Raw genomic sequence first — 72,089 nt, forward strand, 5'->3', positions numbered from 1 at the left:
TAAAAAGACAGACAAAAACAGAGTCCGTATGTAGAAGTTATTAATTTTACGCAGAAGTTTAACAGTATAATCTCCTTGTACTGTTAAATTTAAGATCGATCGAGAATTGGCTGACGGTGTCAAAATGAAAGTTGTAGATCTTATTATTACCTACGCGTGGATATAAAGAACGTCAAAAACGGAGGTCGTATGTGAAAGTTACGGATTTTAGAAGTCGGAAGTGTGCTGTGCGAAAATGGGTGATGTGGCACAATCTTGGCCATTGCTTTCTCCCCAAGGCTTGCCACCAGATGGTGACATGTGGCACCAAGTTCAGCCACATTTCACCCTATAAATACCACCTCTCCCACCCTCATTTTCTTCACACCTTTCCCATTCTTTCTTCTCTTTACTCTCTCTCTCTCTAGAACCTCTCTCTAGCCCCGAAATCCCCCGAAAAGCCTAGGGAACCTCCCTAGCACGAGGCGGAAGCCCCGGAGTGCTCGAAGGCTCCGAGAAGAAGAGCTTTTCGGCTCGGGAACGCTGCTCCAAGCAAAGCCCGGTTTTCTATAAAACCCGCTGTAAGTGAGCTACGCCTACGCTATTTTTAATATAGCTTTTATTTAATTATAGTAACGTTATTAGGAACTTATAATAAATACTTGGGCTATTATTATGGGTTATATAAGTATTTTTTTGACGCTTATATAATAATAATAATAATAGCTAGACTATTAATTAGTCTCGACGAATAATAAACTAAACTCTAGTGGTAATAATACTAGGTTTCGTCGAAGAAAATTCTTTTTAAGAAGCGAAGCGCTGTCTGAGTTCGGAATCACCACCTTTTCAGGTGAGTGCATATTTACTTTCAACTTACACATAGATATGAAGTATTTAATATAAATTACGTGCTATTTGTGCATATTATCTGAATACTTGCTATCTATGCTGGATGAACATTTTATACATGTTTTCAAAGATTTAAACTGTATATGTATTTTATATCTACAAAATGTGTTGGGTAAAACATGGGTAGATGTAATAGTTGCTGTGTGACAAAATAAAATAATGAGAGGCCTCGTTATAGATGTTATTGATGATCCAGTCATCTAGCGGAGTATAGATGACGACCACGGACTATTCTAGACAGTCCAGTGGAACACTAGCAGGCTCGCAACCTGTAGGTGTTTATTTGAACTGTGTGTTTATTTGAACTGTGTGCTCACCAGATGTACTCCATCCCCCACATGGTTGCCTATTAGGACATTTATTGTTGAGGAATCCCCTTAGTAGTAGTGTCCGTCCCGATGATGATCCTTAGGCTAGGTCCCTTATGATAGGTGTTTAGGGACGTAAAGTGAGGATAACGGGAACGGGTAATCGGGTTATTGTTGATTGATGAAATTAATAAACTATTTATTGTGGGTTGAAAACCCTATGTGCTCACCAGGCTCCCAAGTCTGACCCACTCAGTTTTATGTATTACAGGTAGTGGCGCTTGAGCATATATATGATGTTTGGACGAGGGATTACGGATATAGGCCTGCAGATATGAAATAATGTAGTAAGGCTTGTATTGTACTGTTTATGCTTTTGATCTGTACGAACACGACATCCCGAGTCTTTTAATGAAATACATTTCTATGGAAATGCTTTTGATAAATCTTTATCATATTATTGTTTTGGGACAAATTCCGCAACACTTTTATTTAAAATGTTACTCTGATTTTTAAACAAAGCATAAACAAACCGGTCTTTTCTGGCCGTGATTTTGGGGATGTCACAGTTGGTATCAGAGCATTAGTTTAAGCGAACTAGGAATTTGTAGGATTTCTAGACTTAAACTTAGAATGCTAAGTGATGATTGTGAGGTGTGAGCACTAGCCTATTTTAGGAATTGTGCGTAAAATGCTTTTATGTGCTAAATGCTTTGTGCATAATATGCTGTTAATTGTTCGGATCTATGGTCTGTTGCCGACCGGATCTGGAAACTTTATGTGTTTAGGATTCTAAACGTACGACTACGCTATTAGAACTAGCATGTAAATGTTTCGGAGTGATAAGGACGATTTAAAACGTCTCTCCTAAATAAAGATCTAAATTCACCTTATTCGGTGTATAGATCAAGATGGCAAGGACCCGTAGCGGAAACGTAAACGCAAATGGGAACAGACACCAACCCCCCGTGATCGAGCAAATACCAGTTGTGGAAGCCGCTGCCGGACCAATAACGATGGCCGGAGTGCAAGCGATGATCCAGGCAATGTTGGATCGTCAAATGGAGGAAACCAGGCGTTTGCTCCAGCAAAATCGAGAGGAAGCGACTATTCAAATCGAACAGCCCGAGTTGAATGAAGGGCAGACTGAGGAAGGAGACTACAGTGGAACCGTTGGTCAAGCCAACCCACCAATAGTTCAACAAAACAACCAAGGTGACGAAGTCAAGAGGAATGGATGCAAGTACAAGGATTTTCTGACTTGCAAGCCATCAACTTTCACGGGAAAAGAAGATCCAATCAGGGTCATGGATTGGATCTCGGAGATGGAGTTAGCTTTCATGACGTGCGGTTGCAGAGGAAAGCTACAGACCACATTTGCAGTACGTCAGTTTCGAGGAGGCGCTGTACGTTGGTGGAATACCTTGGGGAAGACTTTAAGCCCCTGCAACTGACATGGGCAGAATTTCTGGTGCAATTCAAACGAAAATACTGCTCGGCTCAAAACCTGCTAGAGTTAGAGAACCAGTTTCTAACCTTGAAGAAGGGAAGCATGTCAATCGATGAATACACGAACAACTTCACAGAAAAGATGGAGTTTGCCTTGCGTCTTGTTCCGGATGAGCTGACGAAAATTGATAAGTACGCAAAGGGACTTCCATGGGAGTACGCGGTGCCAGTACGTCAGGCACCTACTTTGGAGGCAGCTATCTGGGCTGCCAAGTCTGTGGAGGACATGATTAAGGGAAGAGCTGCCAGCAAAATCGAGGTTGGCGAGAAGAGGAAATTTGAAGGGTCTGCTAAACCCAACAAAAAGAAGAGCAAGTTCGGTTCAAAAAAATTCGGGGGAGGAAACGAATTTAAATGGTGCGAGAAGTTCAAGAAGAAGCACTCGGGAAAATGTGGCGATGAAGTAACCTGCTACAAGTGTGGGAAAACAGGGCACTATGCCAATGAGTGCACCACCAACAAGAAGGTGTGCTACGAGTGTCGTGAAGAAGGGCATATTGCTAAGGATTGCCCAAGGAAGAAAGATGCGGGAAGGCCCAACATACCACCAAAGCCAAAGGCGAGAGCCTTTCAGATGACGCTCGAGGCTGCGAAGGAGGCAGCAGACGTCGCTTCAGGTACCTTTCTTGTAAATGGTTTGCCTGCAAATATACTATTTGATTCCGGAGCCAATTACTCCTTTGTGTCGCATAAATTTGGTGGAAGATTAGCATTGCCTGTAGAAAAACTAGATAATGCTCTGATTGTAGAAGTTGCCAGTGGCAAACTCATACCTGTTAGTAATCGTATTAGGAACATCGTCATTGACCTAAACGGAAACGAATTCCATGAGGAACTATTACCCATAGAGTTAAACGGTTTCGACATCGTTTTGGGTATGGATTGGCTTAGCGCCAACGATGCCGAGATATTATGCCAAAAGAAGATAGTTAGGATAAACCCACCCGGAAAGGAATCATTTATGGTGTACGGGGACAAACGCAGAGTAACTTCTGGAATCATCTCCCTGATGAAAGCCAGGAAATGTTTGTCCAAAGGATGTGCATCATACTTGGCATTCGTAATCGATGCTAAGAAAGAAAAGAAAGAGGTGCAGAATATACCGGTTGTGTGCGATTATCCGGAAGTCTTTCCCGAAGATCTTCCCGTTCCCGTTATCCTCACTTTACGTCCCTAAACACCTATCATAAGGGACCACCCCCACAACGACGTAAAGGGAAAAAACAAACGCACGAGGGTGTCGCACAACCGGGAAGACAAAAGCCGACAACATGGCTTCCACAAGAATAACTAGTTTTGGTAAAAGCTTGGGCTGACATTTATGAGGATTCAATTCATGGAAATGCACAACTGGGAGAGCATTTTTTGGTTACGCATTTTAGAACGGTTTCGGGAGGAGCTAGACAAAGGTGACGACTACCGTACGAAACACCAATGAATTCGAAGTTTCGAGAAATAGCAAAGGGGGGTTTCAAAAATAAACAGGTTGTACAACAACCTAAAAACCCAACGAAAAAGCGGCCAAGGCTACGAACAAATACTTCAAGAAGCTTTGCAATTCTACCTCGAGGAAGTCGGAAACCATTCAAGTGGCATGATTGTTAGAAATTATTGATTCGATGTCCAAGGTGGAAAAAATACGAGCAAGATTTTATTTTTGGAGTCCGACAATCAAAGCGAACGAAAAACGGGCTCTAGTGGTTACACAACTTCCTCCGATGCTCGGGTCGGTCTAGATTTAAATCAGGACGACGAACTCGAGCTAGAAGATATTGTCTGACCGATGGGTGGGGACAAAACAAAGAGGAAGGGAAAAGGGACTTATTCGGGTGCATCAGATTTCAGCATAGACCTTGACGAAATGCGGAAAATAACAGTGTCGTTTGATCGATATAATCTTAGTTTCTCTTAACGTTTGACGTTCGACAAAGAAAAAGAAGAAACAAGGAAGAAGGAACGGGCGGAGAGACGAGAAATGGAGGATATGAATTTCTTGATGGAAAACACCGACAATCTCTCGGGATCGGCTCTCGAGCTCGTGATGAAGAAAAAGGAAAAAATTATGAAAAAATATTTTCCGTAGGTTGTTGTTGGTTTGTTTGATTTTTTTTTTTTGTTTGTGTTTTTTTTTCAACTTTTTAAAATTTTTGGTTTATTGTAATTTTTATTTTAACTAATGAAATGCATTTTCTTTTTAATTAAATTTTTTGGTTGTTTTAAATTTAAAAATTATAAATCATAAAAAATAATTTAATTTTATTAAAAAAAATAGTGAGGGAAACTTCCCACCAAGGGTCCCACTCATTCTTTGGGTTTTAGGTGAGGGAAAAGAAAGTGAGGAAAATGATAGTGTAACCCACAAAAAAAATGAGGAATGTTTCCCTCCTACTCCCTCAAGTCTTAGTGAGAACAATATTTCTAGTTTTTATTTTATTTTATTTTATTTTATTTTTTTATTTTATTTTATTTACACGTGGACCATTTTATTTAAAAGAAAGTATGTGCAACTACTTTTATAATAAATTACATTATTATGTAATATGTTTTTTTCCTTAGGGATTAAGCCCAACAACATACAAAATTATTACGGTCAAAGTCTCAAATCAAAATAGTATATGTTTTATGCACCTAAACCATTTCAAAAAAAAAAAAAAAAAATATACAGAAAGAGGTTTTCTATAAATTATATGGACAACCTTTGTAATTTATTTTCTACATAGGAGCCAAGCCTACCAACATACAAAAGTATAGTGCCCAAATCTAAAACCCAAACTTAAAAAAATAGACAATGACATTTTCTATATATTATAAGGATAAACCTTCTAATTATTTTCTACATAGGATCAAATATACCAACATACAAAACTATTATGAAAAAATATAAAAATGAAAACTATTGCGGCAAAAGTAAAAAAATATAATATTCATACAACCTTTGTTTTACGCTATATATAAACTTTTATAATTTTAGGAATATGACTTATTAAGGTAATTAATTTTTCGGTTTGTTCACGTTTGAGTAACTATTTTTTTGTACACATCTAATATTGAGTTTTTTTGGAAGTGTTAACATATGATCATTATGACCTACTGTAGCAAGTTACAACCGATCATAATGGTCATATGTGAACATTTTCAACAAGTTCGTTACCTAGGTGAATAGTTACCCAAATATGAACAAAACAAAAATTAAGAGTAAATTACACGAATGGTTCTTATGGTTTGAGGGAATTTATACGTTTGGTCCCTAACTTATTTTTCAACTCGGATGGTCCTTACTGTTTATTTTGTTGCGCTCTTGGTCATTGTCTTACCTAAAAAGACTATTGTGTCATTATTATTTTATTTTTTAATTAATTTTCTTATTTATATATTTAGAAAAGTTAAAAGATCCTACATATATGTTTCTCCTCACTCAAAACCTGAAACCACACATGAGAAATTTAATTTGGATCCCACTAGTCACCATCCCATCTCTCATCCTCCCAACTTCTATTTCATTTCCATCTTTAGTGACATCAACGTCTTCACAATCTCTTATTTTTTCGTTTTTTCAACTCCGGCGAACCAACACCATAAAAGATGGAAATGAAATAGAAGTTGTGATGCATTGGGTTGTGGTGGTGGAAAATTCGATGAAGAGACAGTGGGTTGTGGTGTTGGTTTGCCAGAGTTAAAGACCGAAAAAAGAAAGGATAGTGAAGACATCGATGTCACTAAAGATGAAAATGGAATAGAAGTTGGGGAGGATAAGAGTGGGATGGTGATCGGTGTTACCCAGATTAAAAATTTCAAATGTGGTTTCAAGTTTAGGGTGAGAATATACATGTATGTGGGGTCTATTAATTTTTTTTATATATAAAATATAAATACATAAATATTAAAATTAATTAAAAAATAAATTAATAAGGGCACAATAGTCTTTTTAGGTAAGATACGGATCAAATGCGCAACAAAAACAAATTGTAGGGACCATCCGAGTTAAAAAAATAAGTTAGGGACAAAATGCAAAAATTCTCCCAAACCATGGGGACCATTCGTGTAATTTACTCTTATTTTTCGTTTTGTTCATATGTGGGTAACTATTTTTTTGTATACATCTAGGGAATAGACTTGTTGAAAGTGTTCATATATGACCATTATGACCGGATAAAACCTGCTACAACATGTTATAATGATCATATGTGAACACTTTCAAAAAGTTCGATACCTAAATGTATAGAAAAAAAATTAGTTACCTAGATGTGAACAAACCAAAAAGTTAATTACCTCAATAAGTCACATTCTCTATAATTTTTATTTATACATAATTTATTTTCTACATATGACCAACCCAACATACAAAATTATCATGACAAAATTCTAAAACCAAAATGTATTGTGGCTTAAGTCATAAAAAATATGTTATTCATACAACTTTTGTTTTTATTATATATTAACTATGAGACTCGTGTATTATACATGTTTATTAAACAAAAAATATGAATGTCTAAACATTTTAAGTTTGAATTTATAGAAAAATTAAACAAATATTGGATTATTGAAATCATAGTGTTCCTTTTTTTTTTTAAAAGTTTAAACAAATAATTTAAATAAATAAACAAAAAGATTATTTGGCTTCTAGTTTAGGAATTTTGAAATTAGAAGGAAAATTACATTAATAAAATTATTATTTATTTATTATTATATTTAAATACTATATAAAGTTTAATAAAATGAAAAAACCATAAAATAATATATGAAAAATAATTTAATTTAAATAAATATAAAATGATGAAAATACTATTATATATAGCAAAAAAGATTTTTATTTAAAATAATAACTAAGTGTGACACCCGTGTATTAAAGAGTTGATTTAAAAAAAAATAAACATTAAAGTGTAAACAAAAAATATTTTTTTAATGTACAACTTTAAAATAAGAAAGTAAGAAACATATTTATTGCAATTTAATATCATATATATGATATTTAATACTTTACATATATAAGTATATGCCTTTAATTTTAAAAATTGAAACAAACCAAAAATTGACAAGTGGATAATATTTATTTCAAAAATACCATAAACTGACAAGTGTCAAACTTCATGAGAGATTGACCTGTGGTAAAAAAACCTTCATTTATTAAGGAGGACTAGGTGTGAGACCCGTGTAATACACGGGTTGATTTAAAAAAAGATTAAAAATTAAATTAAAGTGTAAATAGAAAATATTAATGTACAATTTTAAATAAGAAAGGAAAAAATGTATTTGTTGCAATTTAATATCATATATATGGTATTTAATACTTTATATATATATATATGACTTCAATTTTAAAAATTGAAACAAATCAAAAATTAAAAAATAAATAATATTTATTTCAAAAATATCACAAAATAACAAGTATCAAAAGATTTACATGGTGATAGAAAAAATCTAAGGAGGATTTTAGGGCTTTAACTAGGTTTATTTGCCCCGGCGGGAAATCAAAATCTATTAAAATGAAACTCAAATTTCATAGCATCCGCGCCAAAAGATGACCTCGCAGTTTTGCATTCCAAACTGCGACACAACAAAAGACGCCTCATTTGTGCTGCTTTTCTCCTGTGAAGCCACCGGCCGGAGCGCCGCACCCCACAGTTACCGGAGACCTTCGACTTTCGACCCCATAGCTACAGGTTCGTTTCTTCCTGCATTCGTTCTATCTTTTTATTATTATTATTATTATTATTATTATTATTATTATTATTATTAATTTTGTGCTGTCGCTCTTTCTTCTTATCGCTGGTTTTGTGTTTCTTCAAATTTCCATCTGGAATCTGGTCTTATATACAAAATAAGAGATATACAGAATCTGTATTATTGCTATTCTTCTTTCTTCTTAGCGCTGGAACTACCTTATGATCTTGATTTGGTTCTCTAGTTTGATCAGTGTTAAAATCTGGACACCCACTTTGATTAGTGCACATGAAATTGAATTGATGCATCAGATTTGGTTCTTTAGTTTCTGTGAATGTGAATTTGCTTCTGTTTCTGTGAATCTGATTTTGGTTCAATATGTTCAATTTTGTGATAAGCTGCCCATACTATGTTCAGTTATGATAACTGCAATGTTGTTGATGCTTATATGATACGTTGAGTGTAATCTAGGAAGTCATTCTTCAGCTCAACTTGTTCTTCACAGCAACAACAATCAATGCAATCGAAAATAAATTCTTTCTTCAGACCTTCTTCTTCTTCCACATCACGAAGCCAAGCCCTAAATCCACCTCTTCCCCTTTCGGATAACTTGTCCGATGATGAAGACTTCACCAGAGAACCCGAAATTCCCATTATATACACTCGACGAGCTCCAAACACAGATGGGTATATTCCATGAGTAGCATTTTGTTCCATTTTTACCATACAAGAAGTTACCTGACTAAAGTTGACTTTTGGTTTTCGATACGCAGAGCTAATGATGATCTTTTCAAAGAAAATGATCCAAACAAACTTAATTTTGGACAACAGTTAGTTTCAACAAATTCCAAAAAAGTTTTAAACAAGAAAAGGAAGTATGCACAGTTTCATTTGGATCTAGGTCAATCCGATTTTCTATTACACACTTGTAAAACTTGTGGATTCAAGTTTGCTCCAGGAGATGAAGAAGATACAAAGGTTCACAAAGAATTTCACAAAAGCTGCACTCATGGTATTCAATTCAAGGTAGATTCTTTATCCTTATATCTTTTATGTTAGTTTCCAATATTTTCTTCTACTCATTCATTCTTCATTGATTTTACACTTAAGGGTTGGCGTAATGAAAGAGCTATAGATACACACTCATTAGAACATGGACGTATTATTTTGGTCCTTAATGATGATCCTCCTGCTCATATAAAAAAGGTACATTCAACATCTTTTAAATAATCAGTTTCTTGCTTAATAAAAGCTCGTAATTACAGGTTGAGGAGGTTATAAAGATGATGGAGATGGAGCTTGGTGATGGATGGATCTTCCATAAACACTGTAAGGTGACTAATTTTCACAAATCCCTTCAATATTTTCTTGATTTAATGACTTTCTTGTTTCCCGATTTTGTAACTAATCTTTCAATTTTCATGTATAGGTTTATCTTTATATCTCCTCCCAACGGGTTGCTGGATGTCTAGTTGCAGAGCCAATAAACAAAGCGTATCCATTAGTTTCAAACTCAGACCAACACCATGACGTCACCACCACTCTAAAGGAGGTCAAAAAGTCAACTCCAGCCACTCTACAATTCGGTAGCATTAGTTTCCAAAGAGAAATCATAAAAAAAGATAAAAATCAAAGAAATTCAAATGACACTCTTCTTGGAGCCATCATTTGTGAAAAAGACTCAATCCCTGCTGTTTGTGGAATCCGTGCAATTTGGGTCACACCCTCCAACAGAAGAAAACACATTGCCACTCATTTACTCGAAGCCACAAGGTACCCTTACCCCTTCACACACACACACACACTTATGCCTTTAAAGTTTTACACTTTTCTTTTTTCATATGATTGTAGGAAAAGTTTTAGTTCGGATGTGATTCTAGAACATTCTGATTTAGCATTCTCTCAGCCAACAAATGTGGGGAAGTTATTAGCATCAAGTTACACCAACACTAAATCTTTTTTGGTTTACACAACAACTTCATAGTAAGCCAATAAATCTTGAATTCTCTTCATTATTTCAAGAAACACATTTTTGAGACAAATTTTATTTATGGTATGATGTTTATGTCAAGAAAACATTGTGAATTATTAAACATATGCATCAGGGTTTTTGAGGAGGTAAGCTTCCACAACCTTGTAAAGCCCTAAAACCTTTTCTTTGCCTGCATTTAGTTCTTCTTCCTTGAGCTCAAAATCACCATGGGTGTAAATAGTTGTGGTCATTTTTGCAATGGTGCCATTATCAGATGAACCCTCAAACTTAATATCATACGACACCTTTTCAATCTTGTCTGATATGCCCATACCTTCAATCAAACTATACTTGTATGTGAATGTCTTCTCATTCACTTCATCTATTTCGTGCTTCACAAAACCTACATACAAGAATTTAATTAGACACAAATATTTTCCCCGATTCATAGATATTGGATCAGATATAAGTTTACCTCCTGCAAAGTTAATCTGCTTAATGCTTCCGGCCCCACCATCACCTTTGATAAACTCAACACTTTTAATAGCATCTGGCAAGAGTTTTGGCATCAAAATGTGTGAGTCGAGAATTGAGGCTTTGAAAATTCTTGATGGAGGGATGGTTGAAATGTGTTCATCGGTATATGTCAAGACACCCATGGTTTTCAAGGATAACAAAATGGTTAAAATGGGTTGATTCGAGTGTTTTGGAGTGTGTATATTGAAGGTTGATGTGGGTTGTATTTATACTTCATAGGTTGAAATGTGTAGAGGATTGTGAAGTTGTACTTGATGCAATTGTAGTTGTACATTTGCATTGGCAAGATCAACATTCTGTTACTTGTCCACATTTGAAATGAGTTTTAGCCACAATAAACGATAGGAATCAAACAAAATTAAGTATAAGTCTCACAATTTTAGTGTTAATGTTATTAATCTTTCTATACATCCATTTTGTTGGCTTTTATCTTTTGTATGTGTGTGTATGTGGGGTGTGATGTTTCTAAAATTAAATGTAAGAGATGTCATAAACGTAAACAAAAATATAATCTTAAAATTTAAAGAATATAATTTAAAAATAAGAATTAAACAAAAAATCCACATAGACATATTGTGATCAAAATGTGTTCAAAGTGGACGTCATGTAGGCATGAAAAATGATTTTTTTTTTTTTCATTTTTTTGCTATATCATGCGATAATGGTCAATTGAAACCAAATTTCTAAATTTACTAGTAAACATTTATTTATTAGAACATTGAGGACTATATGTGTTAATTGGCATACATGATGATGGCTACATATAAAATAACCCCAATATTTTAAATAAACTATAATATCAACATGATAATTTGAAATTCCAAAAAAGTGAATATTTGAAAATTAACTTATACGCATGTTGGCATTCCAGCCTTCCTTCGCCTTTTATGGCCACATATCTTTCTGGTTAAGGAATGGGAAATCCTTATCATGTTCCATGAATCCAATTTGCATTTCATCCGGGAAAAGCCATCTTTTTCTCAACAATGCCTTTGTCATTTGATCCAATAGTGTTCTGTTAGATAGGAACATATTTGATAAATACTGATAACTCTCGGATAGAGTATTAGAACGGAAAGATCCATTAGATAATGAACGATTGGTTCTAAGCCATCTCTGGCGATTAATCAACAATTCGAAGTGCTTTTCTTGCGTCTTCTTGATAAACCAGCGTTTATATAGAGATGTAGGACAATTTTTTTGGGGAGTAAGAAGCCCCTTTGACATCTGCAAATAATTCTCGATGTGAAAACACAGAGACAAAGGGCTGAGCTTTGAATAGGAAAAAGAGTGGATCTGCAGGGTCCCAAATGAATTGGCTTATTCGAAAAAGGCATTGTTCTTTGGTAATATTGAAATTATTGATTATGGTTTATAAGCATGTTGGATTTTGTCTAATGCTGTAGAAATCTAACTATTAGTAAGTATATGCCAAGGTTGCAAAAAACGCTCGACGTTAGCTAGTCGGTGGACTGGGGTTAAGGGATTAATCGGCTAGGCGGAGATTAATCAGAGGATTAATCGGGTACCATTAATTGCTAATTTCTTCAATTTTAAAAAAATAAATATGACTAGAATCATATCAAATTTCGTAAATACCACTAATATGATAACAAAATAGGTTAATATGATTAATACAACACTAATCATGCCTCAAATAGTTTCCATTGAGATAAAACTTCTTTAAAATGCTAAAATTTCTTCGTTTTAAAATGTTTTACTTATTATGTATGCAGGGATTAATCGCTAGGCGCCCTTTAATCGGTCGAGTAGCGCCTAGGGATTAATCGGGACCTAGTCGGGATTTTTACAACAGTGGTATATGCTAATTCAAATATTATATTTTTGAGTTTGTTTAAACTTAAAAAATACATATAGCTTGGTGTTAAATCCAAGAAATAAGAAAACCAACTAGGTTCCATTTTTGAATACGAGAATACTAGACCAAACTAAAAATTGATTCTTTAACATACTCTCAAATTAAAAATCTTGAAAACCATTCAAAAGAAAGTAAAACGAAATGTAGAATTGAGTGTTGTAATCTTTTAAATCGTACTTCCATCTAAAGTATTTGTCTTGTTTAATATTGTAATACAATCCAGTGACTGACAAAAAAAATAAAAAATTACAAAGCTAACATGAAAGCTTTGGCTGTTAGTAAATCATATGTAGTAACTACCAAAAGACTGAACTTCGGAGCCATTATCTCTCCACATTGACAAATATCTTAATTGATAATTTCTTCAATAGCTATAAATTGTATATATTTGATACAATATAGTTTCCTAATTCGTTATCAAGGTTGTTGGTTCATGCAAGTTTACAAGCTTATTTTAAAAGGCTATACTTATTATAAAGTTGTATTTTAGAATCTAACAATGCACCAATGTTGAGGCACTTCAAAGTATAGAAATCTATGGTATTATTCAGAGAATCGTTCAAAACTATTTTATTGATATGGCAAGCCAATAATAAATAGAAGACGTGTACAATGAGAATAACCAATTCACAAAAGTATCGGACTTGGCTAAGAAAAGGATAAACTAATACTAGACAAAGATTGACTAAAAAAAAAACAATATCCGGTACTCCCCTCAAGATGGAGCATGTAAATTGACAATGCTCGTCTTGCCAAGAAGAAATTGAAACTGAGCTACACCAAGGCCCTTAGTGAGTAAATCAGCAACTTGCATTTTGGTATTAATTTGCATGGGCATAATCTCCTTTGAAATACTCGTTCACGAACAAAAAAACAATCCATTTCAACATGCTTCGTGCATTCATGAAAAACGGGATTGTTCGCGATGTATCTGGCGGCTTGGTTGTCATGTTAAAAAGAGTAGTAGGTCCATGCACACCAACTTGTAAATCTCGAAGCAACCAATGAATCCAAATAATCTCGCTAACTGTCGAAGCCATCGCCCGGTATTCTGCCTCAGCTGAAGATCGTGAGACCATCGATTGTTTCTTAGTTTTCCAAGAAACCGAAGCACCACCAAACACGATCAAATAACCGGTCATGGAGCGACGCGTGTATGGACACCCTAGCCAATCAAAATCAGAAAATGTTGTCAACACGTAATCTCCACTTTTCGGTAAAAGAACACCTTGTCCAACTGTGCCTTTTAAGTATCGTAGCACGCGGTGTAAAGAGTCCAAGTGACTACATCGAGGATCGACAACAAATTGGCTCAAAACATTAACCGAGTATGTAATATCAGTTTGCATGGCTTGTAGATACAACAAGCGTCCAATAAGCCGACAAAATTTGCTTGCATCAACCTTATCTTCATTCTCACAACGATCAAGTTTCAAATTTTGTTCAATAGGAAACGGAATAGGTTTAGAACCTAGCATGCCACTATCTTTAAGAATATCCGGGACATACTTTCTTTGACTCAAGACAAGCCCCTTATCAGTTTTTGCAACCTCAATACTAGGGGTGTCAATTTATGACACGACACGACAAAAATACACGACATGAAATGAAATCGTGACGAAATCAAAATTCGAATTCGTTTTCGTGTCGTGTTCGTGTCAAGTATAAAAAACACGATGTCGTGTCGTGTCGTGTTCGTGTTTACAAATTCACACGAAATTGACACGATTGAGCATGTGTTTGTCGTTTTTATCGTATTATATATGATTAAATAAAAATAATAGTTATGTAATATTATCTTTGTCGTGTTGTCGTTTTTTAATTGGTTCGTTTTCGTGTTAGTGAAAAAAAACACGACATCGTGTCGTGTCGTGTTCGTGTTACAAAAAACATTGTCGTGTCGTGTCGTGTCAGACAAAAACACGACACGACGGCCCGATTTGACAGGCCTACTCAATACCAAGTAAATATTTAATTTCACCTAAATCCTTGATACTAAAGGCTTCATGTAGTTGCACTTTAACTCGTTGAATGCTATTCGGTTTGTTTCCAATAATTATCACATCATCAACATAAATGAGAACGGCCATGTAAACTCCTCCTTTATCCCATAAGAACAAAGAGTGATCTGCTTTTGACTGACAAAACCCCATTCTCAAAAGAAAAGTGGTGAATTTTTGGTACCAATTGTGTGAAGCTTGCTTTAACCCGTAGATTAACTTCTCTAATCGACAGACACGCGTTTCGTTTTCTTTTGCAAACCCTTGAGGAATCTTTATGTAAACCTCTTCCTCAAGATCTCCATGCAAGAAGGCATTATTCACATCGAGTTGGTGAATACACCAATTCTTCTTAATCGCAACCGCCAATAAAATACGAAGTGTTACTAGTTTAGCAACCAGTGCAAAGGTATCATGATAATCGATGCCTTCCATTTGTGTAAACCCTTTTGCAACTAGCTGTGCTTTGTATCTTTCTATTTCACCATTTGGTTTGAACTTTATTTTATAACTCCACTTTGAATCAATGGCTTGTTTTCCTTCAGGAAGGTGCGTCAGAGTCCAAGTATCATTATCAACAAGTGTTATAACCTCCTGTTTTATTGCACCACGCCAATGTGGACTTGTGAGGCTTCTAAGAAGGTAGTAGGCTCATTATTGGACGTAAAGGCCACAAGATAAGCAACATGTTTATTAGAAATTTTTTATAAGAAACAAAATGAGAAAGAGGATGTACCGTCGAGGCCTCTTGATCGGAAACGAGTTGTTGATGACTGACGGAAGGGGAAAGTTGCACGAAGTAATCTCGAAATTTCTGAGGTTGCGTTTTTTTCTAACACTTCTGATTGTATTTTCGAGATTAGTATGCATTTGCCGGGCTGGTTCTGAAATAAAATCTGAATAATCTGATGGGCTGGCAGCAGAAGGCGCAACTGGGCTTGTGCTCGGAATTGGGCTACTTGGTGCATCTGGTCCTACTTGTGGTGTTGGGCTACCAGAAGCGTTGGTACTATCAGGCTCCAGTGAACTAGTATACTCAACATGTTGCTCAGTGGTTGCCAACAAATCATCATTATGATATTCTGGGTCCTCATTTACTTGAAAACTTTTGTCATAACTTTTATTACCTTCACACATACCTTCTTGAAGTTTAGTTGGTAAGTCATCATCACCTTGTACAATGCATTGTGTATCTTTGAAAGGATACACATTTTCATCAAAAACTACATCTCTACTCACAATAATTATTTTAGACTCAATGTTGAAAATTTTGTAACCTTTAGTACCTTGTGGGTAACCCAAAAATATACCAGGTTTTCCTCTTAATGCAAATTTATCTCCCTTTGTATTGATGTTTTTGTGGTACGCAAGGCACCAAAATATTTTCATGTGTTCATACCGTGGTTTAGAATTCCAAACAAGTTCATAGGTAGTTTTATTTTTAATGACCTTTGAAGGGATCCTATTGATTATATATGCAGCCTTGAGGATGCACTCTCCCAAAAACCTCTTTGGAATATTTGCTTGAAACCGAATTGCATGCACAATTTCTAATAAGTGTCGGTGTTTTCTTTCCACAACGCCATTTTGTTGTGGCATATGTGGACAAGTGGTTTCAAGCAATATACACTCTTTATTATAGAAATCACACATGAAATTAGAGGTAAACTCACCGCCATTGTCACATCTAATTCTCTTAATATGTTTGTCAAACTGAACACTTATCATCTTGTGAAAATTTATGAGACATTCACTAGCGTCATTTTTGTGTTTGATAAGAAAAATCCAAAAAACTCTACTATAGTCGTCAACCACAGTGAGGAAATTATTGGCATTTGTGTAAGAAGGTATCTGATACCTCCCCCCCATGTCACAATGTATTTATTCAAACATATGGTTAGTTTTATTAATACTAATAGGAAAAGAGTTTCCAACAATCTTAGCCTTAGCACACGAGTCACAAACTTTATTACTAAACTCAACGAATTTGGTTTTAAATAAATCTACTTTTGATAGCTTTCCCTTTGAGGCGTGACCTAACCTTCTGTGCCAAGTGTCTGTCATAGCAATCATGGCTCTTCTGTCTTCAGTCATCCCAATTTGGTACAATCCCCCTTGGCGTCTACCCGATCCAATCAAGCTCCTTGTGTTGAGTTTCTGCATAACACAAAAGTTGGGAAAAAAAGTTACAACACATTGGAGATCTTTAGTGATACAACTAACTGAAAGTAAATTGCATTTGAACTTTGGTACACATAAACCCCATTTGTTTTGACTCCCCTTAAAATGGTACAATCTCATTTTCCCTCTACGGGAATAACATGTAACGCCCGCGTTTCCAGGCTAGGCATTTTCGTTGATGTAATAGTCTAGGTTAACCTTTGTAACCCGTTTTGAAATAATAGAAGTATATTATTTGAGTATTATGAGTTTTGTGCTTAATTACTTAATTATGTGATTTGATTAATTAAGAATAAAATGAGCGTCAAAATTTAAGTGTAAAATAAACTTGATATCTTTGGATAATGTTGTAGTAGTTGAAATGAGGTTTCCGAATATATAAAGAACGCCCAAATCTGACTTCGTATGAGGAAGTTATGATTTTCTGAAGTTTCGACTTAGCGGTATGCAGTCCGAATACTCGCTTTGAGATCGAGCGGTTTTTAGTCGAATCAATCTAAACGAGAATCGAAGATCTCGTTGTTGGTATCGAAGCGATGAAAAGTTAGGCGGGAACGGACGTCAAACGAAGAAGTTATGAATTTATAATGAAGTTTTTCTGTACTGGACTACTAAAAATAATTAATAAAAAATAAATTCAAAATTAGCCGACGGAGTCTAAACGAAAGTTGTAGAGCGTAGTCTCACCTACGCGTGGATATAAAGAACGTCGAAAACGGAGTTCGTATGAAGGAGATATGAATTTCCGAAGTTTATTAAATAATTTGTATTTAAATTTAATCTTTAATTCGGATGTATATCCGAAGGAGTCACCGATCTGATCCGAAGTACGCCCAGCGTACAGCGAAGCATGACACGCCTCGCACTCGAGTTCTTCGGATGACGCATGCAGTGACGATTCAGACGCGTATGCCCCGCGTACTGCTGTACGCCCAACGTACTCCGAGGCTCCAGCCTCCTATAAATAGGATGCGAGGGCAGCCGGCTCATTTGCTCTTTTTCTCTCTTCTCTCTCCCGTTTTGCGTCGTTTTGCATGCCAGAAGTACCCCGAAGCCCCGGTATTATTCCCATGCCCCGAAGCAAGTTTCGAAGTCCCGAAGATCCCGAGAAGTAAGATTCCCGAGCCGAAGCTCTGCCCGCGAGGAGTCCGGTTTTTGTGAAGATCTTCCAGATCTGCCAAAGGAATACTACTTCTATAATCCGTAGTGCTGTCCGATCATCTTCTGATCACGTGAGTGTATACTACTTCTAGATAATGCTGTCCGATCATCTTCCAGATCTGCCAAAGGAATACTACTTCTAGATAATGCTTTATTAGTCGAAGTTGCTAGTGGCAAGTTTGTACCTGTTAGCCATCGTATGAAAAACATCTTAATCGACCTTAATGGGAATAAGTTTCACGAGGAATTATTGCCTATCGAACTTAATGGTTTCGACATCATTCTGGGAATGGATTGGCTTAGCACCAATGATGCCGAAATTTTATGCAAGAAGAAGATAGTTAAAGTAAACCCGCCTGGGAAGGATTCATTTATGGTGTACGGGGACAAATGGCGAGTAAATTCTGGAATCATTTCCCTAATGAAAGCCAGGAAGTGTTTGACCAAGAGATGTACATCATATTTAGCATTCGTGATTGATGCTAAGAAGGAAAAGAAGGTGATGCAGAGTATACCAGTGGTGTGTGATTATCCGGAAGTATTTCCCGAAGATCTTCCAGGATTACCACCTGATAGACAAGTAGAGTTCAGAATAGACTTGTTACCAGGAACCACGCCAATAGCAAAAGCACCGTATCGATTAGCACCAACGGAGATGAAGGAGCTGATGATGCAACTTCAGGAGTTATTGGACAAAGGTTTCATTAGACCTAGTTCATCACCCTGGGGAGCTCCGGTGTTATTTGTGAAGAAGAAAGATGGAAGTATGAGAATGTGCATTGATTACAGAGAGCTGAACAAGGCAACAATAAAGAATAGATACCCGTTGCCAAGGATTGATGACCTATTTGATCAATTGCAAGGTTCGAGCTATTTCTCGAAGATCGATCTAAGGTCAGGATATCATCAGCTAAAAGTAAGAGAGAAAGATATCGAGAAGACTGCATTCAAAACTAGATATGGACACTACGAGTTCTTGGTTATGTCGTTTGGACTAACCAATGCTCCGAAAACATTCATGGATTTAATGAATAGGGTTTGTAATCCGTTCCTTGATAAATCCGTGATAGTATTCATAGACGACATTCTGATTTACTCAAAAAGCCAAGAGAAACATGGCAGACGCTTACGAGAAGTGTTAGAAGTCTTGAAGAAGGAGAAGCTGTATGAAAAGTTCTCTAAGTGTGATTTTTGGATTCGTGAAGTCCAATTCTTGGGTCACGTGGTCAACCAAGAAGGGATAATGGTTGATCCAACAAAGATTGAAGCTGTAATGAAGTGGGAACAGCCGAAAAGTCCCACGGAGATCCGAAGCTTTTTAGGATTAGCCGGATATTACCAAAGGTTTATCCAAGGCTTTTCTTCGATTGCTACTCCATTAACAACTTTGACCCACAAAGGAACTACTTATGCTTGGAGTGATAAGCATAAAGAAGCATTCGAGAAGCTAAAGAAGAAGCTATGCGAGGCACCGATACTTTCTTTACCCGATGGAGTTGAAGACTTCGCTGTTTTAGCGATGCGTCTGGGGTTGGATTGGGTTGTGTTTTGACCCAAAGAGAAAAGGTGATAGCATATGCGTCTCGATAGCTGAAGGAGCATGAAAAGAATTATCCAACTCATGATTTGGAGTTGGCAGCAGTAGTTTTCGCTCTGAAAATATGGAGGCATTACCTCTATGGCACGAAGTGCAAACTTTTCACTGATCATAAGAGTCTCTAATATCTCTTTAATCAGAAAGAATTGAATATGAGGCAACGCCGCTGGCTAGAGTTACTCAAGGACTACGACTGTGAGATACTTTACCATCCCGGTAAAGCTAATGTTGTTGCTGATGCTCTCAGTCGGAAAGTCAATCTTGAAAGGAAAAGGCCAAGAGCGTTGAGAATTGAAGTTGCCTCGACTATTTTGGAAAGTATAAAGAAAGCTCAAAGCGAAGCTTCTGAGAAGAATGACCGAAAAGAGGAACGTTTGGGCAAAACGTTGGTGTTCGGTGTAAACAGTCATGGACTGAAGGTGTTCCAAGATCGGATTTGGATACCTAAGACAGGAGGAGTCAGAGATCTTCTGATGGAAGAAGCTCACAAAACCATGTACTCGATTCATCCCGGTAGCACTAAAATGTATAGGGACCTAAAACCCTACTACTGGTGGCCGACGATGAAGCTTGATGTTGCAAAGTATGTGGCTGAGTGTGTGGCTTGTGCGAGAGTAAAGACACAACATCAGAAACCGTATGGGAGTTTAGAACCATTGCTTGTGCCTATGGGTAAGTGGGAAGACATTGCTATGGATTTTGTCACTAAACTGCCCAGAACAAAGAATGGTCACGACATGATTTGGGTGGTCGTTGATCGATTCACTAAGAGTGCGCATTTCATAGCAGCCAAGGAGAAATGGTCTATGGAGAAGCTTGCAAATTATTACGTGAAGGAAATTGTGAGGCTTCATGGTGTTCCGTTAACGATTGTGTCGGATCGTGATAGCCGTTTCACCTCGAGGTTTTGGAAAAGTCTACAAGAGGAATTGGGTACCAAGTTGTGTTTAAGTACAGCTTACCATCCACAGACTGATGGCCAGAGTGAAAGAACAATACAAACACTTGAAGATATGCTGAGAGCATGTACCCTGGAATTCCTAGGTAACTGGGATGAACATTTACATTTGGTAGAATTTTCCTACAATAATAGTTTCCACTCGAGCATAAAGATGGCACCTTATCAAGCTTTGTACGGACAGAAGTGTCGTACGCCGTCTTGTTGGCTTGAGGCTGGGGAAAACCAGTTTATGGGTCCCGAGATGGTCCAGCAAACCGCTGAAAAGTTGAAAATAATTAGAGAAAGAATGTTAGCAGCTCAAGATCGTCAAAAGAGATATGCTGACAAGAAGCGAAGGCCAATGACCTTCGAAGTTGGAGATTCGGTTTTGCTTAAAGTCTCGTCGTGGAAGGGACTTATAAGATTTGGTAAAAGGGGAAAGTTGAGTCCAAGGTTTATTGGACCGTTTAAAGTTCTTCAGAGGATTGGGAACCAAGCTTACAAGCTTGAACTACCAGAGGAACTGAATGGAATTCACAACACTTTTCATGTGTGTTATTTGAGGAAGTTCACGGGAGAAGTTCCCGATATAATTCCAATTTTTGAATTGAGAATTGATGAAACAAGAGGTTAATTGAAGAACCAGAGGCAATTATTGACCGAAAGACTAAGAAGCTTCGACGCAAGATGGTCGAATTAGTGCTTGTTCGTTGGAAACATTCGAATGGGCCAAATCTCACCTGGGAAACGGAGAGTGACATGTTGAGTCGCTATCCGCATTTGTTTGTTGATGTGTGATTCCGGGGACGGAATCATCCTAAGGGGGAGAGAATTGTAACGCCCGCGTTTCCAGGCTATGCATTTTCGTTGATGTAATAGTCTAGGTTAACCTTTGTAACCCGTTTTGAAATAATAGAAGTATATTATTTGAGTATTATGTGTTTTGTGCTTAATTACTTAATTATGTGATTTGATTAATTAAGAATAAAATGAGCGTCAAAATTTAAGTGTAAAATAAACTTGATATCTTTGGATAATGTTGTAGTAGTTGAAATGAGGTTTCCGAATATATAAAGAACGCCCAAATCTGACTTCGTATGAGGAAGTTATGATTTTTTGAAGTTTCGACTTAGCGGTATGCAGCCCGCATACTCGCTTTGAGATCGAGCGGCTTTTAGTCGAATCAATCTAAACGAGAATCGAAGATCTCGTTGTTGGTATCGAAGCGATGAAAAGTTAGGCGGGAACGGACGTCAAACGAAGAAGTTATGAATTTATAACGAAGTTTTTCTGTCCCGGCCTACTAAAAATAATTAATAAAAAATAAAGTCAAAATTAGCCGACGGAGTCTAAACAAAAGTTGTAGAGCGTAGTCTCACCTACGCGTGGATATAAAGAACGTCGAAAACGGAGTTCGTATGAAGGAGATATGAATTTCCGAAGTTTATTAAATAACTTGTATTTAAATTTAATCTTTAATTCGGATGTATATCCGAAGGAGTCACCGATCTGATCCGAAGTACGCCCAGTGTTCAGCAAAGCATGACACGCCTCGCACTCGAGTTCTTCAGATGACGCATGCAGTGACGATTTGGACGCGTACGCCCCGCGTACTGCTGTACGCCCAACGTACTCCGAGGCTCCAGCCTCCTATAAATAGGATGCGAGGGCAGCCATCTCATTTGCTCTTTTTCTCTCTTCTCTCTCTTGTTTTGCATCGTTTTGCGTGCTAGAAGTACCCCGAAGCCCCGGTATTATTCTCGAGCCCCGAAGCAAGTTTCGAAGTCCCGAAGATCCCGAGAAGTAAGATTCCCGAGCCGAAGCTCTGCCCGCGAGGAGTCCGGTTTTTGTGAAGATCTTCCAGATCTGCCAAAGGAATACTACTTCTATAAGCCGTAGTGCTGTCCGATCATCTTCTGATCACGTGAGTGTATACTACCTTTCATAAACACGATAATAATACAAGTATGGTTTGAGTGTATTAATTATATTGTTGTTTATATGCGTGAGTGTGTGGTTACTTTCTTCTAACGCATAATTATAAAGTATTTTATACGAAATACGTGTTATGTGTATATTTTGTGTTATATGTGTGAATGTATATTCACTCTCTTCTATTTCATGGATCTGATTTGTTTTCTATGAAATACGTGTTATGTGTGTGTGCCTCATCTGTTATGTGGAATATGTATTGATTAAAGCATGCTATACAGGTTTTTAAACTATGTATAAAAATGTATATTTTTATCTACTAATATGTTGGGTAGAACATGGGTAGATAGTTGGTGTGTAATAAACAGATGAGAGGCCTCGTTCTTGTTTTGATTCAGTCATCTAGCGGAGTTTAGATGACGACCACAGACTTTTCTAGACAGTCATGTGGAACACTAGCAGGCTCGCCACCTGTAGGTGTTAATGAACTTGGGTGTTCATTTGCTGTACTCCATGCCCCTCATGGTTGCCTTATTTGACTTATATTGATGAGGAACCCCCGAAGCATGTGTTGTCTCCCTGATGAAATATTCTTAGACTAGGTCCCTTATGTCAGTTGTCTTAAGGATTTAAAGTGAGAATAACGGGAATGGGTAATTGGGTTATTGTTGGTTGGTGGAATTAAATATAATTATTTATTGTGGGTTGAAAACCCTATATGCTCACCAGGCTCACAAGCCTGACCCACTCAATTTTATTTGTATTACAGGAAGTGGCGCAAGGGCATAAGATGGATGAACCATCAAGTTGTTTTGTTTACAAGTCTGTATATATATATATATATATATATATATATATATATATATATATATATATATATATTTGTTGAATGACTTGTAATGTTAACGTTTATGCTTTATGGTCTGTATCGGAACATGACATCCCGAGTTTTGATTATATAATGAAAATACATTTCTCTTATGAAATGCTTTGGTAAACATTGTTTTATTACATTTTGTTTTGGGGAACAAATTCCGCAACTCTTTCAAATCAAAAGGAAGTACTCTGAAATTATTTTAAAAGCATAAATGAAAATCGGTCTTTTCTGGCCGAGATTTTGGGGATGTCACATAACATCACCATTAGGTATTACAATAGGAGGTTCAAAGTGTGTGACTCTTTTATTAGTAAGTAAATTAGGATTAAAGGCAATGTGTTCGGTACAACCTAAATTGATGATCCAATCATGCTTACCAGCCATGTTGGCACTTCGTGACGGTCCTTCATCGATACTCGAATTCTTGAAGTGATTTATTAACATTTGATATTGTTCTTTGGTAAGTTCAGGTATTGGGCTCTCTTCCACTTCAACATGGACTGTCATTGTCTTGGGCTTTTCATTCTTCTTTTCGGGCCACCAATCCGAATACCCAACTAGCTTAAAGCACCTATCACTATTATGACCAATTTTATTGCAGTGTATGCAATGTTCATCTTTCTTGTCTTTGACTGTCTTGGAAACACTCTTTTCTTTCGCTAAATCAAAATTTGTGTTTCGACTTTGGAAGGTTTAAAAAGTCGCCGACTCAACAGGTGTTCTTTTGTCATTCGAAATTGTCCTTTATCTTTCATCTTCAGCTACTAGATGGTACACGATGCTAAGCGAAGGTATCAGTTTAGTGGCTAGGATTTGCGTTTTGATAATGGAGAATTCTCCGTCCAATCCCATAAGGAATTGGTATAGGCGTTCTTTCTCTTGATACTCGCTAAGTCTCTTTCCAAGTTCACATGAGCAACTATTGCATGAACACTTTGGGAAGGGGAATATGGATGACGTCTCATCCCAAAGTGTGCGTAAGTTGGTATATGTCACACCCCAAAACCAAGAACGGCGGAAACGTTCTGGGGCGGAGGACGTCATGTAAAGTATCACAACACAGTAAAGCAAACAACATCATCCATTGCATTAAATATATAATTTTAATACAAGCATGTTCTGAACAGTTATAGACACCAAAAATAATGTAAATCAAAATAATAAGATGAGTCTTGGATGCGCTCCATCTTCTCAAAAGCTGGCCTCGGTACCTGTCTACTGATGACCTGAGAATACAAGTTATTTTGAAAGAGTTTATCAGCATTAAGCTGGTGAGTTCATAAGTACTTTAGTGTCGATGTTTGTTATCAAAAACAATTGAACATGTCTCAAGTGTAAGTTTGTAAAATGTAAGTAAATGTTTGTAAGTGTTTGTAAAAGTTTGAATCTCTCAGAAAAACCTATATTTTCTATTAAAGTAGCCTTCTACCAAGGCTTAACTGTTTTGTATGCTCGTTTGTTGTAAAAGTGTGTAATTTCCCAAGTGTAACTATCATTTAACAAAATATAGTTTGTACATTAATGTTTAAGTGAAATAATCACTAAATATATGTAATGGGTAAATTATTGTAGTACTGTAGTGTGGTATTATAGGAACTACTACTGTACTAACTACCTTAAACCGGATTTATATTAAGGTATCATGTGATAAATTGCACCATACTATAGACTGGTAACAACAACAGCATATAGTCGAAAAATAAGGTATGACGTTTGGCACCCGCAGACCTGCCGGTCCGGCTGTAGCTAGCAGCCAGGTGTAGGATAGTCAATCCAGTATAGATCTATACGCAAACTCACGCTCTCCCTTCAAGAGACTCTGGCTACAACTCGGGTCATGACAATTAAGGCATGCTCCCATACAGTGGATCACAATTGTTAACGTATTCATGTATATGTAATGTAATGTTACTTGTTCTAGTATCGTTGTATATGTTCTCTTCCTAGTATAGTTGTATATGTACTCTTAGTAATAAGTATTGACTCATGAATGAACTGACTCATTGATCTAGAAATTGTAGTAGTATGATCCTGTGTTACCCCGATGGTAACTTACTAATGATGTGACTAATACGCATGAATATGGAAGTACTTTTATGTCTATATATTTACATTTGATATATAATTAATATTGAAACGACCTTCGGACGACTACCCGAAATCCCACCAGACCACATCCAAATCGAGAAAAAGGAAATAGGGAAGATGGCCTTCCTAAGCCCTTTAAACATTGCTTATATATCTATACATATATGGGCATGCAATTTATAAGAAGTATAACAAAGTTTAAATAAAAGTGTTTGATAAGTAAAAGAGTTTGTAAATCAGTTTGAAGTAAAACAGTTTGATAAACAGTTTGAACAGTAATAAAATCATTGGTTTTCTAGTTATTAATCAGATGTGATTGATGTAATAACTATAAGTATTTAACTTGTATCCCCCTATAAAGTATTTAAAACATTTAAAAGTATTTCAAAGGTTAATTAAAGGGGTATGAACTCACTTGCGGTGAGTGGATTGGATTGAAGTGTCAGATACCGTGTTAGGTGGCAAACGGAGACTTGTTCACACGCACGAGCCTAGTTATCATATAATGAGCATATATATAACTATTTAGCCAAATAATAACTAATGAAATAAGTTGGGACACTCAGGAACATGTAAACACTTTGTATAAGTGTTATAGGTCCTATGGGTTGCTTCTAGGTTGTTATGGGACAAGGCTAAAGGGGTTTAAAGCTTCCAAGGATCTTGTATAAGTGTTTACTCCTAAATAAACTCCACACAAGGAGTTTACGGTCGTAAACCCTTGAGTTTATGGCCGTGAACTCTCAAATTGGTGGTATTTGGTGTTTTGAAGTGCTATTTGATTTCTAGAATAAGTCTTACGTGGTGGTTTAATCCTTTGGGTAGTTTAGGGCATAGAAATACTCCTTTGAGGAGTTTACGGCCCCAATGCCAAATACCTTAGAGTTTACGGCCGTAAACTCTCATGGGATGGGTGTTTTTATTCTTTCAAGTCCCAAGCACAAGTAGGATAATTTCTAGGCATTTTTTAAGGTTAATGAGGACCCTAGGCACGCTTTGGTGCCCTTATTTGGTGTTTACGGCCTAAGAGTATTTCCTTGGCCGTAAACTCCCTTTAAGGGGTGCTTTTGATGTTTTAAAGTCCACAAATTAGCTAGAAGTAAATGAGGGTTAATGTCTAAAGCCTTAGGAGTGATTAGGGCACATTTTGACCCTTGAATTTGGAGTTCACGGTCCAAGAAGTTCTTGGGCCGTGAACACCCTAAGCTAGGTGTTTTTGATTGTTTTCTAGTCTCAAATATACATACATATAATCCTTAGCTAGTTACTTAACAAGGAAATGGGACTAGATAGCCTTTAAGCTTCATTTTGGAGTTTACTCCCCAAGAACGTTCTTGGGCGGTAAACTTCCGAATCTCACATATCTGACATTTAATCTATGTTATTAAGAATATAACAAATATTATAAAACAACTAGAGAAGTGTACTCACGATTTGGGATGAAAACCCGAAGATCCGTGAGAGAGAAAATGGCTTTTCTCTAGTTGGAAATGTGAATAATGAATGAATTTAGTTCAGAAATCTATTTATAGTCCTGAAATATTTTTGGCAGAAAATATTTTTATTCCGGAATTGGCTCTAACATTATGAAGTTTTGAAATACTCAAGTTTCACAAACGCATGAGCATCCACTCTCCTGATATCTCCTTAAACATAAACCCTAATGTACACAAACTTATTCGGAAAAGTCTGAAATTCATTGAAACAGGTCTAGCTTCTATTGAATAGATAATGTTCGTACAAAATGGAAATTTCGGGTTGTCACAGTATAATAAGTAGAAACAGACAAACCATCTTGTCTAGTTGCAACTATTTTATGTTTTAATTCAAAGGCTCTTGGAGAACTCTCCTTACCGAATTGTTCATGTAAGTCTGTCCAGATCTCTGCCGCTGAAGTCGCATATTTGACGCTGTCAGGAATTCCCTTTTCCATCCTGGTGATGAGCCATCCCTTCACCATCGCGTCTCACCTCATCCAAAGTATGTAATCCCAGTTTTCCTTTTTCTGGTTTTTGAAGTGTTCCATCGACAAAATCAAATTTGTTTTTGGCGAATAGAAAGTTTTCCATCTCTTGGCTCCAATTGTTAAATTTGGAATATGAGAGAACTTCATTGACATGAAGTTGTTTTGGTACATCGGAAGGATGAAGATAATATGGTGAGTTATGATCGATCCCGCCACCAGAACCTTCTTCGATGTCTTTGTCTTTGGCTGCTCCTCCCGTCATTCTTCTAGCAGAAGAAGGTATGTTTTAGGTTTCAGATTCGGGCTTTGATACCATATAGAAATCTAAGGTATTATTCAAAGAATCGTTGAAAACTATTTTATTGATATGCCAAACCAACAGTAAATAGAAGATGTGTACAATGAGAACAACCAATTCACAAAAGTATCAGACTTAGCTAAGGAAAGGATAAACCAATACTTGATAAAGATAGACTAAAAAAAACAATATCCTATAAAAAGTGGTTCTGTATTTGTCAAGATAGACATCAAATAGGATTGTAAACATATTATTAAGATTTCTTTTCTTAGTTTGTTGCAAATGAGGGGTGTTCCTAAGTTAGGTCTAAGCTATCAAGTATATCTTATATTAAGATTGACACCTAAAATATTTATAGTCATATTTAGAGCAACGATATACACAAATCATCAATTCTCTTCGTTATATAAAGAAGTACCTTTTTGGCTAAAATTTTATTAATAGTGCAATATTTATTTCTCAGAAAACACAAGGAATCTTAAAAATATCAAACACATATGTGAATCTTCAAACATATGCATCAGGGTTTTCAAGAAGGTAAGCTTCCACAACCTTGTAAAGCCCTAGCACCTTTTCTTTTCCTGCATTTAGTTCTTCTTCCTTGAGTTCAAAATCACCATGGGTGTAAATAGTAGTAGTCATCTTTGAGATGGTTCCATTATCAGGTGTAGCTTCAAACTTAATATCATAGGACACCTTTTCAACCTTGTCGGATATGCCCATACCTTCAATCAAACTATACTTATACGTTAATGTATTTTCATCAACTTCATCTACATGGTGTTTCACATAACCTACATACAATTTTGAAATTAAACACAATTATTTCACCATATTAATAGATATTTGATCAAATATAAGTTTACCTCCTGAAAAGTTAGTCTGATTAATGCTTCCGGCCCCACCATCACCTTTGATTAATTCGATGCTTTTAATAACATCTGGCAAGAGTTTTGGCATTAAATTATGGGAGTCGAGGATTGCGGCTTTGAAAATTCTTGATGGAGGGATTGTGGAAGTGTGTTCATCGGTATATGTTATGACACCCATGGTTTTTGAGGATTAAAGATGATTAAAATTGGTTGATTTTGAGTGTTTTTAAGTATATAGATGGTTTTCAAGGCTAAAAGATGGGTTTTATTTATAGGTTGAAATGAGAAGAGTGTTGTGGAGTTGTTATTGTACATTCACATTAATTGGCAAGATTAACATTCTGTTTCTTGTCCACATTAAGAAACTTAATGTATGTAATAAATATAAAAAAGATAATCTTGAAATCGATTAAATAATAAACATGAAACTTACATAATAGATGAAAACATGCTTATTTGGGCGTTATATATGCATGAAAAGTAAAAAAATGGTTTTATTATTAGCTATAGATAGCGTTGCACAGTGGCAAAATCGTCTTTACTAGAATTTTCAGGAGACTTAAGGGCGTGTTTGGCACGTAGTTTTTGGGAGCTTCTAGCTTCTAGCTTTTAAGAAAACGCTAGTTAAAAAGAAAAAGTCTCGTTCGACGACATGAACGTTTATCTTTTAGCCTAAACAAAACGCTCCAAAATCAAAAGCTACATGGAGTAGCTTTCAACTAAACGCTCCAAAATCAAAAGCTACCCGCTAACCGATACCAGTTACCCGCTAACCGCTACCAGCTACCCGTTAGTTTTGCCGAATACGCCCTTAATCAAACATTGATGATTATAACTCAATATTTAATATAAATAAACTCTAAAATAAAATCAACATAATAATTTAAATTCTATTACAAAACATTTTAATTTTAGAAAAAGTTAATATTCGAACATTAAGTGTCCCTTAAAATGTCTATTTTAGAAGATTTTAGTCTTTAAAGTAAATTTATTTTCAAATATTGATGGTAACTTAATCAAACATTGATGGTTATAACTCAATATTTAATATAAAATAGACGAATACCCGCGCGTTACTCATAATACAACAATATATTAGAATTTTTTACAAATATATTATTTTTAAATATGTCAATAATGTTGTTGTTAACCCTTATATAATAAATCTTATAATAAGTTAGTATAAACAATGTTTGTTTTGAATTATATAATAATGTAGACATCTTTTAAAATTTTATAATCTCTCGACGCCTCTACATAATCATGAATAAAATTAGATATAAATATAGTTTAATGATATTTATAGTTGTTGTTATGATTAATTAATTTTAAAAAAATTATTTGCTTAAGATTTTAAATTTTGTCATTGTAATTATTTAAAACATCAAACATTGTTTTTGTTTTTAAAGGTAACAATATAATTCTATGTATATAATATTACTTTTAACTATTGTTGTGTAAGTTATTTAACATAACATATTTAGAAACTCTTAATTCTTTTAATTTGGTTTTAGAAATTGAACTTTTTAAAAAATCATTTGATGAATATTGTTAGTTTCTTTAATTGTAATTATTTAAAACAACAACCATTGTTTTTTGTTTTTAAAGATAACATTATAATTTTTTATATAATATAACTTTTGACTATTCTTATTTTAAGTTATTTATAAGCTACTTATTTGAAAATTCTTAATGATTATAAAAAATAGTTTCATGTTTTTTTTTTTTGTTAATCTAGGATTAGAATTTAGGTTTAACGCTATAATTTATAACTTTTAACTATTTATAAAATAGTCTATCAAGTTTTTTCAAGTTTAACTGAAATTTTGATTTAAGTTAATCGCTTAACATTATAATGAAATTAATAATTTAATTATATTGCATAAAATCATAAATTATACAAAAGTGGTGACTTTAAAATGAAAATTGTTCACATACGACAACCTATTTAAACTAATAAGTTAACTATAATATATTAAAAAATTAAGGTAATAATTTTATAAATAAAAGTAAAAATATGATATTTTAATGTTTTTGTTTAGTTAATTTATGATTAGAATTTAGTTTTTACATTAATTTAACATTATTAATTAATACATAATAATTATTAGAAAGAAATTGAAAAGTCATTGAGGTCTCAAATGCATATAGTGCAAGTAAATAAGTTTCTTTTATACTAGACGAATTCCCGCACGTTGCGCTGCACAGGTTAAATATATATTGTTAAAATATTGAAAAATATATGTTTAAAATGGTTATTTATTGATATTAACTTTAACATAATATTTTTACACTAATTTATATATATAAGTCTCAAACAATTTTGAACAATATTATTCATTGACGTTGACCCACCTTCCTCAGTAATAGAATTATCGATAATTATCTATTTAGTATTATTTATAACAAATGTTATGATAGATTAATTTAAATTTTTTACTTATGCGACTATTTTCTAATTTCAATAATGATGCTCATTTAAAGTACAATTTATTTGTAGCTAAAGTTATGTTATTTTTAATTTAGTGCTATTATCATTTAAAATTATTGTTCATTAATTTTAAACCACTTATTACTATTAATAGTTTAAAGAAGACTTTTAAGAAACACTTAATATTATTATTCAAATATGAAACATATACTAAATAATAAAGTGATAAGATTGACAATTAGCATTTCAAAAGAGACTTTCATGGATAATATGAAATATCCATGATTTTTATAATTTAGCACTTATTATTATTAATAAGTGAAAGAAAACTTTTAAAAATACTTATTATTATAATTAAAATGTTAAACATTTACTAAAATATAAAGTGATAAGATAGACAATTTGTATTTTAAAAGAGACTTACCTGGATAATATTGATAATATGACATATCCATGATTTGTAATTAATTATTGCTTTGAAGCAACACAAATATACAAACATATATACAATATCTAATTAAATAATATCTATATCACATTCCATAACCTATGATCGACAATATGAATCTACTATAATTTACATTAAAATTTCAATCACAACATACAATGATTATCTTAAAAGAATACTTAAATCAAGAAAAAATATATATAAAAAAGTATTAGATATAATAAACTTACAAATTAAAAACTTTAAACTAATAACATGACTCGAAAATGGTCCAAATGCCTCAAACCAACACAAAAACCTTTAAACTTGTTTTTTTTTTTTTTTTTTTGTAAATTTTATATGTGATTTGTATTTGTGTGTCTACTTAAAGAGATTGATCTTTTTATAGTAGATTATCCATTAATTGATTATTAAACATATTATATAAGTTATAAAGCCTTTGAATAGTTAATCATTATTAAGATACTTTTGAGTGGTATTCCTTCAAATAGGAGGTTTCAAATGAATATTATTTGAGTAAAAATGCATCTTCTATAAGCTAACAGACGAATGCCCGCGGGTTGCGAATAAACACCTATACAGTTGAAATCTTTACAAACATATATATATATATATATATATATATATATATATATATATATATTAAATATAATAATAATGTTGTTGTTAAATTTGATATAATAATTTGTATACTAAATTGATATAATATATTGATTATTTTGAATTGTATGATAATATATACATCTATTATAATAGTATAATCTCAACCGTTTGAATGACTTCTACCCGCGGGTTACTCATGAATAAAATTAAATATAATATATGGCTTAATGTTATTTTTAGTTTTTGTTATTGTTAATTATTTTTTTAAAATTTATTTTCTTAACGTTTTAATTTCTATCATTATAATTATTTAAAACATCAGAAATTGTTTTTTTTTATTTTAAAGGTAACAATATAATCATTTATATAGAGTTATTTTTAACTATTGTTGTTGTAAGTTATTTTAAGCTACTTATTTGAAAACTTTTAACGATTATACAAATATCTTTAGGAAATATTTTAGTTAATTGATATTATAATTTAGTTTTTGCATTTAGCACTCTACAATTTATCACTTTAACTATTCACAAAATATTCATTGGGTTTTTTAAGTGGAACTGAAATTTATATTTAAGTTGATACTGTAATGTTATATATTTAAATTAACAGGTTTAAGTATTTTGTCAAAACTTTTCCAAAGTTGTAGCTTTAAATTGATAATTGTTTACATACAACAACATATTAAATCTAATAAATTAAGTATAATATTTTAAAAGTTAAGACATAACTTTATAAGTAAAAGTAAAGATATTATTTTAATATTGAAATTTAGTTTATTTATGATTACACTTTAGGTTTGATATTTATTTAACCTTATTAACCAAATTATAAGCATTATTAGAAAGACACTGCAATTTATCACTTTAACTATTTACAAAATATTATTTGGGTTGTTTAAGTTAAACTAAAATTTATATTTAAGTTGGTCCTGTAATGTTATATTTAAGTTTATAATTTAAATATTTTATACAAATTGTTCAAAAGTTGTAGCTTTAAAATGATAATGGTTTAGATCCAACAATATATTAAAACTAATAAATTAAGTATAATATGTAAAAAGTTAAAAAAAATATAACTTTATAAGTAGAAGTAAGTATTTTCTTTTAATATTGAAAGTTAGTTTATATATGATTACACTTTATGTTTGATATTTATTTAATCTTATTAACCAACTTATAATCATTATTAGAAAGAAAATAAAAAGTTATGGAAGTTTCAAATGAATATAGTGAAAGGAAAATACATGAGAGTTTCAAATGAATGTGGTGAAAGAAAAAATGATTCCTTTATAATATGATATGATATGATTTGATGATAATGATATAGATATAGATAGATATAGATGAACTCTAAAATAGAATCAACATTATTATTAAATTCTATTACAAAACATTTTAATGTTAGAAAAAGTTAATATTCGAACATTAAGTGTCTCTTAAAATGTGGGGAAGTTATTAGCATCAAGTTACATAAACACCAAATCTTTTTTAGTTTACACAACAAATTCATAGTAAGCCAATAAATCTTGAATTCTCTTCATTATTTCAAGAAACACTTTTTTTGAGTCGAATTTTATTTATGGTATGATGTTTATGTCAAGAAAACATTGTGAATTATTAAACATTGTGAATGAAGGATGATGTGGGTTGTATTTATAGGTTGAAATGGGCAAGAGTATTGTGAAGTTGTACTTGGTGCAATTTTAATTGTACATTTGCATTGACAAAAGCAAGATCAACATTCTCATTCTTGTCCAGATTTGCAATGGGCTTTAGCTGCAAGAATATACCATACGAGTCAAACGAAATTGAGTATAAGTCGCACGCTTTGGTGTTAGTGTTTTTGGTATTGGTATATGCTAATATGTCTATTAAGTCCATTTTATTGGTTTTTATTTTGTTCTTTATTGGTCTCATGATTTTAAAAAGAAAGGTAAGTTATGTAATAAACGTAAATTAAAATCTAAAAATTGTAAAAATAAATATAAACAAAAAAAAATTAAAAAAATAAAAATAAACAAAGATCAACATAAATATAAAGTGATCAAAATGTGCTTACATGGACGCCATGTAGGAATGAAAAGTGGTTTTTTTTTGCTATAGCATGTCATAACGTGAAATGAAACCACATGATAGACACGACTATTTGTACAAATATATCATATAGTGCTTTTAGTTTCTCTTATTATCTTAGCAAATTATCAAAACATAAAAGATGTTGAGCAAGACACAAATTTATACACCGAATATGAAAAATTGTACCATAAATTAATTGGTGGTTTTACCGTCGTACTCGATCTTTCTTATATGATTATATCATATTTATCTTATTGGTTGTTTTTAACATTAAAAATCGGTTTCCATGGTTTTCAAACTGAACCAAACTGATATGCGGCTTGATTTGGTCTTCAGTCGGACCAAAAAAAATTTCAAACTAAAGAAGCAATTGACATGCTACCCTGTGTCTTCTTACAATCAGTTTGGCTTTACTCATAACACCAAATCTTTCTTGGTCTACACAACAAACTCATAATAACCATTAACCTCCCAAATCTTGAAGTATCTTCATTGTATCAAGAAACAATTTTGTCAGTAAAATTTTATTAATGGTGTGATGCTTATTTCTCAGAAAATAGTGGGAATCTTAAAAACACAAAACATGGATACAACACAACATTAAAAATAGGAATCTTTAAACATATGCATCAGAGTTTTTGAGGAGGTAGTCTTCCACAACCTTGTAAAGCCCTAAAACCTTTTCTTTTCCTGCATTTAGTTCTTCTTCCTTAAGCTCAAAATCACCATGAGTGTAAATAGTTGTGGTCATTTTTGCAACGGTGCCATTATCAGGTGAACCCTCAAACTTAATATCATATGACACCTTCTCGATCTTGTCTGATATACCCATACCTTCAATCAAACTATACTTGTATGTGAATGTCTTCTCATTCACTTCATCTATTTGATGTTTCACATAACCTACATACAAGGATTAAATTAAACACATTTTCGGACCATATTAATACATATTGGATTAAGTATAACTTTACCTCCGACAAAGTTAATCTGCTTAATGCTTCCGGCCCCACCATCACCTTTGATAAATTCAATGCTTTTGATTGCACCTGGCATGAGTTTTGGCATCAAAATGTGTGAGTCGAGAATTGAGGCTTTGAAAATTCTTGCTGGAGGGATTGTTGAAATGTGTTCATCGGTATATGTCAAGACACCCATGGTTTTTAAGGATAAAAAATGGTTAAAATGGGTTGATTCGAGTGTTTTGGATTATGGAGATTGAATGATGCTATGGGTTGTATTTATAGGTTGAGATGAGTAGAGGATTGTGAAGTTGTACTTGATGCAATTGTAGTTGTATATTTGCATTGACAATGGCAAGATCAATATTATGTTACTTGTCCACATTTGAAATGGGCTTTAGCCGCAATAAACCATTACTATAGGAATCAAACAAAATTAAGAATAAATTTCATAATATTAGTGTTAATGTTCTTAATCTTTCTATACATCCATTTTATTGGCTTTAATCTTTTGTATGTGTGTATGGGTGACCTTTCTAAAATTAAAAGTAAGAGATGTAATCAATGTAAACACAATTATAATCTTAAAATTAAAAAAAAAAAGATAATTTAAAAATAAGAATTAAACAAAAAATCCACATAGACATATTATGATCAAAATGTGCTTAAGTTGACGTCATGTAGGCATGATTTTTTTTTTTTGCTATATCATGTGATAATGGTCGATTGAAATCTAAAATCAATTTTCTAAATGTACTGGTAAACACTTATTTATTAGAACACTAGGTGTGAGACCCGTGTATTACATGTGTTTATTAAAAAAATATAAAGGTGTAAATATTTAATATTTTTTTAAATAAATTTAAAAAAAAATAAACGAAATTGAAAATAATTAAGTAATTTAATCTATATTGGTAAAAAAAACTATTGACATATAAATTTTGTTGAGTATGAATGTGTAAACATTAGCAATTATTTACAATAAACTTTCGAAATGAATGTTAATCATAAATTTCAAAAAAAAAAAATGAATACAATATTATATGTCTTATTGTTAAAATTATCGTTATTATCTAAAGACTTGTTTTATGTAAGAGACTTTTTTTTGTAGAAATTCCTAATAAACTTTATGTTAATAGTTTTAGGTGTCGTTTTAAAAAAATGTAAAATCTTATAAGATATTTAAAAGATATTGTTACTTAAATCCTTCCTAATAAATAAAAATAGTTTTGCCACATGTCACTCTCTCATTAACTTGGACACATGTATTTTTTGGTATTTTTGAATAGATGTTTTTTTCATGTGTCATTTTCTCATTGTTTATCTTTTTTTTTTAATTAACACATCATATTTACACCTCAATTAATAATTGCCTTATTTAAAAATAACCATTAAATTACAATATTAAAACTCATATACTATTGAATATGTTTCCTTTTAAATTCAAATTTTAAATTTAAATAAATTTTTGTTTAAACCTTCATATTTAATTTTTTTTTGTTTTATCCAACCCGTATAACATACGAGTCACACAACTAGTTTATATATATATATATATATATATATATATATATATATATATATATATATATATATATATATATATATATATATATATATATATATCCCTCAAAAATGTCAACATGTACATTTATAAAAACTTAACTATACATGTGTATATCATTTCCTTATTCCACTAAAATATCTTCAAATTTCCATCTATACATATACACGTTATTTTAAATAAATCATCAAGTCTACCTTTCTCAATTTACAAAAAATGGTATAGTTGATGCGTATAGAGGCATAATTTTAGGAAGTAAATTATGGTGGAAGAGTTTTTGTCAATGTTTTAAAAACCGGTTTTTTAGTTGAACCGGTATGGTGACCGGTCCCCGGTTCAACCGGTTTAACCGGTTCGACCGCCGGGTGAATCAGTTTCTATATTTTTCATATTTTTTTTCTATTTTCCTACACTTACATACATATAGAAATTATGAATTTGATATTTACAAGTTCAAACATTAAAAATACACATAAAAATAAGCTGTAGATGAATCCAAATACATTAAATAATACATAACCATAAGTTTTAGTGTTTTTACATCAATCTATATACGTCAAAAAGAAAATAAAATATAATACCGAAACTAAATATAGTTTTTGATGAATAAAAACACATCAAAATTTTTTATAACATTTACCATATGTTTTTATTTAGAGAAAACTAAATTGATTTGAAAAAAATCATCAAAGTTTATTATGTAAATTGTTCTTTTTCATGTGTTTTTATTCGTTTTAACCGGTTCAACCAGTTTATTTTGACTGGTCAAACCGGTTTTTTCTAAAAACCGGTTGGTTCAATCTGGTTCAGAAATCAATGTAAAACCGGTGATAGTTGAACCGCTCCCTCTCCCAGTTCCCGGTCCAACCGGTTCGACCGGCCGGTTCAAACCGGTTTTTAAAACATTGGTTTTTGTTAAAAAGTCTTAACAAACTTTATATTAATACTCTTAGGTGTCATTTAAAAAAATCATAAAAAATATTAAAAAAAATTGAGTGTTGTATGTGTTACATTACATTCTAAGTAATCTTTTAAACAAATTCACACTTCCATCTATTAAGGTATTTGTCTTGTTTATTATTGTAATATAATCCAGCGACTGACAAAAAAAAATTACAAAGCTAACATGAAAGCTTTGGCTGTTAGTAATCACATCTCGTAACTGCCAAAAGGCAGAACTTTGGACCCATTATCTCTCCACCTTCACAAATATCTAAATTGATTATTTCTTCGATACCTATAAGTTATATAAATTTGATACAATATAGTTTCCTAATTCGTTATCAAGGTTGTTGGTTCATGCAAGTTTACAAACTTATTTTAAGAGGCTATACTTATTAGAAAGTTGTATTGCAGAATCTAACAATGCACCAATGTTTTAGGCACTTCAAAGTGGTTATGTATTTGTCAAGATAAACATCAAATAAGCTTGTAAACATATTATTAAGATTTCTTTTCTTAGTTTTTTGCAAATGAGGGGTGTTCCTTAGTTAGATCTAAGGTATCAACTATATCTTCTATTAAGATTGACACCTAAAATATTTATAGTCATATTTAGAGCAACGATATACACAAATCATCAATTTTCTTCGTTATATAAAGTACTTTTTTGGCTAAAATTTTATTAATAGTGCAATATTTATTTCTCAGAAAACACAAGGAATCTTAAAAATATCAAACACATATGTGAATCTTCAAACATATGCATCAGGGTTTTCAAGAAGGTAAGCTTCCACAACCTTGTAAAGCCCTAACACCTTTTCTTTTTCTGCATTTAGTTCTTCTTCCTTGAGTTCAAAATCACCATGGGTGTAAATAGTAGTAGTCATCTTTGAGATGGTTCCATTATCAGGTGTAGCTTCAAACTTAATATCATAGGACACCTTTTCAACCTTGTCGGATATGCCCATACCTTCAATCAAACTATACTTATACGTTAATGTATTTTCATCAACTTCATCTACCTGGTGTTTCACATAACCTACATACAATTTTGAAATTAAACACAATTATTTCACCATATTAATAGATATTTGATCAAATATAAGTTTACCTCCTGAAAAGTTAGTCTGCTTGATGCTTCCGGCCCCACCATCACCTTTGATTAATTTGATGCTTTTAATAGCATCTGGCAAGAGTTTTGGCATTAAATTATGGGAGTCGAGGATTGCGGCTTTGAAAATTCTTGATGGAGGGATTATGTTAGTGTGTTCATCGGTATATGTTATGACACCCATGGTTTTTGAGGATTAAAGATGATTAAAATTGGTTGATTTTGAGTGTTTTTAAGAATATAGATGGTTTTCAAGGCTAAAAGATGAGTTTTATTTATAGGTTGAAATGAGAAGAGTGTTGTGGAATTGTTATTGTACATTCGCATTAATAAGCAAGATCAACATTCCGTTTCTTGTCCACATTAAGAAACTTAATGTATGTAATAAATATAAAAAAGATAATCTTGAAATCGATTAAATAATAAACATGAAACTTACGTAATAAATGAAAACAGACTTACATGGGTGTTATATAAGCATGAAAAGTAAAAAACTGGTTTTATTATTAGCTATAGATAGCGTTGCACAGTGGCAAGATTGTCGTTACTAGAATTTTCAAGAGACTTAATCAAACATTGATGGTTATAACTCAATATTCAATATAAATAAACTCTAAAATAAAATCAACATAATAATTTAAATTCTATTACAAAACATTTTAATGTTAGAAAAAGTTAATATTCGAACATTAAGTGTTCCTTAAAATGTCTATTTTTATATGATTTTAGTATTTAAAGTAAATTTATTTTCAAATATTGATGGTAACTTAATCAAACATTGATGGTTATAACTTAATATTTAATATAAATTAGGCGAATACTCGTGCGTTGCGCAAAATACAACAATATATTTGAAATTTTTACAAATATATTTTTTTTAAACATGTCAATAACGTTGTTGTTAAGTCTTAAATAAAATATTATAATAAGTTGGTATAAACATTATTTGTTTTGAAATATATGATAATGTAGACATCTTTTAAAATTCTATAATCCCAACCGTCTCAATCACCACTACCTGCAGGTTAATCATGAATAAAATTAAATATAAATATAGTTTAATGATATTTATAGTTGGTGTTATGATTAATTAATTTTAAAAAATTTATTTGCTTACGATTTTAAATTTTGTCATTGTAATTATTTAAAATATCAAACATTGTTTTCGTTTTTAAAGGTAACAGTATAATTTTGTATATAATATTATTTTTAACTATTGTTGTTATAAGTTATTTAAAATAACGTATTTGAAACTCTTAATTATTTTAATTTGGTTTCAAAAATTTAACTTTTAAAAAATCATTTAATGAATATTGTTAGTTTCTTTGATTGTAATTATTTAAAACAACAACTTATTTTTTTTGTTTTTAAAAATAACATTATAATTTTTTATATAATATAACTTTTAACTATTCTTATTTTAAGTTATTTATAAGCTACTTATTTGAAAATTCTTAATGATTATAAAAAGTAGTTTCATGGTTTTTTTTTGTTATTTAGGTTTAACACTATAATTTATAACTTTTAACTATTTATAAAATAGTCTGTCGAGTTTTTTCAAGTTTAACTGGAAATTTTGATTTAAGTTAATCGTTTAACATTATATTGCAATTAATAATTTAACTATATTGCATAAAATCATAAATTATACAAAAGTTGTTACTTTAAAATGAAAATTGTTCACATACAACAACATATTTAAACTAATAAGTTAACTATAATATGTTAAAAAGTTAAAGTAATAATTTTATAAATAAAAGTAAAAATATGATATTTTAATATTGTTGTTTAGTTAATTGATGATTAGAATTTAGTTTTGACATTAATTTAACATTATTAACAAATATATAATAATTATTAGAAAGAAATTGTAAAGTCATTGAGGTTTCAAATGCATATACTGCAAGTAAATATGTCTCTTTTATATATATATATATATATATATATATATATATATATATATATATATATATATATATATATATAAAGTTTAAAATAAAATCAACATTATTATTAAATTTTATTACAAAACATTTTAATGCTAGAAAAAGTTAATATTAGAACATTAAGTGTCTCTTAAAATGTCTATTTTTAGAAGATTTTAGTCTTTAAAGTAATTTTATATTCAAATATTTTGTAATATTGATTATGGTTTATAAGTTTATTGATTTTTTTTCTTATATTAAAAATTTAATTATTAGTAATTATATTTCAATTCAAGTATAAATATCTTGAGAATTTGAAAAATCTATACTAAAATAGACGTGTCAAATCTAAGAAATGAAAAATGACATATTGGCCTAATGATATATTTCAAATTTACTCATTTAGTCTCTTAACTTATTTGCTTTATGAAGAAATAAACTTTGAAGTGACATGTCTTTTTACTCCCTCTAACCTATATTAGTCGGTCTCTATGCCACTTAAGCATTTTCCATTTAAAAAGTCAAAATCACATTTTGACCATTTGTTTGTTACTAGATCGACGTCTCCTTCTTCCTGTTCTCAACTTCAATTGATAACCATCAACATAAATGGTAGATTGATAGGCGTCTTGAGCCTAAGAACTATATAACGGGTCTTGGGCTGGACCAAGTTAATGTTTCTTTTTTTGTTTAAAAAATTATTAGGAAGAATATTTAGCAATCTGTTTCCTCTAATCGAACAAATATTTTATTTTATTTATTATTATATTCAACAGAAAAAAAACACTAAAAACTCTCTTCGTTTCGTAGATATATTTTGGACTTTTGTCATTGATATTGTCATCGTCCTATGAAATTGTGGGATATCTTTGGTTTCTTGTTCCTTTAAATTAGTAGGGGATACTGAAAAACCTTATGCTATTGCTTCTTCTGTTATCTCATACTCAACCTTTTCAATTTAACCCAAATGGGCACAAGTGATACCGGTTTTGTAAAAATCAATCTATACAACTTACTTGGTTATCTTTAGGTGCTTAATCTCTAGTTAGACTATTAGTGAGTAAGTAGGATTCTATGGATTTCTAAGACCTCGAAGAGTTTTTAGATTGATACAATGAAGAATTCGAGTCCTTGAATTTAAGGATGTAAAGAAATTAGAGAACAATTTACTATTCGAATATGTTTCAAAGTTATTATGAAAAAAAATGGTAAATCGTATCATTCGAGAGGCCTACAAATCAACTTGATAAATACTTGTACTTGTTGAATAGTTAACTTGTTTTATTTTATTTTTTATTTTATTATTCACTTGTGTTTGCTATGATATTGTTGATAATTGATTTTCTTAAAGTTATGTGCTTTATAATTTAAATAGAGTTGTTTATTATCTGTAAAATTAAATTATTTTAAGTGGACAATTTGGATCATCCTATGCGATTTTTAAATAGGGTTGTTTATTATCTGTAAAATTAAATTATTTTTAAGTGGACAATTTGGATCACCGTATGGGATTTAAAAATTTATTTGCTTTACAATTTTGATTCCTTTAGATAAAACCAAATTTATAATTTGCATTTCAAATAAACTTTGTTACTAAAATAAAAATTATCATAGTACAAACAAACTGAATAATAACTACTTATTTAATTTTTTCTTATTTATTAACTTACTAGTTGTGAGACCCATATATTATATGAGTTAATTAAAAAAAATTAAATATAAATGTCAAAATATTTAAGAGCTTTGAATTCATAAAAATATAAGAAAAATAATGAATTATTATAATGGAAATGTTTTTTTATCTTTTAAATTTAAACAAATAATTTAAATAAATAAAAGAAACTAATGAACATTAATTTTGAAATTAAAAAGTAAATTCATTAATAAAATTGATATAAATTTATTATTACATTTATTGCAATTATTATATTAAATTATTATGTAAAATTTAATAAAATAGAGAAACTTATAAAATGATATATGACAAATTAAATGAGAGTGTAACAAATGACAAAAAAAAACTTACATTTATTAGAAATGATAGAATTTATTTTTGTATAAATCTTAAATTATATATTAGTATTTCATTGAAGCTGCTTTCTATAATTTATATTAGAAGGACAAAAGCTCAATGGACTAAAAGGCAAAACCCCAATAGCCTTAATATTTTGTAAATAACCCAATACTCAATACTAAATTCGTTAAAATCATAAATAAATTTTAAAATTTATGTATGATTTTAACGAATTTAGTATTGAGTATTGGGTTATTTACAAAATATTAAGGCTATTGGGGTTTTGCCTTTTAGTCCATTGGTTCTAATTACGCTTTAATGAAGTTTGTACTATTTGAAATTATATTTTGAAATTTGCAATCACTTTCGAATCACTTAATCAACCAAGATAAATCAATCACAATGGTATATGATGTATCTTCTTGCAACCTCTTCCAAAAACATGTGAACACATTGCCCCAAACACAAAATACAACATATTTTAGGGATAATGATTTAAAAAGGTAATATATTTTTCGATTTGTACACATTTGGTCACTGAGTTTTTTTTTTCATCCACATTTACCCCTTCAACTTGTTAAACTGTACACATTCAGTCCTTATGACCGGTTATTCCAGGTTAGCTGAGAAAAATGACTTAAGAGGGTAATATATTTCTCATTTTGTACACATTTAGTCCTTAATATTTTTGTACACATTTAGTCCTTCATATATTTTTTGTTTCAAAATAAGTCAATTTTGTTTTTTGTACTCATTCAGTACTTATGAATGATTTCTTTAGGCTTTTTCTCACGACATCTTACGTGGGACAATCATTGATAAAGTGTGTGAGGCTGTTGATGTTTATGTGCAAGGTCTCATTTTCACAACCATAAATTTTCATTTTTAAATAACACAAAAGTCCCTAATTATAAATCCATTATTAAGAAAAAACGTTTATTTCAAAATACATTTATGGAAAATCAGAGTAATATAAGAAACGCGAAATCCTCATTACTGTTGATGAGTGTGTACAGTCATGCCTTCGCCTTCCCACGATCAACGATAGAACCTGAAAACATAAACAATTGGGTAAACATAAAGTTTAGTGAGTTTCCCCCAAAATACTTGATACAACAAATGTATTATCATGCATAACGAGCGCACACTCATCAGACTGGAATACCTTTACCCAATCACTCATCAGACTGGAATGCCAACATGCAACAGATCCAATTACTCATCGGACTGGAATACTTAGGGTTTGTCGGCATGTCGCCTTAACCCAACCGCTCTTCTCGAGCCTCCGTGCCTACGTCTTACAACCAACCCGCACCAGGTATCTTGGCCTACAACATATATCAGGACCACCTCAACCTATCCCACCACCATATGGCTATCCTACGTAAGATGTCGTGAGAAAAACCTAAATAAATCATTCATAAGTACTGAATGACTACAAAAAATGACTTATTTTACAACAAAAAAATATTAAAGACTAAATGTGTACAAAAATATTAAGGACTAAATGTGTACAAAGTGAGAAATATATTACCTTATTAAGTTATTTTTACCGGCTAACCTGGAGTAGCCGGTCATAAAGACTAAATGTATACAATCTAACAAGTTGAAGGGGGTAAATGTGGACGAAAAAAATATCAGTGACTAAATATGTAAAAATCAAAAAATACATTACCTTTTTAAGTCATTATCCCCGTCTTTTTTCTGTTTAAAATGGATGTAGGCTATATTCAAGCACAAAATCTATTATGGACTTCAACGACATACTCATAATAATTCATTAACCTTCTGAATCTTGTATACTTTCCATTACATTAAGAAACACTTTTAGGAGTCAAATTTTATTAATGGTGTAATATTATTTTCTTAGAAAACATTAGGAATCTTAAAAATGTAAAACAAGGATACAACACAACATTAAAATGAGAATCTTTAAACATATGCATCAGGATTTTTGAGGAGGTATGCTTCCACAACCTTGTAAATCCCTAAAACCTTTTCTTTGCCTGCATTTAGTTCTTCTTCCTTGAGCTCAAAATCACCATGGGTGTAAATAGTTGTGGTCATTTTCGCAATGGTGCCATTATCAGGTGATCCCTCAAACTTAATATCATAAGACACCTTTTCAATCTTGTCTGATATACCCATACCTTCAATCAAACTATACTTGTATGTGAATGTCTTCTCATTCACTTCATCTATTTCGTGCTTCACAAAACCTACATACAAGAATTAAATTGAAAACAATTTCTTTGACGATATTAATACATATTGGATGAGTGTAAGTTTACCTCCGACAAAGTTAATTTGCTTAATGCTTCCGGCCCCACCATCACCTTTGATAAACTCGACACTTTTAATAGCATCCGACAAGAGTTTTGGCATTAAAATGTGGGAGTCGATGATTGAGGCTTTAAAAATTCTTGATGGAGAGATTGTGGAAGTGTGTTCATCGGTATATGTTAAGACACCCATAATTTTTTAGGCTAAAAAGATAGGTTGAGAAATGCTAATTTCGAGTGTTTTGGAGTATGGAGATATTGTTTTAGGCTAAAAGATGGGTTGTCTTTATAAGGTGAAGTGAGTAGAGGGTTGAAGGTGTACTTGGTGCATTTGTGATTGGACATTTACGTTGGCAATATCAATATTCTGTTAGTTGTCCATATTTAAAATGGGCTTACGTGCAATGAAGCAGATGAATAAAACAATTTTGAGTATAAGTTTCAACAATTTTTGTATTAGCGTTAGATCCATTTTATTGCTTTTTGCCTTATTTGAAATGGGCTTAGGCCTTTAGGCGCAACCGTTCAAATACCATCAAGTATTTAATCCCAAAAAAAAACACTAAAATCGGCTTATCAATTTAAATTCTAATACAAAACGTTTCAGTATTTGATGAAGAGAATTATAACATTAGATCGTCCCTTAAATATATGTGTTTCCTTTTAATAGATTATCATCGACATTGATCGTTATAAAATGTTGGATAAGACTTGGTTATATTTCATAAGCTCTTTGTACTCTTTCTAATATTTTGGATACTTAATTGTTAGAAATACATGTCATGATTCATGAAAAAAATTACTATGTTTATCTTTATAAGAAATAATTTTCTATCAAGTTTGAAATCAAATAATTTTTTTTACCTAACCAATGGCTAATCTTGTTGTGGGCTCAAGTCATGTTGTCATGCTGTGGATGTAAAATATAGACATGAGAGTTGAATACCAAGTGTCTTATAGCAAATCAAATCGATATTAACCAACTAAATCCATAGAATGTTACTACATATCCCTATCTAATAAACAAAACCATATGTCCCTTCAAAACATCAAATTTCTGCCAAAGTTAAATACCAATTCTACCCCTTCTTTGTTTCACATAGAATTCGATATTGAAATCCATATAACGCCCTGTTTTGTTTCAATGTTTATCGGTGATTATCGGAAATAACAGTTGTACACATTAACTCAAATTGATTACATACCCGATTAATACCATATTATTATGGAATCCGATTTCGTATATAAGTTATGAATCAGTCATACTGATTACATTTAATTGAAATTATTATGTCAATTTAATCATATTCTGCTCAATATATACTTGAAACAAAACAGGGCGAACGTTCATTTACAACATCGTGTTTCCAAGGTTTTGCATCATCGACAATTAAGTTATTGGATATTCAATCACAAAGTTCAATCATTTCGGTAAGTTTCTGCTTCTCAATGTGTATATGTATTTATTGGTGTTAGGTTTTATTACTAACTGGAATTTCAATGATTGGATCTGCATATGTATTTAATATATGGAAATATGGCCTCACTTTCATATCCACAAGCACATTTATTACACGTGTTACACGTGAACAGAAACAAAGAAGACAAAGATGGGGAGCTGTTGATAGCGGGTGGCGATGAGGTGGCAGACGGGCTTAAGAATTCGGAGGAGAGATCAACGGATTTTGGAGAAGCCTACCCGCATCGGAAAATAGAAACAAAATCTGCTATCTCTGCTATAGTGCTATATTAATGGCATTAGATAAAGTGATTGGTGGGTTTTTGATTTTGTTCAGATTACAGACATACTTAAAAACATACACAATCAATTCATTTGATGTGTTGATGTTTTTTCTTTTTTTCTTCAATTTTTTGTTGGATAACTTTATACAAAAGGGATGATGTTTTGCAGAATTGTTATTTCTTGATAAAGGGATGTAAAATTGTTAATGCTCTGTTCCTGTTACCGTTACTACTAATGGTATGTTTATGGTTTACTTTACTTGTATTCAAAGTTGTGTGATTTTTTTTGTTTTCCATGTTTCCCTCTCCAAATAACAATATCGATCATCCCCTAATTCATACTAGCAACAAGAGAAAATGACAAAACATGTTTTTAGAGCTGCCATCTCAAGCTTTCTCCCTTCGATTATCATTCTTCATGTTTTGTTAATTGGGTTGGTAGAGTCTTTGATATTAGAAATTTAATAAAACAAAAACTTTTACTGGAAATACTTTTACCATAAATTGTTGTTTATTAATTTGATAACCTAATTTTGGTTCTTGGTAAATTTGTTAGTACTACATAAATGGCTTTGGGCTGATTTCTAATATAAATATTATGAAATGTTTGCCAATTTATCTTCTAACTTCACTTGTAGGGTTAAAGCATTATCTCTAGCATCAAACTATGATAATTTTTGTCATCCTAAGGTAAATACTTTTTGAATTTTTATGGCATGATTGTCATTTTTTTTGTAAATTTTGATCAGGCTATGAAATTAATTAACAGGTGAGCTTTTTTAATCAATACTATGTTATATAAGAAGTGGTACTCCAAACCATCCTTGGAAGAACTAAAGTAATTTCCTTTTAACAAGTCTGGTGACAGGTCAAGAGAAACCAAACTTGGTTTTCAGAAACCAGACATGGACAGAAGCGAAAGGGCATTTTTGGAAAACCAAGCTTCTACAACTTTTTATAGTTTTGTATCTGCAAGTAATTTTCTCTTGGAGGTTAAAGGGGTTATAACATATGCTAGAAAAGGGGGGGGGGGGGGGGTAATACAAAAGTTCATGCCATGAATAAAGAAGAAATTGGCAAGGTGCTTTTAGAAGAAGATGATAGATAAATCAGAGACCACAGATCAATTTTGGAGTGAAATCATACTGTTAGAAGTAATTTTGTAGGATAAGGGTCATATTTTTAACTAAATTCTAAACCAATTTACCAAGTTTTGTAACAGAGTATTGATCATTGTTGTAGATATGATGATTTATTTTTTGTGTTTTAGCCTTTTGCAATGAAGTGTATACAGACTGTAGCAGTAGCTATGCATGAAGAACAACAGTTTTTGAGGTGATTTGGAACGCATCGCATGTAAGACATCCGAACATACTGAAGGGTATATTCTCTTTTTCTCATAATTATAACATTCTACTTTTTTTTAAAAAAAATATTTAAGTAGAATGATGCACTTTCAAAAGTGTATTCAAAGTATTTTATTGGGTAGACTATTCATAGGAAGAAATGAAAATGTGTAAAAATATATTTCTATTTCTTTTATTTTTTTGGTTCAGATGCTTGACGACTTTATATATGTTGCCCAACATGAGAACCGGATAATGCATCTATGGAACCCATTTGTTAGAAAGCAAAGGTAATTCAGTTAATCATAGTTCGTATTATTTTGATATTTATAGTAATAATATGTGTATATTTGATAATTACTTATTTGCATAAAAAGAGACCTTCAGGAGACGTGACATTGAAATCTACTATCTTAATAAAAGAGACTATATTTGATGACATGTCACTCTTATATTTCGTTTTCCATTCAATGTTAATTTACTTCGTTACCCTTGGTTTTCTTAAATTGTCATATATTCATTACCCTCCCATCGATTGAACAAGGTTTTGAAAATCCAATTGATTTTTCAAATTTCCGCTTAAAAAGGTTGTAATATAGTAAGATTTAAATGCATTTATAGACTAACCATATTATCAATACATTTAAAATGCATTATATTTGGAATTGATTATCAACTTCACGATATTTGTTTAATAGAATTCCATGATATTTGTTTAATATCATGACCTGCAATTGTTTATCTCAAAGATCCTCTGCGGATTTCAATCCAATTTAAGGGTATATATGTATATTACATGCGTGGTATGCCATTTACATATTTGTATATCTCAAGAATCCTCTGCAGAGAAAAAAAAGAAAAATACTTTAACCTTTCAATCACTTTCATTCGGAAAATACATGTATTTGGTTCGTCTTTAATTTTTATTCCTATCTCATTCTACATGAATATGTGTACATGTCACTGTATCTGCTTAGTTGGTTTGCACTCTTCATTTTTTATTATTGGTTTTCCAGCGACATTATGCTCCTACGATCATTGTTTTGTACTTCCTATTGGGGTTGGTTTGACCCCATTGTAGGTTTTTTTTTTATGATTTTTTTATTGGCCAGTATTTTCTTTTGTACTGTTCCTTCCATACCTCTTTCAAATTCGATGAAAAAGATACTTGAAACATATAATTTTGTTAGCAAAATGTATTTGGAAGGGAATTTTGGTAATTTCATCAATAAAAAGAAAAATTAAATTGAATTTTATCATTTTGGCAACCATGGAATGGAATCTCTAATTCCAATTCAAAGTTATATGACATATACCTTCCTTGCAGCAGACTTTCATAAGCTGAGTCTTTCAAGTCGTATATGGGTGGACAGGGGCAATTTTGTCACATAGTAGGATGCTATGGTACTTGTATATAGATAACAACATAGTTTCATTTTTTACTGATGTAAAAGAAGCAAATTATTTTGTCACACCCCAAAACCAGAATGACGGAAACGTTCTGGGGGTGGAGGACATTATGTATAGCATCACAACCAATGTATAATAGCAATAGTAGCAACGCAACCATTACATTGAATACTTAAATAAGAATGTGTACATCAATTTGGAAATTGTCTGAAACTTGTTTGGATTTCATCATACAAAATATATATAGAATATAAACATTAAACTCTTATTGCTCCAACTCCTCAAAAACCCAGCAGGTACCTGTCTACTGATTTCCTGAGAATACAAGCAGTTTAAAAGTATCAACATAAAGCTGGTGAGTTCATAAGCAGTAGTTTGTAATGAAACTTGTTGGTGAGCTAGCAGAAATGTTTGTATAGTCTTAAGAAAATCCGATATTTTCTTTAGTGAAAATGTAGTGTTATTAGTTCTGTAGTAATCCATGAATATCTGTATGTTTCCAAGAAAATCCGATATTTTCTTTAGTGAAAATCTAGCGTTATCGATTCCGTATAAAACCATGAATGTTCGTTACTGAAAACTGTAGTGATATGCGAAAATACTACCTCATGTGACTAGCCTAAGCCAATCATGATGTATAAGTATTTTGCATGTGAAGCCATTGTATAATTGGTTCTGTTTGAAAACCCTGGCTTTGGCCAGTATACGTAGTGTATTTTAGTTCTATTTAGTATAAAACCGTTGAAGAGTGTCAGATTGTAAACTAAAGGTGATTTATACATAATGTGAGTCGTATAACCATACTTGATATGACTAGAGACCTTTCCAACATTCTTCAAGCGTCGAGTTAAATGACATTTGTCACCCTGGGCATGCCTGCCCAACTGTAGCTAGCAGTTCGGGTGTGGGATTGTCAGTCCCAAATAGATCTATTCACAAATCTCACGCTCTCCCTCCAGGAGACTCTGGTTATACTATGATAGGATTTATCCCTGTACACCTAAGGGTACAGTAGTGAAGTAGAGCCTCACAGTATCGTACAATCTAAATTACATGTAGTGTAGTAGCGTTCTACCGTAGTGAAAGTTTGAATGTATACCGTTCGTAGTGATCATTACAGTTATGAAAACGTGATAAAGTAGTGATGCAAAATGTAAACTACTTCTGTCTTAGTGCATACATTTAGTAGTGAAAGTTTCTATACTTGTTATCTTTAGAAAAATCCCAAACTATACCGATTATAGTTTGCATGAGTAACGTAGTGAATAGCAAATCCGAAAACTACGAAATTTCAGTGAAAAATGACCCTTATGCTCAACACAGTACAAAAGGGTTAAAGTATGAGAATTTCATGAGTTCTGAAAACATTTATGTTTAGCTTGTATTCTCTCTCCCCCCCCCCCCCTTCTTAAAACATTAAAAATACGAAAATATGTAGGGGTATGAACTCACCTCAGGTGATTTGAATGAATGATCGACACGAAATGCTGGATGTTCAAGTGAAGCCTTGAACACGCTTTGATCCTAATTAACATGTAATGACACATAAAAGAGTCAAATGATGGTATTTCACCACTAGATGTGATGAAGAACCATTCCAAGAACTTGGGACTACTTGCACTAAGTGTTAGGACCTCAAAGGATTGCATGAGTGAGGTGTATGGACACTTTAAAGGTGTTTTAAAGGTCCATACTTGCATTCCATGAAGTGTCCTAGGCCCAAACTTGGTTGTAGTACAAGTTTAGGGTCTTAAAAATGGGTTTGTGGTCCTATGGTGTGTGTATGGTCGCACAAATGAGTGGGCGGCAACACACACTAGTGTGGGGTCGTGTTCCTTCAACAAGATGAAGAACATGACGGGACTTTCATGATTCAAGGCCTAGATCAAGAGGTTCTTCAAGTATAACAAGCTAAGGGATGGATTACTCACGTGTTTGAAGCTTTGGAAGGTTCAAAGTTGGAGAAACTTGAGAGGAAATGATGTTGTGTGCTACCAAGGTGTTAAAGGAATGAAAGGAAGGGGGTACCCTTTATATAGGGGTAAAGGTGCTGCCCAAAAGTGAGTGTGCTGCCAAGGGAGTGGGTGTGCGGCCGCACACCCGTGTGATGGCCGTACACTCCTCCAAGAGGTGTGTATGGCCCAATTTTTCACTATTCAACACCCGACTCATTCCTAAACTCAACCTTGGTTATATATACAAGCTTAGAACACTTAAATGACCCCTTGAATAGCACTAGAAATCGTCGAAACAAGTTGAATATTGATTGAATTGATTAATTGTACAAGATTGAAATTCCGGGTTGTCACATCATCCCCTTGTTAGAGGGAATTTCGTCCCGAAATTCAAGGATAAAGTACAATCATGAACTTGGAAAGAGATGGGGGTACTTCTGCTTCATTGAATCCTCACGCTCCCAAGTGAATTTAGGACCCCTCTTGGCATGCCAGCGGACCTTCACTATCGGGATGCGACTCTGTTTTGTACGCTTGACTTCCCGATCCATGATTTCGACAGGTTCTTCCACGAAGTGTAGCCCCTCGTCTAATTCAATCTCGTCAAGAGGAATCACAAGTGTCTCATCAGACAGACACTTCTTTAGGTTCTACACGTGGAAGACAAGATGGATGTTGTTGAGCTCTCGAGGTAACTGGAGTTTGTATGCTACGGGACCGATCCTAGCAAGGATCTCAAATGGTCCAACATACCTTGGGTTTAGCTTTCCACGTTTTCCGAAACGTATCATGCCTTTCCAGGGCGAGACCTTCAGAAGGACGCGGTCACCGACCTAGAATTCCAAGGGTTTTCGTCTCTTATCGGCTTAGCTCTTTTGTCTATCCCGAGATGCTTTCAGTAGCTCTCCGATTTGTACGATCTTTTCTGTTGTCTCTTGGATGATTTCAGGACCCGTGAGAGTGCTATCAGGGACTTGACCCTTGACTAACTGCGTGTCACCTACTTCAGCCCAGCATAGAGGGATCTGCACTTGTGGCTGTAGAGGGCTTCAAACGGCGCAGCCTTGATGCTAGTATGGTAGCTGTTGTTGTAGGAAAATTCGACCAAAGGAAGATGAGTATCCCACGACGCGCCGAAGTCGATGACGCAGGCTCTCAACATATCTTCCAATGTATGAATTGTTCTCTCACTTTATCCATCAGTCTGAGGATGATAAGTTGTGCTCATATCCAACTTAGTTCCAAGTGCCTTCTGAAGCGATTGCCAGAACCTTGAGGTGAACCTGCTATCTCGGTCAGAGATAATGGATACAGGTACCCCATGAAGGCGAACTATTTCTTTTATGTAGATCTGTGTAAGTCTCTCCATCTTGAAGTTTTCTTTGATTGGCAGGAAATGGGCGGATTTAGTCAACCGATCGACAATCACCCAGATGGCGTCGTGCCCACTCGGGGATCTAGGTAACTTGGTGATAAAATCCATTGCTATCATTTCCCACTTCCACTCAGGTATTTCTGGCTGCTGAAGTAAACCTGAGGGCTTCTGATACTCCACCTTCACCTTGGCGCAAGTCAAGCACTTGCCCACAAAGGTTTCAATCTCCGCTTTCATGTTTGGCCACCAATAGAGTTGTTTGAGATCCAGATACATCTTATTTGAACCGGGGTGAACGGAGTATTTCGTCTTGTGAGCCTCATTCATGACAACCTCTCTGTACCCACCGAACTTTGGGGTCCAGATCCGGTTTATGAAATAGTACACTCCGTCTCCCTTAACCTCTAAGTTCTTGTCCATTCCCCTCAATGCTTCATCCGTCACTTTCTCTGGTTTCAAGGCTTCCTGCTAAGCCTTCCTGATTTGTGCGGATAGATGGGAATGAACGGTCATTGTCAATGCCTTCACCTTTCGCCCGGAGTATTCCTTTCGGCTGAGGGCATCTGCTACCATATTGGCCTTGCCGGGATGGTAGCGAATTTCGCACTCATAGTCACTGAGTATCTCTACCCATCATCGTTGTCTCATGTTTAACTCTTTCTGATCAAGGATGTGTTGCAAGCTCTTATGGTCGGTGAAGATAGTGCACTTGGTTCCATAGAGATAGTGTCTCCAGATTTTCAATGCAAAGACAACTGCTCCCAACTCTAGATCGTAAGTTGTGTAATTGACCTCGTGTGTCTTCAACTGCCTCGAGGAATAGGCAATGACCTTTCCTCGCCGCATGAGCACACAACCTAGGCCCTGATTGGATGCATCGCAATAGACCACGAGGTCTTCCGTCCCTTCGGGCAGGGACAAGATAGGTGCGCTACACAGGGCCTGCTTCAATTTTTGAAATGAATTGTCTTGCTTGACTCCCCAACTAAAGGTTACACCTTTCTGTGTCAGGGTAGTTAAGGGCTTAGCGATTCTGGAGAAGTTCTGGATGAACCTGCGATAATAGCCCACGAGGCCCAAGAATTGCCGGATTTCTGTGGGTGTTTTAGGTGCAGACCAATTCTCTATCGCTTTGATCTTGGAAGGGTCTACGTGAACACCTTCCTTGCTAACCACGTTCCCAAGGAAATTTACCATCCTGATCCAAAACTCGCACTTCAAAAACTCCGCGTATAGCTTTTCCGCCCTTAATGTTTCCAACACCTGTCTCAAGTGGTGTTTATGATCACTCTCACTCCGCGAAAAGACAAGTATGTCATCAATGAACACGATCACGAACTTGTCTAAGAAAGGGTGGCACACTCGATTCATCAGGTCCATGAATACTGCCGGTGCATTGGTCAGACCAAAGGGCATTACTACAAATTCGTAGTGTCCATAGCGAGTTCGGAATGCTGTCTTAGGCACATCATTCTCGTGGACTCGCAACTGATGGTACCCTAATCTTAGATCTATCTTTGAGAAATAACTGGATCCTTGAAGTTGGTCAAAGAGATCGTCAATTATGGGCAAGGGATATCGGTTCTTGATGGTCAGCTTATTCAGCTCTCGGTAGTCAATGCACATCCGAAAGGATCCATCTTTCTTTTTCACGAATATGATCGGAGCTCCCCAGGGTGAGGAACTCGGCCTTATGAATCCTTTGCTGATCAGCTCATTGAGTTGGCTGGATAATTCTTGATTCTCTGCTGGCGCTAAACGGTAGGGAGACTTAGCTATAGGAGTAGCTCCGGGGATTTAGTCGATACGAAACTCGACTTGACGTTCGGGAGGAATTCCTGGGAGATCTTCAGGAAAGACATCAGGAAAGTTGCAGACTTCGGGGATGCTCTCGAGGTTTTTAACTTTTTGTGTCCCATCAACAACATGAGATAGAAACGCATAGCATTCCTTCCGTAGGTACTTCTGAGCTTTGATGCACGAGATGTTACGAAGGTTCGAACTAAATTTGTCACCATAAATCATGAGGGCTTCGCCAGAGGGAAGGTTGAGGCGAATAGATTTTTTGAAACAAAGGATATCAGCATGATTAGGGCTCAACCAATCCATACCGATAATGACATCGAAACTCTTGATAGATACAGGCATAAGATCGATAAGGAAGGAATGATCGCCTAAGGTAAGAGTACATCCTAGGAATATGTCGTTCGCACTCTCTTTCTCTCCATTAGCCATCTTGATGGTGAACGTTTCGGTTAAAGGTTGGAATTTACATTTGATTAGATGTTTGAATGCATGACTAACAAAACTCGTTTCCGTATTAGAATCGAAAAGAATGCATGCATGAGAGTTGTCAAGGAGGAACATACCCGTAACAACGATAGGATCAACGACCGCTTCATTCAGGCCCATTGCCAAAACTCTCCCTGTATTACCACCAGTCGTTGCCTTGGGGCAATTTCTCCTGAAATGGCCAACCTCTCCACATCCATAACAAGTTTGACCAGCACCTGCTCCCGCTGTCTAGTTGGTGGGTTGGGCTGGCACCTTGCAGTATCGAGCTGTGTGACCCTTCTTCCCACAGCTGTTGCAACTCAACTCACAGCAAGGTCTATGATGATGGAAGTCACACTTGTTGCACAAAGGTAATTTCCCAGCATAAACACCGGTAGGAGTTTGGGTGGTTAGAACAGTAGCTGGGACAGCAGTAGGAGTAGTAACAGCATGAACTGCCACTGTTTGTTGTTTCTTGGGGGGCTCATGCGAAGACTGACCCTTGCGTTTGTTCCATGATTTCTTCTTCTTCCCACCACTTTCCTTATGTGGCTCAGAAACAGCTGCCACTTCGTCTAGATCAACCCCATTATCGATCAGAATTTGTGCTAGATCCTTGGCACTCTCAAATGTAGTCGGTTTAGCAGCCAAGACATTTCCCTTGGTGGGTTATGTCAGCCCCCAGATGTACCTCTCGATTTTCTTGCTTTCTGGGGTGACCATTCCTGGACAGAGAAGTGCCAGATCACAGAATCTAGCAGTGTAAGCAGCAATGTCAGAACCCTTCATATTCAAGTTCCAAAGTCCGTGCTCCAACTTTTGCACCTTGCCCCTTGGGCAGTATTCAACCAGCATGAGTTCCTTCAGTCTTTCCCAACCCATGGCATTAGCTACTGGCAGGGTTAGGGTTTTGACTTGACCATTCCACCAGGTCAAAGCTCTCTCAGTGAAGGTACAGGCAGCGAACTTCACCTTGTTGGCTTCAGAACAGGCGCAAATTTCGAAGATGGATTCGATCTTCTCGAACCATCGTGTCAGAGCGATGACTCCTCCGTTTCCGTCGAAGGACTTGGGTTTCGCGGTCATGAAGTCCTTTTAGGAACATTCCTTTTGTTGTCCCTGACTTCCGTCTTGTATTTGTGGGTCAGTTCCACCTCCAGCCCCACCAGAGTTCACTTGTGCCATTGCTGCCGTCACGGCGGTTGTAACTGCTGCCTGAAACATGACGGGGTCGAACTGAGGGGGTGGTGGTAGTGGCAGAGTGTTTTCGTTTCTTCTGATGGGTCTTGGTCGAGGAGGCATTTTTCTCTAGAAATAATCAGGAAGAAGAGGATGGTAAGTCATCAAGATATATAAAAATAATATATATCTCATCCTGATAAGAATAATAGTGTTCTACCCTGCGATAAGCACATAAAGTTTACTAATGTAACTAAGTTATCGCCACAAAATAGATAGGTAGTAACACTAAGAATTAATCTCCCCACTGAATTTGGCTCTAGCGAAATACTCCTATAGTATTTTCTAGTGAATGTTGTTGGTAAGTTTTAGGCCTGTTGTAACACCACCGTCACTCCCAAGCACATGTTGGTCATATTTTGACTGAATATAGTTGATCAGGCTATATTCACCCTAAACATGATTAAATAACTGCCCAGGTTTGATCGCAGTGTCCCAACATCCAAATACTTTTTGTGTTGTTCCACTAATGACACGAATTCTGTTAGGTATGCATGCTCGTATACTTTTATCAAAATACTTTATATTTTTGAAAGTATATTTTTAGTGTAGAGCACTTAGGCCCCTTTAGTGTTTATAGGTGTATACCATGTAAGGTTCGGTATACCATTTCACTATAAACAAGGGCTCTGATACCAATCTGTCACACCCTAAAACCAGAATGGCAGAAACGTTCTAGGGTGGAGGCCATCATGTATAGCATCACAACCAATGTATGTAATGCTCGTAGATCCGGGCTAGTTAATTTAGAGACGATAAGCATCAAAAATGACTTTTTGATGGAATATAATTTAGAAGGATTAATCTTAACCAAGTTTTAGTATATGTCACAAGGTTTCCGTGCATATAAAGAACGCTAAAATCCAAGTTATAACGAAGAAGTTATGACCTGTCGAAGTTTCGCGACAGAACCAACATGACCTAGCGCGACCCAGCGCGACGTAAATAGTGAATTTAAGGTAGATAGATATCTATCCTTAGTGATCTAAACGAGAGTCGAAGATGTCTTCGATAGTAGTCCAACGATAAAAAGACAGACGAAAACGGAGTTCAGATGAAGGAGTTATGAATTTCGAACGGAGTTTTCCTGTCCCGGCCTACTAAAGATAATATATAAGTAATATATTTATAATATATTAAAAATAAAGTCAAAATTAGCCAATGGAGTTTAAACTAGAGTTGTAGAGCATAATCTCACCTACGCGTCGATATAATGAACGTCGAAAACGGAGTTCGTATGCGAAAGTTATGAATTTCTGAAGTTCGGGGCACGACACCCCAAAACTGTCAGATACCATGACGTGGCAAGCTGTTCCACGACGTGGCAAGTCTTCTGACACCTCCGGGAGTCCCCCAGATGCAACTTGCGATGAGGCATGCAGTGACGACCAAGCCCACGACGTGGAAAAAGGTTCCACGACGTGGCAAGGGCCAGTTTTGCCCTATAAATAGATTTGAAGGGCCAGTCGAGTTTGTTTGCTCATTCTCTCTTCTCTCTCTCCCGTTTTACCTCGATTTGCGTGCAAGAAATATCCCGAAGCCCCGGTATCAACCCCGAGACCCGAAGCAAGTCCCGAAGCACCGAAGATCCCAAGAAGAAAAGAGTTTTCGAGCCGAAGCTCTACCCGCGAGAAGTCCGGTGTGTGAAGAGATCACAATTTCACCGAAGGATACTACTTCTACAAGCCGTAGTGCTGCCCGATCATCTTCTGATCAAGTGAGTGTGTGGTCACTTTCTTCTAACACATAAATATTAAGTATTTGCTATGAAATACGTGCTATGTGTATAATATATTGTTGTTTATTTGAGATGATTGTGGAATGGATGAATTATATAAGTTTTAATGAGTTAAACTATATATGTATTTTGTATCTAAAAATATGTTGGGTAGAACATGAGTAGATGAGGTTGTTGGTAGGTGATAAAAGGTGGGTTGGACCATGAGATAAAAGGATAAAGAGATAAACTTGTTTTAGATCCGAGAGTATGGATCAGAGTAGGAGGTTAGTTTTAGATCCAAGGGTATGGATCAGATCATGAGGTTAGTTTTAGGTCCAGGAATATGGATTAGGTAATGAGGAAAATTTAAGATCCGGGAGTACGTATTATGTATTTTAGAACTACGTATTCATTCGATAAGGTATCATGTGTATAGTCTCTTTTAGGAATCGTGATTTTAAATACGAGTACTGATTATAATATGAAATATACATATGTATGTGAAGTATTTGTCATTGTCCGAAATACGTGTTAGATATATTTGATAATATACAACGTGCGAATTAGATATGGTTCAATATGTGTTAAGATGTGTATATATGATGATACTATTACTTAAAAAAAACCTTGTGTTAAGTATACACTAATTAGCATTTCCTAAACAGAGATAGTATCAAAAATTGATTATAAACATTGTAGGTTTGCCTAGTGATGGGTTAAGACTTAAATAGGATGTTTAGTTCAATTAAGATTGGGATTTGGGTTGTCTCTTATTAAGAGTACGTGTGGGGTGAGATTGATGATCGGTGGAGTACGTCCTACGTACAAAAGTACATTTTATGTACGAAGTATTTTTCAAAGCTCTGTGTCTTGGGTGCTGCTTGTGCCAGGGTACTATTATGTTCTCAGGTACGATTCTTTCGCATACCAGAGTACTATAATGTGCAAGAAGTACTATCTTGTACAAAGTCTTTTTGACAATTTTGTGTGTCGGTTACAGGAGCGTACGGGAATACTCTATTAGTATTTCCCCATACTTTTATTTTGAGAGAGCTTTGGAGTCAGCGTTTCTTTTATGAAGTGATTGACCGAGCTTCATATGTCAGCGTTTTCTATCACGAAGTAATTAAGGGAACTTCGTAGACTACCTAATAAAGTGCGTCGGTAATAGACCACTACTAGGTATGTCTGGTGTTATATTGCTGGGATAGGTAGAGTCTGGGGGTATAATACCTCATGATAGTCGGACCACGCCTAGGCATTGTTATCTAGATAACTACCCCTGACTTAAAATGTCTTGTTGTTCTTTAATTTTACAAACGAAGGTTCGTGGTGAAACTTATTCCATTCCCCTCATTTGATGTCTTTATTGATCCTCGTTTGCTTCCAGGGAATTTCCGAAGCAGCTTCGTCAGCTGTTATTCATATCGAATCCTTAGGCTAGATCTTGTAAGATCATTGTATATGGTCAGTATGTGGGGATCGACGGGATGGGATATGTTGTTTTAGAAATATAATATGTGTTCATAATATCAGTGGTTTTGCAGGATCGAGATATACTTTATTATCACGTTGTTTGAATTAAGAGCTTTCATACTCTATGTTCCTTAGATAATTAGGTTCATTGGGTAATATTGGAACTAAATGTTCTTTAGGTGTTATTAAACTAGGTGTCCATTAATTATTGTGAATTGCGTGTTCACCAGAGGTGATCTAAGAACCATGGCAACACTAGACTTTGTGCCAATTCCTTAGGGCAATCCTTAGGAATGAATAGGAGAAGGGTAATCGGTTCTTAGGATAAATATTTAAGAAATAAATGGAGATAAAGGGGGTGGGTAATTGGATTGATTATTTGATAATTAAATATAATAGTTATATTATTGTGGGTTGAAAACCCTATATGCTCACCAGGCTCCCAAGCCTGACCCACTCAGTTTAATTGTATCACAGGTATCGATACGAAGCTGCTTTGCACTGAGAGATTAAAGGAGATGTAAATCACTAGAGTAAATGAATGTATGTTCTGTTTATGCTTCTGTGTCTGTATTGGAAAATGACATCCCGAGGTTTTATTATTTAATGAAAATACATTTTCTTTGAGAAATGTTTTGATAAGTTTTTATCATATCTTATTTTGGGAACAAATTCCGCAACCGTTTTCTTTAAACGGTTACTCTGATTAAAAAACAAAGCATAAACAAATCAGTCTTTTCTGGCCGTGAAATTGGGGATGTCACAATGTATAATAGCAATCATAGCAACGCAACCATTACATTGAATACTTAAATAAAAATGTGTACATCAATTTGGAAATTGTCTGAAACTTGTTTGGATTTCATCATACAAAATATATATAGAATATAAAAAATTAAACTCTTATTTCTCCAACTCCTCAAAAACCCAGCAGGTACCTGTCTACTAATTTCCTGAGAATACAAGCAGTTTAAAAATATCAGCATAAAGCTGGTGAGTTCATAAGCAGTAGTTTGTAATGAAACTTGTTGGTGAGCTAGCAGAAATGTTTGTATAGTATTAAGAAAATCCGATATTTTCTTTAGTGAAAATGTAGTGTTATCAGTTCTATAGTAAACCATGAATATCTGTATGTTTCCAAGAAAATCTGATATTTTCTTTAGTGAAAATCTAGCGTTATCGATTCCGTATATAACCATGAATGTTCGTTACTGAAAACTGTAGTGATATGTGAAAATACTACCTCATGTGACTAACCTAAGCCAATCATGATGTATAAGTATTTTGCATGTGAAGCCATTGCATAATTGGTTCTGTTTGAAAACCCTGGCTTTGGCCAGTATACGTAGTGTATTTTAGTTCTATTTAGTATAAAACCGTTGAAGAGTGTCAGATTGTAAACTAAAGGTGATTTATACATAATGTGAGTCGTATAACCATACTTGATATGACTAGAGACCTTTCCAACGTTCTTTAAACATCGAGTTAAATGACATTTGTCACCCTGGGCATGCCTGCCTAACTGTAGCTAGCAGTTCGGGTGTGGGATTGTCAGTCCCGAATAGATCTATTCACAAATCTCACGCTCTCCCTCCAGGAGACTCTGGTTATACTATGATAGGATTTATCCCTGTACACCTAAGGGTACTGTAGTGAAGTAGCACCTCATAGTATCGTACAATCTAGTTTACATGTAGTGTAGTAGCGTTCTACCGTAGTGAAAGTCCGAATGTATACCGTTCGCAGTGATCATAACAGTTATGAAAACGTGATAAAGTAGTGATTCAAAATGTAAACTACTTCTGTCTTAGTGCATACATTTAGTAGTGAAAGTTTCTATACTTGTTATGTTTAGAAAAATCCCAAACTATACCGATTATAGTTTGCATGAGTAACGTAGTGAATAGCGAATTTGAAAAACTATGAAATTTCAGTGAAAAATGACCCTTATGCTCAACACAGTACAAAAGGGTTAAAGTATGAGAATTTCATGAGTTTTGAAAATATTTATGTTTAGCTTGTATTCCCCCCCCCCCTGAAAACATTAAAAATATGGAAAAATGTAGGGGTATGAATGATAGGTTTTGGTCCTAAGAACATCCTATGTGCTCATACAAACCCTAATGCTTGGATCTAGGTTTCTCTATTATACATGCAAGTTATCCAAGACTATAAACCCTAATTCTAACATTCAAGTAATCATATTAACATGAGAATAGGTTTAAGATGTTACCTTGATTGTTATGTAGCAATAACAATCCCAAATCTCCTTGTATTGACTTTAGAAAGCTTAGAGTCACAATTGTCACTCCGCTAATGGTTCACAAACACCATAAGCAAGAGGATGAAGAGGAGAGAGGATGGAGGCTGCCCAAAACATGTTCTAAACCTAGAATAAGTCTTCACCACGTTTTTGGGTCATAAGGGTCTTATATATAGTTAGGCAATTAGGGTTATCTAACAAGGAAACCCTAATTTGGATGCTTAAGCCCTATGCAACCCATGGAGCCCTTTCCTTAAGGCCTTGGACGATTTCATATGGGCTTCCCCCATAGAATTCGTCCACCTTATAATAAAAGGCAATCCATGGCCCAAATTGCAATTATCTTATAATTACAATTCCAGTCCCTTAAGTTTAATTAATCTCTTTTAGTCACAAAACTAATTACCAATTAATTATTGACTAATATTAATTAAACAATATGATTTCTCCTTTAATATATTATTCCCATAGTATATTAATAAATCATATTTAATCCTTTCTCTCCATAATTCATCCTATCAAGTTGCTTTGGTGAAGGCAACCCAAAAGGACCATGCACCATCGGGTCAAGTACATACCAAAATAGTTATGGACTTAGACACTAATCCAACAGTCTCCCACTTGGATAAGTCTAATAACTATTATGTGTATGACTTCAGATCCTGATCTGCAATCATAGATTTCCAAAGCCGCTGTCAACCCTGATCCTATCAGATACGCGTGTCCTTAGATAAGGGATCATATATTCCTCCATTCTAGATATCATATGAGATATGATTTCAAATCATTCTCTTTGTACTATATCTCGATTCCCGATTTATGACGACTGACTAATTGAACAAATCAAATTAGCCCTAGCCCAACCGAGCATTTACGTTTTTCATCACTAAATCATCGAGGGGCCCAAAGATATCGCTTTTATCCTACCTTGGATAAAAGGAACAGATAAACTTTGATACAATGCTTGTTTGCACTCACTCACCGAATCACACACAACAATATGTTTTATAACACCAAGTTACTAGTGCGTTTACATATTATCAATGTGCAACTGATTTGCAAGATACAACTCACACATCTCGGTTTCAAGAATATAAGATGTTATCGTCTCACCAATCACTCGTGATACAATTCATGGAGTGATCCAAGTGAGCGTGGGTTTAATCCAATGCTCAAATCATATTCATAAGCACTCATGAACGTTGCAGCAAACATTTGCTTATGTCTAATACTCTTTAGACAATCCACACACCAATTCACGACAGTCTTCATTCATATCTACTCCCAACATATGAACGACTGTGGCCCGTTCGAATAATTTGACTGTTCTTAACCAATTAAATTATTCAGGAAGTCAAAACATGCAAATTGAAACACAAGAATAATACTAATCCCATATGGCCTCAAACCTTTGAGTATAAATAAAACACCTTTTATTTATCACCATATCGATTACTCATTATTTGTTGTTTCGGGTAATCAACTTCTTATTTGAATTATTACACTTGTCCCATGCTCTTAGCATGCACACAATGTTTACCTATGGTTCTTACTTTGTGAAATAGATCAAATTGAACACATTTCCAACCATTCTCATTTCAAAACTCCTAATCCCTTTTTATAAGTGAAAGAATATCAAATTCTTGCTACTTATAGAATATGCTAGATTCTAACACTTTATGCAATGATCCTTTCGTAATGGCACTGCACCAAAGACACAAAGACTATTGCCAATGATATTACAAAGTCCTCTATCGGAGATTGTTACAAGACAATTCCTTAGATATGATGTCTCTCACTCAAAGTACATTCCTTTGAACATCCTTTTGCATAAAAGTTTCTAATCTAGTCATAGATTTTCAATATTCAATTCCCAATATGGACACGCTTCCATATTTTCCATATGACAACTCATTCTTAATAGAATCTTATCTATTCGTAATGATGTCGATATTGTCACACCCCAAAACGAAGAACGGCGGAAACGTTCTGGGGCGGAGGACATCATGTAAAGTATCACAACACAGTAAATGTAAATAAGCAAACAACATCATCCATTGCATTAAATATATAATTTTAATACAAGTGTGTTTTGTACAGTTTTAGACACCAAAAATATAAGGTAAATCAAAATAATAATATGATGAGTCTTGAATGCGCTCCATCTTCTCAAAAGCTGGCATCGGTACCTGTCTACTGATGACCTGAGAATACAAGTTATTTTGAAAGAGTTTATCAGCATTAAGCTGGTGAGTTCATAAGTATTTTAGTGTCGATGTTTGTTATCAAAAACGTTTGAACGTGTCTCAAGTATAAGTTTGTAAAATGTATGTAAGTGTTTGTAAAAGTTTGAATCTCTCAGAAAAACCTATATTTTCTATTAAAGTAGCCTTCTACCAAGGCTTAACTGTTTTATATGTTCGTTTGTTGTAAAAGTGTGTAATTTCCCAAGTGCAACTATCTTTTAACAAAATATAGTTTGTACATTAAAGTTCAAGTGAGGTTATCACTAAAAATATGTAATGGGTAAATCATTGTAGTACTGTAGCTTAGTTTTATAGTAACTACTGCTGTACTAACTACCTTAAACCGGATTTATATTAAGGTAAAATGTGATAATTGCACCATGCTATCGACTGGTAACAACGACATACGAATGGTCGTAATAACGGAATGACGTTTGGCACCCGCAGACCTGCAGGTCCGGCTGTAGCTAGCAACAAGGTGTAGGATAGTCAATCCAGTATACATCTATACGCAAACTCACGCTCTCCCTCCAAGAGAATTCTGGCTACAACTCGGGCCATGACATTTAAGGCATGCTCCGATACAGTGGATCACAATTGTTAACGTATTAATGTAAGGGTAATGTTTCTCGTTCTAGTATAGTTGTATATGTTCTCTTCCTAGTATAGTTGTATATGTTCTCATAGTATAGTTGTATATGTTCTCTTCCTAGTATAGTTGTATATGGACTCATGAATGAACTGACTCATTGATCTAGCAGTTGTAATAGTATGATCCTGTGTTACCCCGATGGTAACTTACTAATGGTGTGTCTAGTACGTATGAATATGGAAGTACTTTTATGTCTATATATGTATATTTGATATATAATTAATATTGAAACGACCTTCGGATGGTCACCCGAAATCCCACCAGACCACATCCAAATCGAGAAAAAGGAAATAGGGCGGATGGCCTTCCTAAGCCCTTTAAACATTATTTATACATCTATACATATATGGGCATGCAATTTATAATATAAAAGCATAAATAAGTTTTTATAAGACATTTGAAACATAAGTATTATTTTAAGAAAAGATCGACTTGATGTCAATCTATAAAACAATTTGAAGGCATAGGTTTGATAAAACAGTTTAAGTATAAGGAACATTTGTTTGAATCACAGTTGTAAATAAGTTTGAAAAGTAAAAGGGTTTGTAAAACATTTTGAAGTAAAACAGTTTGATAGACAGTTTGAACAGTGATAAAATCACTGGTTTCCCTAGTTATTAATCACATGTGATTAATGCAATCACATGTGATTGAAGCAATAACTATAAGTATTTAACTTGTATTCCCCCCCATAAGTATTTAAAACATTTAAAATCATTTCAAAGGTTGATTAAAGGGGTATGAACTCACTTGAAAGTTTGAAGATAGCGAGATGGAAAACCGGGCAGAGTTTCGTCTTGGGAAACGGATTTTTCTCGGGATTCTCGGGAATCTCGGGAGTAAAATCGAACCTCGGGACTTGAGCAAAAAGACCAGAGCTTCGGGTTTGAACGGGCACGGAAATCGAGGCAAGATCGTGAGAGAAAGGAGAGAAATGAGCAATTTTTCCGGAAACCCTCGCATTCTATTTATAGGGGGTCTGAGAAGCCTCGGTACGCGGGGCGTACGCTCGTACGCAGCGCGTACGCGTTCGTCATGCATGAGCGAGTCCTCGACTGCCTCGGCTTCGGATGGGACGGATCGGATGGGACGGGTCGGATGGGGCGGGTCGGATGGGGCGGGTCGGTAGCTTCGCATAGGGGCGACGTGGACGGACCGAGACCAAGGCCCTCGGGTACACGGGGCGTACGGGGTTACGCAGCGCGTAACTCGGATGAGGATGCTGACTCCTTCTTCGGATATTACCGGATTTTTGATATAAATATATATATATATATATATATATATATATATTATTTAATAAACTTCAAAAAATCATATCTCCTTCATACGAACTCCGTTTTCGATGGTCTTTATATCCACGCGTAGGTGAGACTACGCTCTACAACTTTCGTTTAGACTCCGTTGGCAAATTCCGAAATTATTTTTATTATTTAATTATAAAATGACGTGATTAAGGAATTTCTTTAAAAATTCATAACTTCTTTATCTGACGTCGGTTTTTGCCAGACTTTTCACCGCTGAAATACCATTGTCGAGACCTTCGATTCTCATTTAGGTCATTCCGGCCAAAAGTCGCTCGATCTCCGATTCGAGTTTTTAGTTGTCTGTTGCTAAACCGAACTTGGAAAAATCTTAACTTGAATATACGAAGTCGGATTTGGGCGCTCTTTTTACGTACGATCATGGTTTAATGACATTTAAACATAGAAGGAATTTAAATAGAAATTTTTGGACATTTTATTATCAAAGTTAATTTTATTAACTCAAAAGTGGTTACAATATTTGACTTTTTAGGTCATTACAAAGAGTTGAAATATCGGGTTGTCACAGATATGGTCCATCCAATGTGGAAACATTTCCATATTTTCCATATGACAACTCATTCTTAATAAGGTCGATATGGTCCATTCAATACCATGCTTCTAACTACTCACAAGCAACCAATCCTCGTCGAACTTTGGATTGTCCTTTGATAGTTGTTTAATTATTTTAGTCAAAACCAATTCTAGTCCCTTTTCCCTCTAAATGCGCTCGACATTTGGAAAATTTTAGAATGCTCAAACATTAAAGCATTTGCAATCGATCCTATACCCGAAGCGTATGGGACACGACGCATAATGTTTTATTTGCTATGTTCTCAAAATTCAAATTGTGAGGAGGAATGCCGTAATCATAATCGAAATTTTAAGAACACACTATGTACCCTTGACTAAATTTATTAACATTTCTCAACCTAATCCTTAGATTTGAAATGAAGCATAATATTCTCTCCCTTAATTATAGCAAAACAACTTTACAACCCTTACGACTTTGCAAGGTATAACTCTTGTTTTCTGTTATTAATATTGCCAACTTGCAATACGTGCCTTAATAATCATACAATCATAACATTTATGCTCCCACTATCATGATGATTATTATAAAACATAACACTTATGCTCCCACTAGCTTTGACATGTATTCAGAAACAGCTTAACTTTCAGAAAAACAATGCTTATTGAATTTCTTAAGTTCACGTTTCTAATACTTAATGCTTTGATAATATTTTATCAAGGCTTCTTGAACTTATACACCTTTGCCTTAGATAGTTCATATGTGTGTCTAAACACTTAAGACTAATTGCCAAACCTCACAATTCAAATCATGGAAAGGGATACCGTAACCATAATCGAATTTGAGAATGCAATTTTACAATCACTATCTTCTTAAAATCTTTCTTAGTGAAAGCATTTCCTCACAATCATTTTCATGAAGGAGGAAACCTTATGACACTTAGATTTAAACGGTGTATGTGTTCCTATCCATGTGAATTTGTTAAAACCAAAGTTTACGACAAATTCAAACTCACATGGACCGAACTTTCTTAATCTTGATTTCTCGTCTTATGGTAGCACAACTGCCCACCATGTCTTCCAAGTAGTTAAGCAGCTCACCATTTCCTATCAATGTACCTTTCATTGATTAAGGTGCCTTGCCTTTTATGCGTTCAAAATGAGAACTCATATGACTCACATGCATAATTAACTCAATTGGAACAGCACAGAAACAAAATAATGTCAACATGATAGGTTGTAAACCTCAACTCGTGTGCTAGTGATGATCGATAAGGTCTATTTTGATTTGTTCTTGAAACCTTTCAAGACCATTAAGACTCCCACTGACTCCTTGACATATAAGATTCCCTTGTCAATAAACATTTCTTGACAAACAAATATTCAAGAGTTAGTGTAGCTTTTATCAAAAAACTTCATAAATTGGTCCTAGTTGGTCTTTGTCTTATCCAAGACATCACAACTTTCCACATTTGATGAATGTTATAAACCTTTCTAATACTTGTCACTCAATGTCACAATCTTAACTCTAAGACTTGTTTTGGAATTAAGTATGATTGACTTTTTGATCTAACCATTTCTTCAATTCTTGATTCCTCTTCTTAGACATACAATTGTACTAAGACACACTTAGAGGATCAATTAAGATATGGTTCTTAATCATTAAGACCTATCATAAAGCATAAAAGCTACTCTCCCTTCTTCTTAGAATGGAGAAACTTTTATCTTTCTGCCTACTTGATTCTTCTTATTCGTTTTGCTATTGATTTAAACCTTTTTAATCAATTCCGAATTATACTTAATCTTATAAGTATAATCATATTTACTAAACCTTTAGTAAATCATGACGAATATCTTTGTTACTCTTATGGTGAACTTGATCAACACACAACTTTGTGTATTCGATCTCCTAGTCCTTCACTTGACACTTTGCCAATGAATTAGTCTAATTTCCAAATATGAGATTTCTCATTCATCATGCAACCAAGTTGCGTGATTCCAAATTTCTGTCCAATTGAAACTTTGGGTGATGAGAAACTCTCCCTATTTGGTAAATTCTTGACATTTCCATAAATAACATAAACAAGAATCATGTCCATTCGTTGTAGAAATATTCAAACATCAATTTTCATAACGATTTCATTGCAAGGAAGTAAACAAATAAATAATAAGTCAAAACAAATTTTATTTTATTTATAAAAGAAGCGGAAAATATTTGTCCTTACAATGCAAAATCCATTGAAAACTATGTATCTCAAAAGGAAAATTTCTAACAACTCTATCATAACTATCTAAGCTCAAAATCTAATCTTCAAGTCCATGCGATCAACATCCATTTCTTTGTGATTAGATTCATCTTTCTCTTTCACCAAGCTTCCTTTCTTTTCACCGATCCTGCAAAACATTCAAATGCAATCTTATCACATCATGTATTAAGAATCAATGAATAGGAACTTAACGGAGTTAGATAGTGGATTTTACCTAAAGTAGAGCCATACGTTCTGACTCTCCATCTCTTAGATCTCTTAGGTAAATATGGCAACTTCGTCTCCAATGCCCCTTCTCTTGGCAATAAAAGCAAATTGACTCTCTTGGAATGGAACTACTTCAGACATTGCCTTTCTCTTATGATGAGACTTTTCGATCATAGCATGTCTTTCGTTGTCATTGTCTATATCCATAGAGGTCTTGAAGGCAGATTCACCAATCAACTTTGCTTTTCTATTGCGCCAAACCATTGCTGATTCAGCAACAATAAGCATATAGGTGAGATCTATAAGGGTCACGTCGTGGTTCATCATATAGTACTCTCTTAGAAACTCACTATACGAGTTAGGAAGTGACTAAAGAACCCAATCAACAGCCATCTCCTCACCAACAACGAATCCCATCATTCTTAACCTATCAATGTGTGACTTCATCCCTAGGACGTGTGCACACACCGACTTTCCTTCTTTATATTTAATTGCCAAAAGGGCTTGAGTGATATTGAACCTTTCAATTCTTCGATCTTGTGGATTAGGAGAATAATTGGAGGAGGTGGAGGAAGTGAAGCATGATTTCTTGTTCCTCGATCGAATCGTGGAATACCATCTTCATGTGGAATGCTTGTTCCACGGGATTTGGAGAGACCATAGTTGTCGAACTTTGACATCTACAACACGGGAGAAAACGAATTCAAGTTAATTGATTCATTGAGTCCTTAGTAAATCACCCAAATGAGATACTAAGGCTAGGACCTAACACAATATTCTACAACTCGGGAGAGGGATGTCGTAACCCAAATTGCAGAACATTTGAAGGTAAGTGAATGACGATTCACTAATTTCCACCATGAAAAACGAAAAATAAATTTAAGTTTTAAATCTATGAAAACTCCTAGATCCTTTGAGATTCATTGAACATTTCAATGGCATGTTTAAATCTCGATATTCCCCTCTTGTTTGTGACTGGGATGCCGAGGATCACAAAGCGGGTGTGAATAACCATGCAAACTTACATGGTGCCCTCACATGTTACAGTCACCTATTCGATGTGCCGGTAAACCACACACGCTCCACCGAACTATGACAAACATTGAGTCACCCTTTGCTACCTTTGCTTAGAACCATTTAGTGTGCCGGTAAACCACACACGCTCCACTAACGTCTTCGCAAGGGCACAAAGTGTAATTTCATGGAACTGCATCAATTCACTTTAGCCTAAGTAACTAAGATTGAGAATTTGTAAAACATTTAGTTACTTTAGTAATTCATTATACTTATAATGGAAGGTTTCGTCCTATCCTACCCGTTCGGCTAACGACCCTCCACTAGTCAAGAGTGCGGTGGGTAAGAGTGGATACCCATTCAATCGCCATTTTATAGGCAATTTCCTTAAACACCCCTTATAGACCAGCTTCGTGAATGAGGCCTACTAACGGTAAGACTGACTTTTACTCATACATATATATAATGTTAGACTTTTAATGTTATATATAGTATAGGGTGTATTTTACACTTTTAAAATATTAGGTGGTCAAATTTAATAATTATACCTTTAATTCAATTAAATTTTAAACCAAAACTTTTATGGATTTATTAAACCTCCTTTAATTATACACCTTAATTAATTAATAAAACCATAAGGGTGTGATATGAACTTTTCAAAAACAATACTAGGGTTTTAAAATTTAACATTCCTAAATTAAACTTTTAATCAACTTTTAAATTCCAAAACTTGAGGGCAAGTTTTGAAACATTTCAAAACATTAGGGTTTAGAATTTAAATATACATCAAAATTAAACAATTAATCAAAATTTAAATTCCAAAACTTGAGGGCAAGTTTTGAAACTTTTTTCAAAACATTAGGGTTTCAACTATTTAAATTTCAAAACAACCAAACTTTTTGGGTTCAAATTTAAACTATAAAACCTAAAATGGAAAATATGAAACTTTTCAAAGCACAAGTATCAAATAACAAATAATCTAAATTAACATTTAATCACATAATTCTCCATATTTAATTTATTTAATGATTTCTTGCAAAACAATTTACCAATTTAATCAAAATAATTAATCAATTATCACATAAGGATACAAATATTTTATTAATTGATAAATATCTTCAATTAGATCAAGAATATAGTCAAACATATCATAAAATCGGATTTATATTGATCTAATATGATAAGGCAACTATCCTTAAGCAAAAACAGCAAGAAATCCCGAAGATAGCTCCATTTGACGAGTTGACTCGTCGAGTCAAGCATGGACTCGGCGAGTTCAGCTATGGACTCAGCGAGTCCAGCCTCCAGAAACACAAAAAACGAATTTTTCAAACATATAATACATCAATACAATAGAAACCAGTCTAGGCTCTGATACCACTGATGGGTTTTGGTCCTAAGAACATCCTATATGCTCATACAAACCCTAATGCTTGGATCTAGGTTTCTCTATTATACATGCAAGTTATCCAAGACTATAAACCCTAATTCTAACATTCAAGTAATCATATTAACATGAGAATAGGTTTAAGATGTTACCTTGATTGTTATGTAGCAATAACAATCCCAAATCTCCTTGTATTGACTTTAGAAAGCTTAGAGTCACAATTGTCACTCCGCTAATGGTTCACAAACACCATAAGCAAGAGGATGAAGAGGAGAGAGGATGGAGGCTGCCCAAAACATGTTCTAACCCTAGAATAAGTCTTCACCACGTTTTTGGGTCATAAGGGTCTTATATATAGTTAGGCAATTAGGGTTATCTAACAAGGAAACCCAAATTTGGATGCTTAAGCCCTATGCAACCCATGGAGCCCTTTCCTTAAGGCCTTGGACGATTTCATATGGGCTTCCCCCATAGAATTCGTCCACCTTATAATAAAAGGCAATCCATGGCCCAAATTGCAATTATCTTATAATTACAATTCCAGTCCCTTAAGTTTAATTAATCTCTTTTAGTCACAAAACTAATTACCAATTAATTATTGACTAATATTAATTAAACAATATGATTTCTCCTTTAATATATTATTCCCATAAT

The 72,089-nt window shown here is 34.0% G+C and overlaps 6 protein-coding genes and 1 pseudogene across 8 annotated transcripts; 1 reads left to right on the forward strand and 6 right to left on the reverse strand.

The window, feature by feature from the left end:
• Positions 1 to 8,203: 8,203 nt before the first annotated feature.
• Positions 8,204 to 10,540, forward strand: CTF7 (protein). 3 transcript variants are annotated; one of them, XM_079029860.1, is made up of 8 exons: positions 8,204 to 8,368; positions 8,841 to 9,056; positions 9,143 to 9,395; positions 9,480 to 9,575; positions 9,635 to 9,703; positions 9,799 to 10,142; positions 10,221 to 10,352; positions 10,475 to 10,540. In XM_079029860.1, coding segments are annotated over exons 2-8 (1,065 nt in total). In that variant the 5' UTR covers positions 8,204 to 8,368; positions 8,841 to 8,886; the 3' UTR covers positions 10,476 to 10,540. The 3 variants fall into 3 exon arrangements, with proteins under 3 accessions (XP_078885986.1, XP_078885994.1, XP_078886001.1); XM_079029868.1 differs by having other exon boundaries at positions 8,856 to 9,056; positions 10,221 to 10,540; XM_079029875.1 differs by having other exon boundaries at positions 8,875 to 9,056; positions 10,221 to 10,540.
• LOC145092013 (major allergen Pru ar 1-like) lies at positions 10,458 to 11,201 on the reverse strand. Its single transcript, XM_079029886.1, has 2 exons — positions 10,817 to 11,201; positions 10,458 to 10,744 (listed from the first exon to the last, which is right to left on the reverse strand). The coding sequence occupies exons 1-2, from the start codon at positions 10,998 to 11,000 to the stop codon at positions 10,458 to 10,460; spliced, it is 471 nt and encodes a 156-aa protein (XP_078886012.1). The 5' UTR covers positions 11,001 to 11,201.
• A 2,377-nt stretch (positions 11,202 to 13,578) lies between these two features.
• On the reverse strand, positions 13,579 to 14,235 carry LOC145057048 (secreted RxLR effector protein 161 pseudogene; annotated as a pseudogene).
• Positions 14,236 to 28,304: 14,069 nt separating this feature from the next.
• Positions 28,305 to 28,879, reverse strand: LOC145069313 (major allergen Pru ar 1-like). Its single transcript, XM_079016249.1, has 2 exons — positions 28,664 to 28,879; positions 28,305 to 28,591 (listed from the first exon to the last, which is right to left on the reverse strand). Exons 1-2 carry the CDS (start codon positions 28,845 to 28,847, stop codon positions 28,305 to 28,307), a joined length of 471 nt encoding a protein of 156 aa, XP_078872375.1. The 5' UTR covers positions 28,848 to 28,879.
• Positions 28,880 to 34,842: 5,963 nt separating this feature from the next.
• LOC145069319 (major allergen Pru ar 1-like) lies at positions 34,843 to 35,384 on the reverse strand. Its single transcript, XM_079016253.1, has 2 exons — positions 35,201 to 35,384; positions 34,843 to 35,129 (listed from the first exon to the last, which is right to left on the reverse strand). The coding sequence occupies exons 1-2, from the start codon at positions 35,382 to 35,384 to the stop codon at positions 34,843 to 34,845; spliced, it is 471 nt and encodes a 156-aa protein (XP_078872379.1).
• A 2,983-nt stretch (positions 35,385 to 38,367) lies between these two features.
• LOC145069327 (major allergen Pru ar 1-like) lies at positions 38,368 to 38,989 on the reverse strand. The gene is made up of 2 exons (XM_079016260.1): positions 38,806 to 38,989; positions 38,368 to 38,733 (listed from the first exon to the last, which is right to left on the reverse strand). The coding sequence occupies exons 1-2, from the start codon at positions 38,987 to 38,989 to the stop codon at positions 38,447 to 38,449; spliced, it is 471 nt and encodes a 156-aa protein (XP_078872386.1). The 3' UTR covers positions 38,368 to 38,446.
• Positions 38,990 to 44,676: 5,687 nt separating this feature from the next.
• LOC145069336 (major allergen Pru ar 1-like) lies at positions 44,677 to 45,219 on the reverse strand. The gene is made up of 2 exons (XM_079016269.1): positions 45,036 to 45,219; positions 44,677 to 44,963 (listed from the first exon to the last, which is right to left on the reverse strand). Exons 1-2 carry the CDS (start codon positions 45,217 to 45,219, stop codon positions 44,677 to 44,679), a joined length of 471 nt encoding a protein of 156 aa, XP_078872395.1.
• Between the last annotated feature and the right edge of the window lie 26,870 nt (positions 45,220 to 72,089).

Source organism: Lactuca serriola, chromosome 1 (genome assembly GCF_051521515.1).
Source record: "Lactuca serriola cultivar US96UC23 chromosome 1, Lser_US96UC23_V15, whole genome shotgun sequence".
Lineage (NCBI taxonomy): Eukaryota > Viridiplantae > Streptophyta > Magnoliopsida > Asterales > Asteraceae > Lactuca > Lactuca serriola.

Excerpts from the sequence above, each read along its gene's own strand:
- LOC145092013 (XM_079029886.1), bottom strand. The coding sequence starts at position 11,000 with ATGGGTGTCTTGACATATACCGATGAACACATTTCAACCATCCCTCCA. Across the intron at positions 10,745-10,816 it reads GCAGATTAACTTTGCAGGAG|GTTTTGTGAAGCACGAAATA; the intron begins GTAAACTTATAT and ends TCTTGTATGTAG.
- LOC145069319 (XM_079016253.1), bottom strand. The coding sequence starts at position 35,384 with ATGGGTGTCTTGACATATACCGATGAACACATTTCAACAATCCCTCCA. Across the intron at positions 35,130-35,200 it reads GCAGATTAACTTTGTCGGAG|GTTATGTGAAACATCAAATA; the intron begins GTAAAGTTATAC and ends CCTTGTATGTAG.
- LOC145069327 (XM_079016260.1), bottom strand. The coding sequence starts at position 38,989 with ATGGGTGTCATAACATATACCGATGAACACACTAACATAATCCCTCCA. Across the intron at positions 38,734-38,805 it reads GCAGACTAACTTTTCAGGAG|GTTATGTGAAACACCAGGTA; the intron begins GTAAACTTATAT and ends AATTGTATGTAG.
- CTF7 (XM_079029860.1), top strand. The coding sequence starts at position 8,887 with ATGCAATCGAAAATAAATTCTTTCTTCAGACCTTCTTCTTCTTCCACA. Across the intron at positions 9,057-9,142 it reads CGAGCTCCAAACACAGATGG|AGCTAATGATGATCTTTTCA; the intron begins GTATATTCCATG and ends TTCGATACGCAG. Across the intron at positions 9,396-9,479 it reads CTCATGGTATTCAATTCAAG|GGTTGGCGTAATGAAAGAGC; the intron begins GTAGATTCTTTA and ends TTTACACTTAAG.
- LOC145069336 (XM_079016269.1), bottom strand. The coding sequence starts at position 45,219 with ATGGGTGTCTTAACATATACCGATGAACACACTTCCACAATCTCTCCA. Across the intron at positions 44,964-45,035 it reads GCAAATTAACTTTGTCGGAG|GTTTTGTGAAGCACGAAATA; the intron begins GTAAACTTACAC and ends TCTTGTATGTAG.
- LOC145069313 (XM_079016249.1), bottom strand. The coding sequence starts at position 28,847 with ATGGGTGTCATAACATATACCGATGAACACACTTCCACAATCCCTCCA. Across the intron at positions 28,592-28,663 it reads TCAGACTAACTTTTCAGGAG|GTTATGTGAAACACCATGTA; the intron begins GTAAACTTATAT and ends AATTGTATGTAG.